Below are 72,089 nucleotides of genomic sequence, written 5' to 3'. Positions count from 1 at the left end.
TTAAAATTCAATTAGCAGCACAGCCATGATGAACAGCCCTGTGGTTATGTAGATTTAGTAAAGTCATTAAGATCTCAGATTACATGTGGTGCTATTTCCCCTCACTCTCCCTTTTTCTGCCCCCAGCAATCCTGCCTGTTTTCAGCCTATGACAATACGAGTGGAAACAAATCACCAGGGGTTAAACAGTCTAAATTGGATTACAGTCACACTGTTCAGAAAATAGAGTATTGCTGGTAATTGCATTCCATTGAATAAATATCTCTACATTAGTTTACATCACATTAGTATTCTGACAATGATTATTCTCATTGTAATTTGCCTGTCCAAGAATAAGTGTAACACAGAGCTCAGAATCCAAACAATTGATGTGTTCTGAGTGTCGGTATTTGTTTTAAACATTAAACAGCATCCTGGTTGGACATTAATAAAATCTTAGATCAAAAAAATCCCCGACCCTTCTTCTTTCAGTCTTGCCGAAGAGTTATAAGCCAAATAACTCAAGGCCCAAACTTGTTCCTGCTGAAGTCAGTAGGAGTTCTGCTAATCTCTCTTGCTTCAGGACCCTCAAAATTTATTTTATTTATATCACAGTAGCCTCCTAAATTTGCTGGTTCAAAAATATTTATGGATAGTCTGTGATGCCTATTTTGATAGCAAATAATTCCTGTCTAAAATGAGCTGGCACATTTAAGGAGAAATTTTACCCTTGATCATTTCTCATGTATTTTACTCCAGCTTCTAGATAACAGCTTGTCTTAGTCAGAAGTCTTCATAACTCCCTCCCTACCAGCCAGCTTTACTGTGACCACTGACTGAAGTCTCCAAGAGGTTCATGGAACTGATCATCAACCACTTTGATTTTGTTCAGTGCCTGCTGTTTTTCACTTTCTCAGGAAAAGAGACAATGCCCTGACAGGCAGATAAAAAAGGACATAAAACAATAAAGGTAAGGAGTAATTTGGCCAGGTACTTATCTAAGCTTTAAGGGAGACACATCTCAAGTTTCTCAATTTCTTTGTTCCTCCAGCTGACTTTGTCTCTGAGACCTCTGACGTTGCCCAGGGGAGTTTAAAGACCTCCAGCTCAGCAGGCCTGCTGTCTAGCAACCAAGAGCATCACCAGTGTTCACAGGCCAGCAAACTCTGGTGTGGAGCTAAGGAGATTAGAGAAGGCAGGAGGAAACACTGGCAGTTAGACAGAAACACCACTTTATTCCTTGCTGCCAGGCTCAAGAACAGCCACATTACCCCATCGCGGACATTTCTTAATGTAGCCCATAGCCCTCCCTTGAAAGAAATGCCCAATGGCTGGATATCTTACACTGGGCATTTGTACTAATTATTCTTTCCCCTTGACATAGGTCCAGTAATTAAAAATGTCCCAGGAGAACTACACCATCCTTTTCTCTCAGCCCCTGAGCAGCAGCACAAGTTATAAAAGACGTAGAGATTCAATAGTACTGTGCAACTGTCCCAAGCTCCTATCTGCCTCATTTGTCATGGTTGTCAGAATGTTCTAGGCATTGACATTTCCATGTTTGCAGGAGAATATCTTAGTGATGATGACTTCTTGCGGCAGCACTTTGCATGAAAAAAAGTTTTTGGAAAGACATGTCACTTTTCTTGCATAAAATAAAAGAAACAAAGACTGTGAGGGCAAAGGAAGAGGGGATTGACATGAAAGAACAGAGGTGAGTATGATGATCAAGACTTGAATTAGCTTCACCTGTTTAAGTATAAAGTTGAGAAAGTGGTCATTGTTTACAATCTGAACCTAATATTTGAATAAGGCTATCAATAATGGACAGCCGCTGGGAGGAAAAACCTACCATGGCTGACATTTTCCAAAGAATTATGAGACCTTGGAGTCCAATTTCCACAGGCCTCCAGCCTGTAATCTTGTTGATAAATCACTTCCCTATGTAGGACTTGATGCTAAACATTGAGAACAACACACATTTTACTGCCAGTACCAAGTGCATAAGAGAGGAACAAAAGATGCTGCAAAAACTGTTTTGAAACTGGAAACTGGGAGCAGTACAGGGCTGCATGGAGACAAAATACAGGAAGGACTCCAGCACTTCAGTTCTTTTCCTGGCAGCTGACACCACATATGCCAAAGACAGAAAGTGGCTGTAGGCAGCAGTGACTGTCTGAAAAACAGACACGGAACAGAGCGCAATGCACTTGCTCTTGGCAGTATCTTATTCTGGTGTTGCTGGTGGGAAGATCTTGCAAAAATATTGCTATTTGTTGGAATCATGTGTAATGTGAGAAACTCAGAGAGGAGAGGGATAGACAGAGGCCATCACAGTAGGCTCCATCCAGGCATAGGCACCACAAGAACCCATTTGCACTACAGAAACAGACCGTGGTGTCTGGAATCTGGTAGGCACAGGAGGACTGCCTGAGAGTACTAAGGTCGGTACGCTAATGGCGATGCTGCCAGAGGCATCAGCACCACAGCCTTGAACTTTTTGGAACATGAATATCCATTTGCACGTCCTGCTTGTAAGTACATCTTGAGCTCAAGCCAGGGACAGGTATTTGGGGCTGGAAGAAATGAGGATGGATCTGTTCTCCACAGTCATTATTTTCCCTTCTGCCAGGTTTCCAAAGAGAAAAAGCAATTCTGCAACCTCTGAACACCAGCAGAAGGCTCCTCTCTTCATTTAAGCAAAAAGCTGGATACTCTCTACTGAAGTAATTCCACCAATCTCCTTCTGCTGGAATCTAGCACAAGTCAGCCTAGCGTTGATGATAAAAGCTGGGGCCATGCTTCCCAGAATGGAGGATAATGCAGCATTAATTCATCCTGGTTTTTAAAGGGGAGAGCTAATAACTTTGGTCGGGAATTTATGAAAAATGAACTTGGGGTACTGACCCAAGACACAGCAATTTGGAAGCTGGGGGAGAGATAAACAACCTATTGCATGGCAACAGCATTTAACTATAGCAAGAATGATGACATCTGACATCTGAGTCTTGGCTCAGTAGCTACAGATATCATAAAACCACCACGTGCAATTAGACACAATCTGTGATGTGTATTTCATAATAAGGGCAGAAGTACCACAGCACGCTTACTGACTTCGTTCACAAACTACAAGCATGATCTTTCCAGGTCACAGTTAAGGTCATTGTCTAGCAACAGCAAAAAATCTTCTCTTTCCTGACAGGTATTTACAATCTCCCCAAGGCTGAGTTAATTAGTCAGATTTTATTTTGCATATGACATTAACCTTGGGGGAAAAAAACCCCACAGAAATAAAGTGGCAAAAAAAAATTCCTGTTCTAGAAAAGCAAAACCGATAAATCTGATCATGGTGCATTTTTTCATTAGTATGCAAGAATAAATCATATTTTAAATTTTTACTGAAACACAGTAACTGTCTGCATTTAAAACAGTCTAAAAATCCAATATGTTAGTGGTAAGTGCTTTTTGTTTTTTTTTCAATATGAGTTACAAACACAAAAATTTAGATCTGACCCCTCCTTCCCCAAAGCCATTACTAAAATCACATGCAAAACTGATCCTACTGGAAGCATAACTTGAAGCACCTCTACTCCACCTGGCTAAAGAAGGAACAATAATCCACGTGCTGGTCTCTGCTCATAAGCCATTTCTAAGAAACAAATACCTTAATCTTAGCAACCACAGGGTTTGGTATTTCCAAACAGAAGCTTTTAACAGAGAAACCTTTTTCAAAAAGTTAAAGCCTAAGCAACCAACTTTTCAAAGCCTCTTTTGTGGAGTGAATAAGGCTGCTTCAAGAAAGCTAGAGGACCCCAGACATGCATGGCACTCGGTGACTTCATTCCAGCATGGAAGATGCAACCCAGTTGCCCTTCCTCACAAACACTGAAAACAGCAGTACCAAATAGTCCATATTCCTTGAGAGTCAAGCTCTCACTGCTTTGCTTACAAGAGTAGCACCTTCTCACAATCCTGTTTAGATCAGTAGAGAATGGAGGCAACCTCTGGCCTTAAGGTATGCATTTATCTGGGATTTGTAATGTGCATCTTTTGTAAGACCTGATGCTGCAGTAATTTTAGTATTGTGTTGAGCTTGGATTTTGGACTTCACTCCATCATTATCAACATGTCAGAATTTCTAATGGGAAAAGAATTAATGAAACCCTTGACTGGAAGAAGAGCATTACTGCTCAAACCTGTCAGTCCCATCATGGGGCAGGGACAAGGTCCCCTGGGTACCACAGGAAAGTAACTAAGAGGGTGCTGCTCACCATGGACAGAGTGTACACATGGTCCTACACAGTACACACAGCTGGGGGAGAATCAGGGAAGCATTTTTTGTGATTTGACATCTCTTAGATGACCTGGAATATATGCAAGGATAAGAAAAGTTATTTTCTCAGGTATCCATAGACAGATACATTTCCAGGAAGAAAAGTGTTTCTGCCTTTGAAGTCCAGGAAAATCAGAACTTAAGTATTTAGGTAAGCAGAGCCTCAAGGAGTTTTATCTCTTCATAGAGTTTCAAACCAAGAAAAAGATTTTATCTACTTCTTACTGAATCAGACTCCAGGATGGAGTTGAAAGAAGCTGTAAATTGGATTCACTGGATCTAGTAGGCATTATTAATAAGCAGTTCTACTGTGTCCTGTGAGAATCATAGAATCATAATTTGGGCTGAAAGAGACCTGCAGAGGTCACCTAATCCAACCCTCTGTGCAAAGCGAGTCTACTTAGATCAATTTGCTTTGGGACATATCCAGTCCAGTCTTTGACACTTTCAAAGGCAGAGATTACATAGCATCTCTGGGCAATTTATTCTGGTATTTGTCCACCCGCTTGGTAAAAAAAAATAATAATCTTAATATGTGAAATGGAATTTTCCAGATTCCAGCTTGTGTCTGCTGGCTCTGTCACAGTCCTTCTCGCACTGGGGAGACCAAAACTGAAGCAACACTCCAGACGCAATCTCACAAGTGCTAAACAGAGGTGAAAGATCACTTCGCTGGACCTGCTGGCTACAGTTTTATTAATACAGCACAGGATGCAGCTGGCCTCAGAAGGACATGCTTGAAATACCGCTATTATATTTAATTAGTCTGCACTGGAAATCTAGAACTAGTAATGCTTCCCTTCTGCACTTACAAAAGAAGGTACAACCAAGACTCTAAAAGGCCATGAATTGTTCGGAGTTCTTTATGGATGAAGAGTGAAATGAAAAAAAAAAAAAAAAAGAAAAAAGAGTGATATTTCACAAGATCTGTGAATCTTGCTGAGTTTCATTAATACACAAAACTGTTGTGTGACACAGTCACAGAGGCATTTTTTTAGAGGATCCAAAATCAGACTAATTTCCTGTTGTAACAGCTACAATTCATGACAGTTCTTATCCTGAAGATACTACCTTCACCTGGATTTTATTGTTAGACCTTTGAACAAGGAAATGGCATCGACTATAGGAATTGTTTTGCCTGATTTTCTACTCTATACTAGCAAAATAACACTGTCCTGCTTCTGACTGGATATTCTTAGGACCAGTAGACTGTAAATGTTAAAAAGGGAGAATATTCAGTAGAATTAGGTCATTGAATCTGTGCATTCCTTGAAGAGCACAATGCACACAACTCCATCTCCTCTTTAAGTCAGTTGGAGTCTTTCCCTCAACTTAACTATGAATTGGATTTAGCTTATAACAATGAAGGACATTTCAGGTGAAAAATGGGAATCTACATCTTCCTTAGAGGAGTGTCTTTATATTGTTTATTGTAATACAAAAGCTGAACAGCGAAATGGTTTTGCATTGAAATCACTTTGAATTTGAGGCAGTGCAGATTTAAGTTGATTGTTGCAGACACTACAGTAAGTGCTTTGGTCCCTTGGCATGGTGGCCTTGCTGCTTTCCAAAAAATAGATTGTTCATATTTTCCCCTACAGATGATTTATCTTTACCCACAGCTTTGCTCATGCTGTTATCTCCTTCATGTGGAACCATAAAACACTTAAATCAGAGCAAGAGAACACCATGCTGCACAGAAAGAGCCAAGAAAAGGGATTTGGTGTGGAGCCGACAACTTTAACATATACAGGGACTGTCTGAATTCAAGCACTGCCTGTAAGCTTGAGTGTCAAGTCCAGTCTGCAGCTGGTACCACACGTGAGGATGGAAAGCATCATCAAACTGCTTTGAGTGCTGCTGAGTTGAGACAAGTTCAGAGCCCTGCCCTGAGCAATAGTCTGACAGCCGGCGCAGGAGGATGAACTGGAATGGCCAAGGGGCCAAGGGGCTTCCCTGCAGCAGCTGATGTGATCGCGTCAGACTCCTGCCTAGCAGACAGCCCAGGAAAGAAAAGAGGGGAGGGAGGAAAAGGTAAAAAAAAAAAAGGAATAAAATAGCAATGAACAGCACAGTGCTTACGCTACCCTCTTTCCCCAGTTGGAATCAACCCACGTAACCAGCCAGGAGAACATCTGTCTCCAGAAAGGCAAAGGCATAGAGCTGTCAGTTCTAACAGGTATTAAAGTCATTATTATGAGCACACACATCATTATCCAGAGAGCACTTTATAAATCCAACTCAGCAGTGCCATCCAGCCAGCTAGAAGCTTCCTTGACAGTAGATTCTACTAGGAATATGATTTTTATCTAACTAGTTCACAGGCTCCTTCCTCTCCTTCTACAGGCACTAACAGAAAGGGCTTAGTGGAAGACAAGGATAATACCAATGTGATGCTTTCTTAAATAGGAACAACAGTGGCATTTCCTCATGCTCATGTGCTTTCTGCAAAGGGGAAGCAATTGTTTAACACAGCAACCATCGTACCTGCTATTTGTCTACAAAGCTGAGTAGGTTGTCTCTAGGCATGCGTTTAACCAAGGTAGAAAATGGTTCTTGGTTGCAGGCAGTAAGGAACGAATTCATGGAGGTGACGTCAGCTTGCCCTGGCTCAGCTGGTCTGCTGCAGCCTCTGAGGTCTCAGCAGCATCATTAGCGAGTTACGGGAGAGGGATGCTTGCAGCCAATCGAAAATCACCTCTGTGGAAGGTGTTTGGCACACACGCATGCTACAGGTCATTTGCTGTACATCGTTTCCAGAGGCAGGCCTGCGTAAGGAGCCAAGGACCTCCCTGAGCACTGTGGACATCAGCAAGCTGATTCAATTTCAGACACTCCTACTGCCTGGGAAACGTAGCACTTACCTAGCGATTTTCCTTGCCGTCTCCATGGGCCTTGTTAGCAGGCACTCTGAGCACCTCAGGACCTTAATGGGTTTATTTATCTTTGCAGCTCTTCAGTACAACAGGTAGGAGTAGTTTCTGTTCACAAATGGAGACCAGAGGCCTGAAAGCATAGATCCTCCCATTTCATCTCTTTAGAAGTCCAAATTCATTGCTAAGGCACCCTCGGTGCTCTCAAGGATGTCATATTGCTCTCACCCAGCTTTGCGGGTGCCTCAGTCTGCTGGGGGGTACATGCAAAGCTGCCTCAGACTGATGCAACCTCCAGCTCACGAGCTTCCCCGAGCCCTGCCACAACACTAACACCCCAGAGCAGATCCCTCAGCTGCCTGCTCCCTCCTTGTCTTGCTCAGCAAATCCCTGTCCCATAGGTGTACTCATAACACACCTGGGGCAGATGCAGGTTCAGTCTGTGCAGCCATCTGTGCTGAGGGCCGTGGGCAATAAGAAATGTGACACGAGGCTCCTGAGAAACAGGATGAAGACAGCAGACTCCACAGATACCCAGCTGTGCAGGTCCACTTTGTGGATCGCCATGTGGTCTGTCATGATCAGCCTCGTATTCTAGCGCAGACACCACTAGCATCACGAGAGCCACTTTGCTCAGTGGTTCCTCTGTTCCTCTCCATTTAAAATGGAGGCATGAGCACATAGTCATAGAATCATGGAATCATAGAATGGTTTGGGTTGGAAGGGACCTTAAAGCTCATCTAGTTCCAACCCCCCTGGACGGGGGGTTGGGGTCACCTGGGCAGGGTCACCTTCCACTCGACCAGGTTGCTCAAAGCCTCATCTAACCTGGCCTTGAATGCTTCCAGGGATGAGGCATCCAAAACTTATCTGGGTAACCTGCAGTCACATCATAGATTTGCTGGAAGGAGTGAAGTGCTTACCTCACATTACTTTTAATACCTAAATGTTTTATTAGCAGCATGGCAACAGCCAAAGAAAAGTCTCCTTCCCTTTACTAATGGCTTCTGCTTAGGTATTGCACACCAGGAGCAATCGTAAGTTTCTCCACTAAACGCAGCAGTCCCACCTATTCCTGGCTGCATAGGAAAGGACACACTGTGCTACCGAGACAGCCAGCCGCCCAGTGGAGCTTCTGGAGAAGAAGCTCAGCATGAGAGATGCAAGGGACTAGTAGTTCTCATGCTGGAAAGACGCATGTACTGTATCTCCTTCCTTGTTATGTTTGAAATATAGTTGCTATTTTCTGGGAAGAAGAAAAAAACAACAACAACAACAACAAAAAACAGACTGCATTTTAATTAAGCTTTGCCTGCTGCTCAAGTCAGTTTGATAGCAACTCCTAAGAATCCAGGCCTCTACTGACATATGAATTACTCCATTTTCATTTGCTGGGATGCACCAATTAAAATCTCACAGTGGAATAGCTTCTTCTGAGATACAGCTTGGATGCCTCAGTCAAAAACTCGGTGGCTTTGGCAATCTCAGAAATTTATTTTGCCACGGATCACATCGAGTCACAAATTACAATGTTGAAAGTAGCTAACGTAGCCAAAAGCTTCCAATGAGTTTTAGAAAAAAGTTTGCTGATGTGATAAACATGGCAGGCAGAATTTCCCCTCTCTGTTCTCAAGATGCATGTCTCCCTCTGATCTACAGCTCCTCTCATTTTCAGGTCTTGAATATATGATGGGCCATGCTACACCACATGGAATACAAAAGACCATACGTTCAGAAGCACCTCTTGTTGGTGTCATCAAAGGTTTACAGGCTAAATGTAGATAAAACCTTCCTGACACCAGAGGCTCATTATCTTTCTCATATTACATCAAATATCATTAATCTCAAGTTTTAGAAATATCAGAAGTCTCATGATATTTGTCCACATTTTGAGGTGCATAAATACTTTGGTTATCTGAATTTACAATATTTCTCCTGGAGCCGTTAAGCAGAGCCAGCGAGTAGTGACAGCTCCATGCTTTTTTTCACACATAAGCCCAAACACAAGTCACAAACTAGTTGTGCCCCTTCCTAGGTCACTTCACGAGGCCTGGTCCCACAGAGGTATCAGCATGGCTCTAACACAACAGAAACCCAAGAGGAGATGATATCTAATAGCATTTAGGTTACAGCAGTCGTGCAGGACATGTGAGACCCACAGACTCAATGTCTTCCTCAGAAGACAGGAACAAAACTCTTCCATGAGCATGTCCTAACAGCAGAACTTTCAGATCTTTCTGATGGGTTTCTCTGAATGACTCCTGATTAAGATATTGCATGATTGTGAGACATCTGAATATTCATAAAAGAGGACCTCAAAGCACTCTCATCCCCTTCCTGCAACTGATCTAAGAGCTGTTGTCATTCTTTTGTTTTTTTTTCCCCTGACTGAATGGGTATTTAATGAGCCCATACAAAACTGAACAGCTTCACTGGGGCAGAGAGAGCACAACTCGCTCAAAAATAGCCTACAGTCTGGTGGCTTTCAGTGCTCTCCTGGGAGATATCGGTTCAAGTTCCTTCAGTGAGATGAGAGACTTCAACCTTTGTCTTTCACACCCCAAGGAAGCAATCTGAAATATTAATGCTTTTTATTAACTTGACGTGGCACCATTTTCCTCTTGTGTGTGAGAAACAGGCTAATCAAAGCACTTAACCTTGGGAGGGTATTAGTCTGTGTAACATGAGTGAGAGGAAGCACCATTTTCCAAAAGCTGTCAGGACGCTAACTCTATGTCCTATTCCCCACTAGCTACCTCAGGCATGCCAGCTTTGACGAATATCATTTTAGGTGGCATTCCTGGCGTTATAAGAACTTGGTGCCTGACTCCGGGATGCAGCTTCCACTGGAGGACAAAGAGGCAACAAACAAAATGTTACAATTCTGAATCTAAATTTCCTTGGTGGATGTAGCTATGGCTGTCATGGAAGGACACCGTCCATCAAGGAGCTCTCAGGTCACACATCTCCCTCAATTAAGGGCATGATTGATTTCTACAGAACTCCACAGAACAACTTCCATTGACTTCACTACAAAGTAGTTCTTGCCTCCAGTGCCCCTAATTCCACCACGGTGTTTAAGCACTCTTAGTTTGCGAGGTCTATGATGCAGTAGAGTGCTTACAGGCCAAATGGAGCATAGTTTATCTCAGCTCTCATAAAACTCTACTGAAAAAAGAAATGGAAGCTATTAAATAATTCAAGGGTGTCATAGCCATCAGCTGGCTGAACACCTGCAAAACACAACATGCTTACAGAACATGATACTAAACCTTGTCTTACTCAGAAGCACTGTTCTCTAAGAAAAAATATAAATGTATAACAAGAAGACTTCCTTCTTCTCACACTGGATATCTTTTAACAATAACAACAATGGGAACACAGAATTTTACATCCAAGCATGAACAGTGATATAAAATCAACATCACCTTTTTAATCTCTAGGTGTAAGACGTAAGTAAGGTTAAAGACAAGATAGCATTGGGGCAACAAAATATCTTTGACGCCTAATTCTCAAAACTACAGAGCTTAACTTTAAAGCAACCAGAGCTAGCACTGCCAAGGTCCCTGGATCGTATCGGCTCCATGGTCAGACAGACAACAAATGCACCTGCTCCATTGATGGTCCACGGTCTTTAAGCCAAGTGGTGCAGTCCCCTCCGTGTTCTGTATACGCTCTGTGGAGCAAAGCAGCCCCACAACTACATCTGGGTTTTGTCTGGGGTGGAGTTTTCTCTCCAAAAGAGAATCTACAACGAACAAATACTTATGCAATCTGGATAAGAAAGTGACTGGGACCTGGGAGTGACCCCAGGGAGGTACTGTATTTAATAGTATGGTGTCCCTGTTGACTTTTCAGAAGTGTTCAAGCACAGCTGAAGCTGAGGTATCCACAGTGTTCCCTCTGTGACACGTGCACAGAGCTGAATATCTCAAAACTGGATAACAAATGCCAGCACACTGAGCAAGCAGCCACCTAATCGAGGAGGCTCCAACAACAAGGTCAGAGGTCTGTCTTCAACTCTGCCCTGCTGCAGTTTGGGCTCCCAGCTCAGCAATTGCACAACCGTTCCTGCCTCCACTCTGTATCCATAGACCGGATAAGATAAGCACCGAAGACCTTTTTCTTTCAAAAGCTATGCAAGAGCTCAGTGCTCTCTCCAAAAGCACAGTCACTGAGACAGCGTGTCACTGCCACCAGCCCCCATCCCTTGTGCTAAACTGTGGAGTTTAGCTGCTTTGAGGCTTAAAGGTTAAGCACACAGAAGTTTTAAGCATCACAATTTTAGGCACCAGCCCAGGTGATACATAGGCACCGTGAGTCCTTTGTGGATTTTCCACCCAATGCCTTACCTGCAGGTGCGGTATGCCATTGCGTGTGTGTTTTATGACACAAAAGTACTCACCCATGGTTTCTGATCCTAGAAAGCAGCAGATTGATCAGGGAATGTGGATTCTGAGGCGCAGTCATTGAAAGGAAACTCAAAGAGATCAAAGAGATCAAAGCAGCTGAAAAGGTGCAGAAAATTAAGCACCAGGGTGAGTTGAAGAAGACGGGAAAAAATGAGAGAACAAGATAGAGAGCTGCACATATGTGTGGATGTGCACACACACACGAGTGACTCCTCTGGGCAATACTGAGTTTCTATTTCTGCATGGACACAACTTTCCATACATTGCAGCAGATTCAAAAGGAAACTTGGCCGTCAACATAGGGCTGCCAAACCATCTTAGCCAAGAAACACAACTGCTCCAAAGATAGTAAGGTATGGCGCTGAGACACAGCTTCCAATACAAATGGGAGAACATGGAAAAGTGACTTCTCTGTTCAGCCTAGCTCCTCCTTTTAGGGTACTCTCACCTTTACACAAGCCCATCCTTAATTACTGAAGCAATTTCACCAAGCTCTGACTTTGAGGCAGGGCCCTCTTTTGTCCAACAGCAGCTATAGAGGAGAGAACTGTAGAGTGAAACAGGCAGTGCTGAGAAACAACATCTACATTAAACACATTTTGGAGGTTTACTCAACTAGCCTTGGTCTAGTCCTGCGCCTGGAGTACGTCTACTTCGGCTGAACGTGAAAGGAACGTGTGTGCGCTGTTTGAAACCACACCGGGACGCAAACTGAAGGGGGTGTGTGTTGGGAGTGGGTGTTTGGGAGATTCGTTTCAAAAGCACACCCCGATGTGCTTTTCAGTTCTCTAAAATCCTCCTGTCGACACAGTCACCAAGGTGAATTCAGAACAAAAAGGTCCTGATCCGGCTGCCTGTCACCTGCCACAACCGCCCCACCATCCTGAGCACAGCAGAGCCCGCACCCCCCCCCAGCCCCAGCGGCACCAATTCTCCCCACCCCAAAGGGCAGGTCTAGATTTGAAACCACAGAGGCGTATAATCCGATGGAAACAGTATTCTTCGAGTTCGTGGGCTGTGCCCAGCACCGCGGTGACACTAAATTTGTTCCTTCATTCGCCGTTGTTCAGTGAATCCTCAGAGCAGCCGTGATGCAGCTGGGTTTATAAATTACAAGACAACAGACAAAGAGAATACATGAGACAAAATTAAAGACATTACTCCTAGCTCCCATAAATTATCTCTGCAGTCTATTTTAACAGTGTGGGTTTACCAGTGCATGTTAAAATAGTACGAATAATAAACCCACCTAGCAGACTAACTAGGCATTAATGAAAAAGCAGAATATTGTTTTGTGGTCTCCAAAACACAGAAAGAAAAATATTCCCACCAGTTCTGATAATGCCTTTCCAGGGGGAAAGAATCATAATCCTCTGTATTGAAAAAGAGAGTAATCTCTTGCAGTCGGAAAGAAAATAAATTAATAAAACTAATTACGCGCTGCGCTCACGGAGGAGTCGAAGGCACTATGTCAACCCAGGAGAGCCGGGCTCTCCGATTTTGTTCGCTTTACAACTTCCCTGTTGTTTGCAGCCCCGAGGAGGCACCTCCCGCCCCTCCGACCCCCCCCCCCCCAACGAGTGCTGCGCGGAGGGGGGCTGCGCGGAGTCGGGGCTTCCCCCGCGGGCAACTCCGCACCCCTCGGGGACTCCCGCGGCCCCGCATCGGGGCTCCGCATCGCCTCTCCCAGCCGTCCCGGACAAACTCCGGCTCCCAGTTACTGCCCTCTACCTCCACCAAACTGGCGGGTTGGGCTGCCTCGTGGCACCGCTCCCTTAAAGGGGCCGCGCGTGAGCGTGCGAGTTTGGGTGTGAGTGCGGGTGCAAGGCTCCGCCGAGAGACCTGCGCCCGGCCTCCGCCTGCAAACCAGCCTCGGCGGGGAGGAAAGCGTTTGGCGTGGAGGAGAGAGGAGAGGGAAGAAGGTGCGGGGAGGAGGGAGAAGAAGGAGGTGTGGGGGAAAAAAGGAAAAAAAAAAAAAGAAGAGCTGCCTCTTTAAATGCTGGGGGCTGAGCCCTCGCCGGGGCGTCCGCAGCCGGATCCAGCCTCCCTCCCCTTGGCCGTGCCTCCCCGGCGCTCGCTGCACAGCCCCGAGTGCCGGCAGCGCGGCGCACGGGCGCTGCTGCTGCGCGGGGAGCGAGCGCGGAGCCGCGCCGGGCCGGGGCCATGATCCAGCCGCGCTGCGCGCCCGCCCCCCGTCGCTCGCCCTAGGGCCGCTCCCGGCGCCGCGCAGCCCTTTCCCGCTGGGTAAGTTCGCAGCCGCCCGGAGCCGGGAGAGGGCGCGGGGTTGGGGGCTGGCGGGGGGGGGCGGTGGCGCACTCGGCTCGCAGCCCGGCCCGGATCAGCAGGTGCGGCTGTCGGGGGGCCCAACTCGGACCCTCCAGACCTCCGCCGGCGCTTGTAGCCCCCCTCTAACAGGTGGCTCGGTGCCTGTCCTCCTGCGCCTTCCTCCTCCTCGCTGCCGCCTAACAGGTGGCGGTTCTTCGTCGCCTTCCTCCGTGCAGGTCGGGGGGGGTGGGTCTGCACCCCTCTGAGGGGCTCCCGCAGGGGCCGTGGGGCAGCGGTGAGGGGTGGGCTGCGTGTGGACGGGGGAGGAGCCGTGCCCGGCCAGCCCCGCGGCTCGTCTGGAAGCCGCGCACCCCCGTCCCTGCCTTCATGGCCCCGCTGTCTTGTCTGTCGTTGCAGCAGGCATGGGGAACCAGGTGGAGAAGCTGACCCATCTGAACTACAAGGAAGTTCCGACGGCAGACCCGACAGGTATGGACAGAGATGAAGGGCCCAGGATCGGGGTCTCCTACATCTTTTCGAATGATGATGACGAGCTGGAACAGCAGCAGGATTCGGTGCACGACCTGGGGGGCGAGAACCCTGCCCTGCAGCCCTACGATCCCCAGCTGCAGGAGGTGGAGTGCTCAGTCTATTACCGGGATGAGTGTATTTACCAGAAGAGCTTTTCTGAGGAGGACACGCTGCCAGAGGAGGGTGATGAAGGAGGTGGGGGGCATCTGAGCACCTACACCCCGGAGAACCTGCTGAATAGGTGCAAACCGGGTGACCTGGTGGAGTTTGTGTGCCAGGCCCAGTATCCGCACTGGGTGGTTTATGTCGGGGATTTTCAAGTTGTGCACCTGCATAGGCTGGAGGTGGTGAACAGCTTCCTCACCGATGCCAGCCAGGGCAGGCGGGGCCGCATTGCTAACCGGCTGTACCGCTACAAACCCCTCAGCCCAGCCGTGGTGGTGCGCAACGCCCTGGAGCAGGTGGGTTGCAAGGACCGGGACTTGAGCTGGAGAAACTCTGAGTGTTTTGCTGCCTGGTGCCGGTATGGCAAGCGGGAGTTTAAAATCGGCGGGGAGCTGCGCATAGGCAAGCAGCCCTACCGATTGCAGATCCGGCTGGGTGACAAGCGCAGCCACACGCTGGAGTTTCAGAGCCTGGAGGATCTGATTATGGAGAAGAGGAGAAATGACCAGATTGGTAGGGCTGCTGTGATCCAGGAGCTCTCCAGCCACCTGCAGGCTGCAGAGGAGGAGGAGGAAGAGGAGGAGGAAGACCATCATCATCCAGGTGCTCGGACTGCTGTGGAGTAGCAGCCTCAGCACCACCATACTGCTTAGCCTGGGTGATGGGGATTAAAGCTGAAGGCTGCGAAATTGAGCTGTTATAAGCCCTTTGGGCTGCTTCGGTGCAGCTTCATTCCAGTCACATGTGAAAGGAAGGGGGAAAGCTGATTAAGTGTTTGTGCTTTAGTACTTAACTCCTTCAGTGCTCAATGATAAAACCACTGACTATTTGTAGAGGATAAAACTCAGGGCAATTCTACCCCTCTCTACTCCCACCTCTTTCCCTTCCTCTCTGCCCTCTTCATGCATAGCCTTTCCTTCAACCATCTGCCAGTAGGCCTCACCCTACAAGATGCTAAATGCCTTTGACATCTACTTATCAGCAGAAGTTAAGAGTATTTAATGCTATTAAGAAGGAGCCAACAACTTTCAGGACATGGCCATGTAGCTCTGCGTACACCGTTAGTTTGGTAGCTGAGAAGCATGAGGATACTGTTTTCCCTTCTCCTCCCCTGTTTCCCTTCAGTTGTGGCTCTTGTCGGTATTGCAACAAGCTGCTTGCTTGCCTGGTGCGAGGTTTCTTGGATTGGTAGCCAGCCCCGCGGAAGGTCTAAGGGAGAATTCTCTGCTAATTTTAATGAAATGGGTTTGATGTGCCTGGTGCCCTTAATTGATAGGAACCTGCAGATGGGCTGGGGGACCTCCTCCTTTGCTGTCAGTGGGTGGCTTTGAGAACAGAAGATGTATTTACTGCTGACTGGTCCCAGGGGCAGAGGAAGTTTGCAACCCTGATGAAGGAGTCTGCGTGTTGGTGTGTGCTGGGACTCTTACAGGCAGATACCAAACTATGCCAGTGCACGTTACAGGCTGCCTGCCTTTCCCTAAAGCAAATGGCAGAGCTCCCGGCTGCATCTGTGGCACACATCAAGGCGGTAGAAGCAGGAGTATGCTCATGTGCAGGAGTACGTCCTGAGTAAGGTGTCCTTTGAGAGGGTGGCCTTTTGGCTGGGCGCTCCTGGCCATGAGTGTGTCACGGGTTCTGCAGCACAGTAAACACAGCTGTGATGGGACAGAGCACAGGCTGGGAGGCATCGTGGGCAGGGGGGTTTGGGTGTTCCTTTTTTCCTTTGTTACCGCAAAGCAATTTCCTCCTCATAAACGATTTCATGTTTCCTTTTTTGTTAATTTTTATGGTATGCAGCTGAGCTATAGCGTTAGAGAAAAGGAGAGGCCATGCCTCCAAAGTTGTTGTGCAAGTCCCTGATTAAACAGGAGGGGAGGGGAAGCGCAGTGCTGCCTGCCTTGAATATTCCCTAAACTTGTTTTCAGCTGTTGAACTGGTCTCCCACACAGGCAGCACTGTCGGATCTTTGTCCTGGGATCTGAAGTGTGTGAGCAAACACTGATTTGGAGGCAGTTTCTAACACAAAATTCCTTCCCCTTAAAGCACAATAGTGATGAGGTGAACTTGAAGATAAGCTTGAGTTCATTTAAATAATGAAAACTAACAGTGTGCTGTAAACTTGAAGCATAGTTAATACAGTCGTTTACAGTTATACCACAAATAGCAAAGTACTCCGTGTCCTTTCCACCCCTGAGACGGGAGCAAAGTTTGTCGTTTAAGAAGAGGTAGATACCAGCTTTTGATTAGTTAAGACTATATGAAGCAACTTTGCTGATGTGATCCAATAAATTGTGATGTTGTTTTTTTCTGTCTAAAATACACAGGCTAGGAAAAAGCTCACTTCAGGATGGGAAATAATTTTTAAGGTTATGCAAATACACCATATACTGTTTCCTTAATGACTACCATGCTCTCATTTTGGGCTGTGAAATACCCAAATCCAAAGGAGAGTTTAACACTAAGCTCCCTTAGAATGCTATAGCTCAAGTGTCTATACTAAGTGTTTGGGTTTTTGTGTTGTTTGTTGGTTTGTTGTTTTTCTTTTTCTCCAATATGCAATTGAGTTACACTCAAGTTACTGTGGTTATCAAGCGGATGTGCAACCTTGCTTTGAGAGTATAACTACCCATATCTAACTGTAATAGAGTTAATATGTGGATGTCTGCATACGGGTTTTGTACAACTGCTAGTAACCACAAAAAGCAGAAATGATTACTGAAATAGTCCGAAAAAGAGTGAAGGAGATTCTCTCCGTTGTACTGGCTGATACGAGACAACTGACACTATCTAGACCGTGAGTAAATGTCTGGCTGTGGTTTCTTTCCTACTGAAACCTTGTATATAACAAAGTTAATTTCACTGTGTAATATAGGTATGTAAAATAATATTTTCTTACAGATATTTTTGAAAGTTAAAAAAAAAAATCCCTTCATAACATTGCATTTCAAAGTAAGTTGTTATGCACATTATTTTCCAGCCCTCTGAATGGGTTTATTTTTCATTAGTGATCTAAAGTATATTCTAGGTCATAAAGTATAGAAACTGCTATAAATGTCAAATATTATGTATCTACAGGGTACTAAACAGTAAACTAGTTGTGAAAATACTTTTTCCCTTGTGTCTGAAACATCAGAACTATAACACTTAGCCATTTCTCTGCTTTTAAGATGCCCTGCATAGTCTGGCTTTTTCTATTCTTTTTTTTCACTTTTTGTTTAATAAAAAAAGGACCAAATCTGCTTGGGAATGGAGAGCAAAGCTTCTTTGACCAACTGAAAACGTGTCTTGTGCTGATCTCAGTGCTTCTCTGTACTGGTCATGCCTTTTGGGATAAATTCCCACCCAGGAATAGGGCCTTAGCAAAGAATCCCAGAGCTTGTACTGCCTTGCTGGGACGGAGAGTGAAAGGGGGGAGCTTGCCTCACAGCAAAGCAGTCTGGCGCGCATTCTGCTGTGTTACAAAACCTATCGGCTCCTCTGACACCTGGGATGCAGGTGTTCAGTATTTAAAACATAGATATCTGGAATCTTTAAATTTCTCTATGTTAGGGATTTAATCTGTCTCCTAGCATTCCATTATGTATAGAAGTAGAAGAGAGGGGGAAGCCTGGAATTTTTTTATTTAGTCTGGAAGAGGGCTACCTCTATACAGGAATTTCTTATTCCAGCAGATAAAGATGCAACTGTTGAATCTTTAACAAGCACATCCTTTTTCCCTTTCTGTTGGTTAGGCACTGTCATTTAATAGGTGCCACTAAACACCACTGCAAACGTCTCTAAGCAGTCTGGTTTTAAAGCCACAGACCTGTAATGAGTTGGATGTGAGGGCAGGCATTGCTGTAGAAGTACATCACAACTGCTTAGTTTCTTGTCTTTGCTGTACTTTACTGAATTTCTGTCTGCAGACTAGGCTGAGGTTATTCTAGAGATTGATTTTAAGCAAAAAGATCTCCCAGGAAAACCGACTTTTTTTTTGTGGTTGTGTCTACTTCAAGACTTTTGTGTAAATCACAAAGAGAGGGGAAAAGAATAGATAGAAGTACTTTTCTCTGCAGCTGCTTCTTTAACATGCAGAAATTCAGGTGTGATCCTTCTGCAGAACTTCTGGTTCAGCAAAGGTTTTAAGCCGATACCGAAGTTTGAAGTTGTGAGTAGACCCTACCATGAGCCACATGAAAATCAGTAAGACTATTCATGTGCTTGAAGTTTAGTGTATATTTAGATTTCTTTGTGAATAAGGGCCTGGAATTTCAATCTGAGGTCTCCGGTGGGAGCGTGGAGGCTCTGAGGTTGTGTAATCACTGGTGGCGGAGAAGCAGTGCTGTGAAAGCTGTTTCTCATAGGGCTTCTTGTCCAAACAAAGCTTGTGGAACCCAGCCCAAACTTTGGCCTCGGTTCCCCCATGGAAATCCAGGAGCCGCACTGATTCGGTGGGAGGTGAGAGAGGTGTGTTACATGGGAGTTGTAAACTAAGCTGATGGTCGTGCTACAGACTGCTCTCTGGTATCTTTGTCCTGTCACGCTTGAACTTTCCCTTGTGTTTTTGACGTTTCAAGTTAATAGTATAATTTGTTTTAAAAGCCCTCTGATTGTGCAAACACTTAATCATCTGTATGAATTTATTCATTTGGGCTTACCTACCGCTACTGATGGGGTGACTGCTGTGAATATCATTATGCACATGTTAAGGCTGGTAAAGCTAAGCCCCAGATGTGTAAACGTAGCTCCAGCTAGGAAATGTGGATGAGCAGTCTTATTTCCCTGGAGTATTGGTGTGTTTGATGCAAATAATGTCTTGGAAAAGGTTTTATAGTAAAACCTACAATTATCCCTTGATTGAGTAATTTTAAAAACACAGTTCAGACATTCACCTTCCATAGCAGTGAAGAAGGACATAAACTGAAGGCTATTTTAGGTTATCCCAGATTCTGTGTGAATGCAAAGTATTGATTAGAGCAGCTCACTAGAGCTCACCTGGACAACCTAGTAGGCAGGGAAAATATCCAAAAGCTAATTCAAAACCTGTATTTTCTTAATTGGGAAAATATATTCTTCAGACTGAAGGACTCTAGACTGTGGAAGTAAACTTTAAATTGTTTTGTATAAATGAAGCCCTAGGCAAACTTCTTAAGTTTTGTTCATTTAAAGTCAATGTTCCACTCTCAGTACTAAAGTAGGCAATGTTATGTGATGAATATATTTCAGATTTTGAATGTAATAGTGGCTTTCTTTTTCTCTTTTCCTTTGGTTAAGTTTTACCAAAGGTCTGTCCTTGGGTGTGTGAAGTGTATTGTTGAGTGGTTTCCCACTTGTGCTTTTCTGACAATTAACAGCACCAACCATAATTCTAACAGCCATGTAGGAACAAATATTTTTTGAAAGCAAAATTTTAATTTTATATAACAGATCAGAGACTAGTAACTAAGTAGAGGTAGGAAATACATTGTTTCCAACAGCAGTTTCTATTTGTAAGAAATCTACTGTTAATTGAGTGTGTGTTGACTATTATAAATCAATGGGCAGTGATAAGGACAGGTATACTGTCTAATGGGCTTAGACTTTCAGATCTGACTTTTTTTTTTTCTTTAACTGTGGATCGGAAGAAATCGGGATCATTTCCAACACCAGTGGTGTAGATGAAGCTTTCTTTAAATGCACACTGAAATTCCTGACACTATAACACTTCATGCAATCATCCACAATAACAAGTGTAATCACAAAATGATTTTTTTTTTCACCATGGGCGTTTTCTGTAGTCTGTCTTTTTGTAAGTAAATGTTGAATTGTTAGTGCAAATATCTTCTTTTCCTGAGAAAGAAGTACAGATCATTGATTGTACCATTTCCTTCAAAATGAAGGGCATTGCATAGTAACTAAAAAGAAATAAAAGATTTATAGTATCTTTTACAAACTTTCTTTCTTTTCTTTGTTTTTTGAATGGTGTGTTTTTTCCCCAGCTTTTTGTAAAACTAGTGATTTCTCATGATGGATGCATCAGATACAAAACAATCAATGTTTTCACTGATTTCATATGTCAGGTCAAAATCTGCCTCTTCAGTTGTGTTCTTGCTCCAAAGAGGGAGGAAGAATAATCTCTGTACAAGGCCAGATCATCAGCTGCTTAATAGGCAATAGCTGTATTAAATCCAATGAGGATCTGGTCCATAATTTAATTTTAAAAGTGGAAAATTAATTCAGCAGAAGATCATATAGTATTAGTTGGCACCCGGCCTTCTCTTGTCTGCCAGCAACTGTTAAAGGAACAGATGTAGTGTCTAAGAGAGGGAGAAATGAGAGAACATCAGAACTCACAGGGAGTTTTTGGAAAATCTGTACAACTGTTCAATTTGTGTGATGTTTTATCTCTTGAAGCTTCAGGGATTAAGTGAGATCTATGTTCAACCTGCACCAGCCGCAGGGATGTTTCTTACTGAAGGTGATGAGGGTGGTTCATTGTAGTAAGACATTATATCCGTAGGGTAATGATTCTTAATTCATCAAAGCCTTCCACTGTGTGCACATCCACAATGACAAAAACAGCGATACAACAAACAAATCCTGCTTCTCCCTGAGATCCTGACCAGAAAGAGCAATTTGAATCTCACACAAAAGCACCAAGTCAGCTCAAGCAGGAATACTTTGAGTAAAACTTGAGGAAATTTAGCTGTAACAAGATGAGACTTCTGCTGAAAGTACTGGTGGAGCTCTTCTGTGGGTTGCAGTTGTCCTTGACAGCCTTCTCACAGGTGTGACAGAGTGAGACAAATTCTTCTAACAGGGACAGCAGCTTTTAATGCTCAGGGCCGCAGGTGGGATTTCACCATAACATTTAATTCCTTGCTCTGGCATAGGCTTAGGTGACTTTGAACAAGATGTGTGAGGTACCCAGCTGTGTTCTATATGACTGCGAGTGCACCTGAATTTTCAGGTGTCTGATATTAGATCTGACAAAGGACATGAAGAACCAAAAATGTGAGTTGGGTGCCTGAATCAGTACCTGAAAATCTTTGCTCAGCTGTCACCTAGCACTGGAGGCTGCTAAACACTGAAGCTTGATTTTTTAATTATTTTTTTTTATCCACCCCCCTCTTCTTTATTTACCATATTTATTTACCATAGTATTTCCAGAATCTTGAGGTTCTAGGCCTTTTTCTCACCCAGAAGTTTCTCCAAGTAGATAAAGTAAAACAGCTTGTGACTTCTCTCAGCCTGTGCCCATATGGAAGGAGATCCAGCAAGCAGGATCCTGCCTCACATCCTATTGGTGATAGGAAGGTTGAATCCCTGTCGTCCCCAGGTAGAAGAGTAAATCAATTTTCAATCTTCTTCCATCCTGAAACATCTCTACGTCTCTAGGATGTTGTATAAAGGAAGATTGCCCACCATTAACACTCCCTCAGGTTGTCTTCATAAAGGAAGGCCAATCTAAGTGTTAATTTGCAAGAGTGGTTGCCACTCACTCACTCCTAAGAGCTCTGAACTGCAGCAGAAGGCAGTTCCTGTTAGCCAAGTGTAAGGTGCCCAAGCACTAGAAGGGGGGAGTGGAGAACAGTGGACTTGCAGAATCACAGGAAATCCTTAAGGATGGGAGGAACCTCTGGAGATCCATCTACCCTCCTGCTTAAAGCATAGGCAACTAGAGCAGATTGCTCCAGGCTGCATCCTGCCAGATTTTTAATAACTGTAGTGATGGAGACCGATGAGCTCTCCAAGCAACCTTCCATCTCTTACATGCTTTTCTTTAAATGTCTGAGTTTTGTCAAGAGCTCCCTGATCATCCATGACAACTTTGCTTGACTTCTTGCACATAGGGATGGACCATTCTGGAGCTTGGAGGAGGTGATTGATGAAGATCAACCAGGTGTTATGGACCTCCTCTGCAGGACTGTGTCCATGGGATTCTTCAGAGCAGATCCCTGAGCAGGGCAAAGTCTGCTCTCCTGAAGTCCAGATTGTGATCCTACTATTTGCTTTGTTCCTGCCTCTGAAAATCGTGAACCACACTATCTTGTGGTTACTGCAGCCAAGGCAGCCTGGGACCTTCCCATCACCATCCCCAAATAGTTCTTTCTTGTAAGCTCTCCAGAGAGCATCTCACCTCATTGGCTCCTTCATCCTGTGTCAGAAAGTTGTTATCAATATACTCCATAAACCTCCTGGATTGCTTGTGCCCTGCTGTGTTGCCCCTCCAGCAGATACTGGGGTAGTTCATGTCCCCCATGAGGAGCAAGGCCTCCAAACATGAGGCTTCTTCCACTTGTCCACTGAAGAAGGCTTTATCTACTTCTTTCCAGTCAGACAGTATGTAGCAGCCACCCATTACAATGTTGCCCACATTGGTCTACCTGCTAACCCTGATCCATAAGCCCTCAGCAGCCTTAACACCATGCCTTACCATGCCATCACCATGCAGAGCTCCGCGTCTTCCTGCTGCTTTCATGTAAACATCAAGTTTACCTCCTCACCGTCCTGGTCTGTCCTTTCTTAAGAGCCTGTATCCATTCATTGCAGCTTTCACTTTTGTGGGTTATCCCTCTACATCTCTGTGATCCCCGTGAGATCATAACCCTGCAACTGCACGCAAACCTCCAATTCCTATCATCTCCATGCTGCATGCATTAATGCAGAGGCACTGCAGAGAGGCCCCCAATGTGCTTACTTCCCAGACAGCTTGTCCTACAGAGCTCTCCTATCAAGACTTCCTTATTTCTGTGCATACACTTTGTGTGAGTCCCCTTTAGTCCTCTTCTGCTATTTTTAAGGCCTCTCTTCTCCACATGAATCTGCACCCTTTGCTTGACCACCCAGTTTGCCATTTCTCACTTCATCGTGGGTCTTGATCTCCCTCCTTCATCACTCCTGTGTTAAAGCTCTCCTCACCAAGCTGACCACCTGTTGGCAAAGATATTTTTCCCTACATGGTCAGGTGGATCCCTTCTCTTTCAGCAGTCCTTGAAACTCAAAGAAAGTCCAACAGTCATAGAAGCCAAATATCCCTTTTGCCGACATCAGCTGCACAACCAATCATTGACCAGCAGGATCCATCCAGTCCATCTCAGCAGGATCAAGGAGAAAACCACATGGGCCCCTATGCTCTTGGCCACCAGAGTCACGTAGTCATTTGTGATATGCTCCAGATCTCCCCAGCCATGTCATTGGTGGCCATGTTGAAAAGCAGCAGAGGGTAATAGTCTGAGGGATGGACAAGCCTCAGTAGCCTGTCTACATTCCTGATCTGAGCCCCTAGTGAGCAGCAAACCTCCTCAGACAGCAGGTCAGGTTGGCAGATGGGATCCTGTGTCCCCAACAGCAGGGAGTCGGCCTCTGCTGTCACTCACTGCTCCCTCCTGGTGCTGCCACGTGGCTCAGGCTTACCCGGCTCCGGTGTTTCATCACAGAACTCCCAGCCACTCATCTGCCACCAGGGCACTGAACCTATTCTGTAGTTGCAAGTCTTCAGGAAAAGCAGAAGCCTTCCTCCCATTTCCAAAAGTGACAGGTTTCCAGGCTTCACCATTATGGGAGTGTCTATTTTCCAACCGAATAAGCACAGACTTTGCCTGTCCTTCCTTCAGTACAGCTGGAGGTTCAGGCTTCTCTTGTACCCAGGTCTCAGGATCCCGTCAACCTCCTTTTCATCATCTCTGATGCTGTACAGTCTGCTGACCTCCTGCTGCAGCTCCTTTACTGGGTGATACAGATCCTCCACCAGCACACGCCTACAGACATGGAGCCCGTATTCCCCAGCACAGCAAGAAGCCCCAGGAACTCCTTGCAGCCTGAAACCTGCAGAGCTGCATCCTCCTTGTGCTGGATCAGCCTTGGCTAAGGGCCCAAATCCCCAAGTCATTCTCTTCTACTGACGAAGAAAATAGGATGGGTCGTGATAAAGACATGGGTCGAGATAAAGACAGGGAGTTCACTTACCAGTTGCCATCATGGGCAAAACAGACTTAACTTGGGAGAAAATGTAATTTATTACCAACTAAATTACATTTGTGTGGTGAGAAGCAAAGAAAACTATTAAAACAACACCTTTCCCCCAACACATGCACACCCTTTCCCCCTGCCCACCTTCCCCCCTCCACCCCCGACTCCTCTCCCCGAGAGGCGCAGGGGTGGGATGGGGGCTGCGGTCAGTCCATCCCAGCCCCTCTGGGCCCCTTCTCCCTCCTCACACCTCTCCCTGCTCCAGCGCGGGCCCTTCCCTGGGCTGCAGCCCTGCAGGGACACCCTGCTCCCGCCTGGGCTCTCCAGGGCCGCAGCTCCTGCAGGAAATATCCCCCGGCTGCGGCCTGGGGCCCTCCCCGGGCTGCAGGCTGGCTCTCTGCTCCAGCGGGGTCTCTGCAGGGCTGCAGGGGATCCCTGCTCCGGGCCTGCAGCACCTCCTGCCCTCCTCCTCCTGCGCCCTCGGGGTCCCTCTGCTGCTGCTCCCTCCTCGCCTTCCTCCTCCTCTTCCTCTGCCATCTCATCTCGGGCCCTTTCCCAAACCGGTTTTCCCCCCTCTCCCTGGCACCCCCAGCTTGGCTGAGGGGCTCAGCTGTGTCCTGTGGTGGGGCCGCTGGAGCCAGCTGGGCCTGGCTGGGAATGGGCACCTGGTACACTCCCTGATGATCTTGGTCTGAGGGATGCCTGGATATCACAGGGACAGTTGCTCCAGTGGGTGTGGGGGACCATGCCCTGTGGCATGTCACCACCATTGCTGACGATCTCTATGTTTTTCTCAGCAGAGTTTCTGGCCCCTTTTGTGCAAACTGCTGCATCTGTTGCCCACACACTGCTAGCTGTATGGAGGCCCAGCAGTTACACAGGCCTCTCCCTAACACCTCCTGAAAGGGTGCTGAAACCAGGACACCCTCCTGATCAGAAGGCCGATGGAAATGAAGAACTCGAAGCACCCTTTGCTCAGGAAGAGCTGCCAGAGCTTGTTAGAAGGCTTTGGACCTTGCTAGAAACTCATGGGAAATGGTCAATGAGACTCATTTGTCTCACTCTGGGTCACTAAGGACTGTACTTAGTCCCTGTGTTCGAACCAGAATTTGTTGCTTGTATCAGGTTCATCAACGGAAAATAACTGAGACTGTTAAGAACCAAGATAATTGAGGATCATACAGAAGTCTGGGCTCTCTCTAATTTTTCCTTGCTCCTGGGCATCCTCCGTCCTGCCCTATTCAGGACAAGCATTCTGGGACAAGCTCTGCTCTTTCTGTACAGTAGTTAGTGCAATGAGCTCTCAAGGTGTTTACATAGTATTAATCAAGTCAATCACCAGAGGGCAGAGGAAATGAAATGAGGATGTTCTGGACCATGAAATAGATGACTCACATCCCTGGAAAAGGTTTAATTGAGCAAAACAGGTACACAAGTGTACCTGGCTCACCACAGAAACTGTACAGAGGAAGATGAGCCTCCCGAGAGAAGGGTCAAGGCACCCTGACAGCACATAGAGAAATGTGTGCGGCACTTACATAAATCGTATGTGTGGAGAATAGGCCTCCAAACACAACTCGTCCAGCTCCCATAGCAGGCAACTGGCAGCACTCTCCTTTACGATGCTTCCACCACAGTTGGCCATGTCCAATGGGAAAACGGTGCTTTATGGGGAAACCTCGGCACTGTGTCATTGAGATTCAAAGGTGTGGAAACACCTTTGATGATTTGTTTTTTCCTCTTTGTATTTTCCGAGCTCTTGTCCCTCAGCTCCTCAAGAAAGCAATGCACCTATGAAAAGGATGTGCAGAAGAGGGAAATGTAGAGTTGTGGGGCAGTCTGGTGTGCACACCTGGCCATGGCATTCTGGGCTACAACCTGTCTCCTGAAGCTGGGTTCTTCAGCCCTCACTACAAACTGAAGATATGAGATACCCATGCCCAAGACTCAAATGTTTGCCTGGAAAGTGGTTTCAAACCTCTGCTCTGCCTAATCTAGAGCATGATCTTGATCATAGAATTTTAGGAAACACTATAACCAGCTCTTAGGCATGAAGCCATTCGTATTCTCTGTATCAGTCAATATTTGACCCGTCATATCAAAGCAGAAGAGCACTTCCAGCAGGGAACAAGAGACCTCTGCCTTCAGGTAGCTGGCAGTCTTGCAGTTAATGTTCTCTGGAGGTGAGGGACACCAAGACTTCAGCTCTTTCAGCAATTCTGGATTTTCAGTGATAGGCCTTATCTCTTCCATGTGATATGCACTGCAGCTGTAACTAAGCCAAGGAGACCAAGTCCCATGGTGGACTGTTCAATGTCAGGCTCAAAGGGTCTCTGTAGTGTCTGCTTGAGCTACATTTTCAAGAGGTAAAAGGGCCCACAGCTCCTGGACATGCACACATGCATGCAGGAGGATATTTGGACATGTTGCACCAGATCTTCTAGCCCAAGAAACCTAGGACTTAGCCACTTTAAACATCAGTGGAGCAGACTTTTTTTGGTTTTACTGATATTATCACAAACTACTGATATAATTAAAAGACATATCCAACTATTAACAAAGTAGTTTCTGATTATCCCTAAGGATAAAATAGCCTATTCTTTCCATGCACGGCTCTGCATTTGCCCACCTTCAATAGGTCCTAACGCAGGTTTATGTGTTTACAGCCCTTGTGTGCCCAGATGCATCTCAGATCCTCAAGTCTAATGAGTTCCTATCACATGAATTAATTATACTACAAAGCACAGGAAAGAAAGCCATTAAATCTTAAATTAAGTTATTAAATTAAAATATTACTGCAGAAATTCAATAGCAGCTTGTAGCCTGTGGGAAGTGACTCTGCAGGGAAAAACACCATTTGCAGGTGAGGTGGCACTTGGAGCACCTTATCATATTCATGGGGAGGAGGTGCTGACCCCTGCAGAGAAGCTGCAATTATAATGAGACTCTTATCCAGGAAAAAGCAGTTATTCCAATACATTTGTGATGGAAACCAAGGTACTAAATAAGATGCTAGCAGGATATAAATAATGAAGTGTTGCATGGCCGCGTGTTGGAACCGAGCCACTAAAGCAAGATAATGGCACAGACAAAAGCTTAACTTACATTGCACAGTTCCTATGGGAAAGGGGGTGGGAGGATAATGCCCCATGGAAAGCCGATTCCTCAACTTGTAGTGAGTAACATAACTCTGTAGTCCTGCTTGTCTTTGTTAAAAGCCAGAACAAGCAGAGTTGAATTACCACAGAAGTCTAACCCTAGGTGCAAGGCTAGATTCCAGCTGAATGTGTTCCCAAAGTCTAAACATACAAAGGCCATTTCTGGCTTCACTTAACTAAACCCATGCTGAGAAAGGGAAGAAGCTGCTGAATGCATGGGCCTAGATTCATCAAAGAATTTAATCAGTGTCCCGCTGAAAAGGGATTTGAAGTTATGCATGACTGCTCTGACAGTCTGAGACTATCAAAGTATACATTATTTGATTTTTTTTTTTATGGTGGTTTCCTGTTACCATGCAAAGCATAACTCATATTTCTAATGAAACATTTTAATATAACACAGCTTGTAAGTGTCTCATGATACAGCCTAGTAAAGACACAAGACGGGGTTTTAAAAGGAGTAGTGATTTTTTAACCACTAGCATCAATGCTTTTCAACACAATTCTGCTCTGCCCTTCCCCTCTGCTGCAAAACTTAGAGCAAGAATTCCGAATAGGAACATTGGTCAATTTATACATCACTGTAGAGCAGCATGTTTTGTGACAGGTTTGCTTGAACATCTTTCACTGAGATAAAAGAGTTGCAAAGAAAAATGTCACTATTGTGAATTTCCCCTGTTTTGTAACTCTATATGGCCAGATTTAAAAATTGCTGAAATGCTCTACTGCTTTGTTTAAAGGGCAAAGAATTAAGCAAACTTCTCTGCTGATTTCAACAAAATAAAATAGTCACTAATAATCACCTTTCATTTTAAAGCACATTATTCTATTAACTGGCCTGGCCTTTCACAAGCTAAATCTAAAGCCCAGTGAAATCAAAAGAAGACTTTCCACTGACAGTTGATCGGGGACGTGTTGTGTGTAGCTGATCATTGGTGAACTGCAGTAGAGAAATGAGTGACTGTTTTGAAATCAGATGGCAGCTAATGCCTTATAACTACTCCCAGCAATATTGTATGGTATTCCCCTTATAATAAATTTGGTACATGAAAGCACTGAGCTTCTTGCTAACTGAAAGGCTGAGGTTTTTTGAAGTCTCTGATGAGTGTGTCAGCTTCTCCCTGACCATGGTAAAAAAGGACATCTCTTCACAGCCTGCGTGAGAAACCAGATAGCCCACACAGTGACATTTGTAGACCATAGCTCTCCATAATGAATGTAACATATTTAATGTTCCAATTGTCCCACAATGTGCCAAAATGAGGAACAAAGAGCTGGGGCTGGGAGATGGCCCTGGCCATCAAGTAGCCCCAGCATCCTAGGGACGTCATGGGTTTGATCTTTCTAGGGATCTGCTTAGAAAGGAAAAGTATTCCTTCAGGTCCCACCCAAAGTGCTCCCAGCCACTGGGGAATTAAAATAAACCCTCTGTTCTCCTTTCAGTTATGGCTTTTCCTACATTCATAGCTGATTGCTCTGACCAGCAGTTTTCCTCAGGGAATCGTTACTAGGTGTCCCTTAGCCTACTTTTTCAGTCACTTCCTCTTCCCTGAGCTGATGGTTTCTGTAACGTGAAAAGGTCTATCCACAGGCTTTGCTTTAGCTCAGCATCTTCCACCTTCTTCTCTCAGTGCAACAGCAGGGTTAACTCACAGCTCAGTAGCTCTGACAGAGCTATTGGAACAGTAGCATTGTTGCTGGAATAAAAGCATTATGATAAAAAAAATATTCTTCAAATAAAAAAAAAAGAGATTATCAGAATGTCTCACTATATACACCTTCAACAACTTCTACATGGAGACCAAGAATATTTATTTGCTGTTCTCTAGAGCTCTTTCACTCATAAGAGTCTTGAATCCGCAGCACACAGCCCCTCTTCTGAGTCAAGCCGGTCTTGCTATAAACCTAGTCCTCTCCCTGCCACCTTCTTGAACCACATCACATCAAGATAGGGTATTTCGCCTAGAACTGGAGTTTCTGAAGTCTAGGAAACTGTAATTCCTTTACTGAATATACTTCCTTGTCTGACCCATTAAACTAGGAATGTAATTGGTAGCAGAACCTGCAGGAGATATATAAATTCATAACATTGATGAACAGTCTGTGAAGGCTGCAGATGCCCACAGCATCTGTCCATTAGCCATCTGATAGACCTTGAATAATCCATGGCATTGCAACTGTCACAGGTGCTCCCATGATGAATATTTTTAGCCTTATTTCTTAGAGCTATGAGACTAAGCCACTCCGAGGAGTGGAGCTGCTGTTGTATGTGTGCTCTGCCTGGGATTTCAGCTCTGCTTTTGGGGGAGGGCTAGATGAGGAATCACCACCCAGCACAAGCACTTACCTTGCTCACTGCTGAAGTAGGCACTCTCAGCCTCAGTCTTGCAGATTCCTCCGCACAGATACCATTCCTTGGGCATGGGGATCTGTGCCAGCATCCCACTCCCGCACCCTTCCTGTGTGAAACAGAAATGCTTGTTAGCTGCTGCTCCCTATTCCTGGAATAGACTGTAGTTAAGATGACCATGAAGAACACTTTAAGAGTACTTTTTTTCTCATGATAAATTGTCATTGAGATTATAAACACCTCTTGAGGATACTTGCAGAAATATGCCACAGGGAAACAACAGATGATAACATTGCAAAGCAGCTGTGTCATTTGTCTTAGGATCTTCAAAGCACAAGATGTCCTTCCTTGGCCTTTTGGGCTGCTTTGTTCCAGAAATGGTAAGACATTGAAAAAAAAGTTTTCTGCAACCTTTTGATGGCCTATTCAATAATCTTTTGTTCTTTTCTTAAAGCAGCTGACATATCTCAATGTATTAAACTGGTGAACACTACTTTTGGCCTGGTAATGTGTAACTTTATGTTGCACTAAAAAATATGGGTTTTTTTTCTAATACAAATCAAGAAGCTAACAGAATTTTTGGTGATTTTTGTTGCAGGAGAGTACTTTGTGAGCCTAATGTTAGGCACGCAAATGACACACCTGGTCTGACAAGGTTCTTTATCTATGAAAAAGCACAGACTTCTCTAAGAATGAATCCAGTCACTCAGATGAAGCTCCCTCAAAGCCAGTCTGTCTTTACAGGCTTCAGTCGTAACCGACACCTAGTTTGCTAGTTCTTAACTTCCTGCTCCAATAAAACCTGTTGCTTAGACATGGTGACTTCTTACTCAGGAAAATTTTAACATGATTCTAACATGGTGTCATTTAATGCACTAGGATCACATGTACTCATAAAATCATAAGCAAACTGCAAAAAAAAACCAAAAAACCAAAGACAAAAATAAGGGAAATTAGAGGACAACAACAAGGTTCATAAATGAAGTTTGGCAGGGCTGGATTTTTCTCTCTCTCCCATATAATGAGATCAGAGACCTCCATATTCTCTTCTGAATCAGGGATTTATGCACACAAATGGCCCATGTGTCTTCTAGGTGATTTCTGTTTCCTATTACACCACTCTGCTTCCCTCAAAACAAAATGGAACAATTCTAGCTTGTCTGCTAATTAAGTGTAAAGTTGTCCGAATTTTTTTATTAATACAAATTTTAACGTGCTCGTTGAATGGAATATATTATGCTTCCACTTGCTCCTGAGCTTACCAGACAGATTTTGCTATATTTGTACTGTAATCTCTTCCACTCCTCTACAGATGAGAAGGAAAGGCTCAGCCTATTGCTTATAGAGAACATCGGTTTGTGAAGCATTTTGTGCATCCCCTGAGATTAGTGGAGCTATGAAATTGTATCATTATCATTGCTTGCTGCATTACTGAACCACCAGGCAGGGCCTGAGAGAATATGCATGCATGTTTGTGCAATGACATTTTAAAGCCATGGTTCGCCTTTTCATTTCTTTACTTCCTGCATACTAATCCAGCTCCAAAGTATTCCAGGCTGGTGCCCAGAACCAGAATTTCCTTCTCAATCCTTTTAAACAAGGATTTTTTCAGGTATTTGAGCTATTTCACCCAAGCCCATTATTTACAGAAAGGTGAACTGTTGTTTTTTGCTTAGACACATTTACAACCTCTGAAGAGGGAGGCAGACTTGCAGACTGCTGTGAAGTGATTTGGGTTTCAACCTTTGTCTTCACAGCATGCCTTTGAAAAACAGGCTGCTTGTAGACACAGAATTTGGCTCTGCAAACACTGAAACGTGCATATAAAGATAAAATGCAACAGTGGTAACAGAGTCATGGCTTTGGAGTATCGAGGTCTTACTTAAAAATGTAAGTAGGCCTGTAATTGCTTCAATTTAGGCAAATTTAATTTTTCCACTTTGTTGCAGGAAAAGAAATTTCAGAGGTAAGTAAGCACCAAGCTGATGGGAAATTCATAAGCCTATTAGAGAGGGAAGTGCGCTTGAAAAAAACACCCTTTGATACTCTGCGGAAGTTACTGCTCCTTTGTAAGCCTACTCCTTTAAAAAGTGCTCCTACATCAAAAGTTTCTAAATGAACAATTAAGTGATAAAGCTTCCAACTCAGTGTTTGCTATTGCTCCAGCCCCGCCTCACTGGGATATTGTCCTCGCTGTTGGTCCCTGGAGGCTGCACAGAGAGCTGGGACCAGGAAGGCTGTCGATGCTTGCAGCTCCTGACAGGGTGTGACTGTGCTTTTGGACACAACCCTAAGCAAATAGTGGTGTCAAACTTTTCAGTCCTGCAAGGGAAATCACCGTGATGCAACCAGCCACGCTAGGCTAGGGTAAGAAGGATTAAAGCAAGTCATTTTCCTCTTCCCTGTTTTCCAAATCTGAGCAGAGGGCTCATTCACCCACTCTTCACTCCATCTTTCCCCTGCCATTAGCTTGGCAACCAGAAAAGCAAAGACTTCAGTGCGTTGACATGATGTGGTTGCGGAGGGTGTGAGAGGTTTCAAATCCCTCGTGCGCTTTTGCAGAGCGTGAAGGTTAAAGCAATGTTAACATTTAACGTGTAAGGAAGCAGACTGGGGAAGCACGGTCCCAGCAGCCTGGCAGCTCTGCTGATGTCCTATATATTTCATACAGGCTAATGCTGTGGCAGGCTAGAATGTTGTTTTGAAATATGAAAATAGGGCGATTGATCACATTGTATTATGAAATGTAATTTTAGAAATAATTTCATAAATTTATACAAAACTTGTGGTTCATATTTTTAAACTATAACATTATGTAGCTCCTGAAAAACAAGAACTGTAACGCCAATTAAAGGTGTGTAATGTTAGCAGGGGGAATAGAGCTGTTGAATGAAAAAAAAAAGGAGTTTTGGTATTTTCACAGAAACATGTTTTGAAATTGTGGATGGTTTTGCCTGTGTTTTCAAGAAAGGAAATTACAGTAATTTCCCTGCCGCTCTTAGGACCGTTATTATAGGATACTGCAGTTAAAGCCTTGTGATTTAATAAAGAAGCCCACCTACAAATGGGCTGAAATAGATATTGTAGATTGCAAAGTGTTGTGTTAGAAAAACTGTTTTGCAAATTTGAGGAAAGGATGATGAAACTGAACTGCAAGAATTTAATTTGCCATTCATAGGTCTTTATTCTCTTTTGGCTGCAAATGAGCCATCCTGCTGAGGTGCATGCAAAGAAACAGAGATAGAGAATATGAGTCATTGTCCTTGGTATGTAAAAGCAAAACGAATGAAGTTTGTGATCTGGACATTGATCTCAAGCAACCGTTTTTGTCTTAGATAAATTTTCAAAAGTCTGATATCCTTTTAGGCTCTGAGATAACTGGTACAAACTTCAGTTAACCAACAGGCATTTTTCAAATAAGGGATTTCTGCTCAAGCACTAAAGTACACTTCAGTATCCCTGATGAGGAAATGAAAATACAGCATAGCCAAACACGGGTGATATGTTCTAACAGAGGCCAAATGGAAGCTACCGCTACAAGAAAAGGGCACTTGGAAGATGTGATTATTTATTGATAGCAGCACTCACTATTTCACCTCTTTGTGTCAAAGATTATACAGTGATGTGAACTAAATCCAGTGCAGTCTTGAAGTTGAGATTTTCTTCTTTCTGGTTCCTTGCAGAAGGAGCATCTGCAAATTGGAAAGTGGAATGGAAAGCAAATAAGAGGCAGAGCTGTACACAATTTTGCTTTGAGGAGGCGTCAGGCCTGTCCTCCACAGCAGGCCCGTGGCTTCATGGAAGTGTCACCACAGATAATGTGAGCAGCATTGCGGCATTCATACATAGAAATCATTTATGTTTTGTTGTGAGATCAAGAAGCAATTCCAACAGGGGAGAAATTGGGCTGTCTCAGTTGAGCATTAACAGTTATAAAATTCAACACAATTTACCTGGCTAAAACTCTAAAACTCAACAGAACTGAAACGCTCATCAATAGGTATTTTCAGAAACATGCCGGGTTCTGAATAACAAGCTGAGTGCTATGAATAAGGAGCAGAGAGGTAAGTGCTTTCTTCAGCCTCTTGCAGTGAAATCCTGTGGCTGTAGGTAGCCCTGAGAGATTCTGCCCTTCTTCAGGGACCAGGCAAAGGAGGCAACTAAAACCTCTTATTTTCATGTGTCAATTAGTCACTAAGTGCAATAATGCTTTTCCTGTTCTTTGAAGGAGATGTACTGCTGTAATAGCTTTATCAACAGGTAGAGACTGCCTTCGGTTTAGGCAATGTTTTATCAACACAGTCTTCCTGTATTAAATAACAACACCCATTGGCAGAACTGAGAAAACGTTCCTCCTTCTTGAAGAAGCAGTCCTCTCAGATGCAGGCTTTAAATTAAGAGAAGAAGGAAATGTTAGCAATTGGTGAAGTAGAAAGAGCATTTAGAAGGCGCCCTGTTGTGTACCCAGGGTCACTGTGCCTGTTGTTGAAAGACAAGCCAACTTCTTCCACATTTGAGATTTGGCGAATTGTGCGAACATTAGCCTTGGACTGGCTGGAGTTGAAAGGAGGTTTTGGGTGGTGTGAATTCACTTGTTGGACTCAGACTTGCAGCACTGAGCCACAGTCATGAGAACCATTTTAGTGGAGAAGTTATGAGGTGTTCTGTGTGGACCTCGGACCACCATCTCCCGTAGATTAAGTCCAGGGATACCTTAAACAAGTTTTAAAGGCAGAATTGAACAGGAATCGTTTGAATTGTGATCAACAAAGATAGTATAAAATATGATGTTTTACACAGCAGAAAAGTTCCCTGAACTTTTATTTATTAATTTCTTTCTGATAACAAAAAGAGTTGTTGACTTCAGGAAAAATGTTGGCATTCTTACACAGCAGCACTGTGTATGTGTCTGAGAATGTAAAAGTGAAAGTGATTGGACACTGATTGGCAATAAAGGTGAAAGCAAGCAGTTCATTTTCGTTGCTCACAGTGGAAGAAAGAACAAAGAAAACAATCGGGATTAAAAGCCAAGTTAATTAAATTCCAAAAACCTTTCAGTGTAATAAGTTACAATGGTATTAGTAGCACAAGCTAGGAAATTCATTACTAAAAATAGCATTTTTTCAGTCTCTCTAGGTTTCCTCTGTACTTAGTAAAGGAAGGCGAGCACATCCAGAGGGCATTTCAGATCTTAGGAGAGCTGAATTATTTTCTTATATGTACTCAGTCTCTTTCTTTCTGTCTGTATAAATGTGAATGTATACATGGACACAGAAACACATGCACACAAGAAAAGATTTATATGTGAATACACACGTACGTGTCTGTGAGTATATAGGTTACACACACATTTATGTGTGTATGCAAGCATGTGTGCATGTGCTAACAGTCCCCAGCAAGCTGCATTCTGAACCTAGGACCCTCACCCACACTCATATGGGATAAATCCAAGCATGGAAGTTTGACAGAGCAAATTATGATTCTGCTCTTTCACTGTTTTTACAGCTGTGATGTATAAAGGAGTTTCTTCTGACTTACACTGATTTACTTCGTATCAGAGTAAGGCTTTGAGAATAAAGCATATCAGAATAATCTTTATATGGCTTTAAATAGAAGCTTGTAGTTAAAGAGTTAGTGAATGGTTCAGCAAACTAAATATCATACCTGGGAGATACGTAGCTCACACAAATTAGCACAGCTCCCAAGACCTCGGCCCTCCACAGACTGACTGAGGGACCAGTTGGAGCCTCCCTTGATCAGCATTTGGATTTCCTGCATGCATCTGTGGGACTGTTTTGCATAGGGTTTTCCTCTGCAATGCCCTTAGACTGGATAGATCTGTTCCTCCTGGCTAGGCTGTGCCCTGGCACATCAGTCCTCTCCCACCCAGAGGCGGGTGCATTTCAGCTTTGTTCTGAGCACAGTGGGGAAACAAAACTGCTGATACCAATGTAAAATGCATGAACGTTACTGAGGCACATGCACCCTGCTCAGTCAGGAAGACTTGGCCTCCCACAGGCAGGAGGACAGTATTTTGACTCTTATTTGGAGGTCACTGCAAGAGTTATGACAGAAAGTATACATATATCCCACTGAATGCTGGTTACAGATAAAGTTGGGCTGGAGCGACTCCAACTCCATCAGATAAACACGAAATATTTTACCTTTACCTAACATTATGGTTATCATAGTGTGACTGTTATCATTGAGTTCCATGATCTTTGAAGATTAGCAAATATGACCAGCAATAAACAAGTAAACTCTGTCTGCAGCTCTTCCCTGCATAAGAAATACCATGCACATCAACAATGTTGAGCTTATCTTCCTGCAAATACTTATTCAGTTACCTAATGCAGCTTGCAGGTTTGAAAGGAATTCTCGGTGATGAATGAGATTCTTGAGTAAAAAGCTCTGTAGCTGCACAACATTTTATCCCAATAAGAGTGGTTAATATTACATTAGAGTGATTGCTGTCTTCCCTTCATGTTCTAATTAAAAATCCAAAGCAGGCTGGCTAAAAGAGAGCACCAAATTTTAGGTGACACACATATCCCTGAAGCATCAGCTTCACCTCCTGAGTGCAGTCCCTAGTTTTCATGTGGCAGCCAGTGACTTTTAAGTAGCTCCAACTGCATTTGCTGTCACTGGGTGACTGTAACAGAGAGTCAGAATACAAGAAAGCCACATCAGCACTGGCCAAAATCAACCCCCCTCATCCTTTCATATGAACTTGACTGCTGGGCCTCAGAGATTGTGTCCAGTCCTCCATTCAGAGAGTCACCTAAAGAACAAAGAGTGTGAGTAGATACTATTTCCACTACTTGTAGTTGCAGTTCTCCTCATCGTTTTAATACACTCCAACAGAATAAGACAGCTCTAGATTATTAAATAAGTATATATTTGCTTTGTTTTACTGCAGAGTAAGCCTATATCTGCCACGGAAAGCCATAGACACCACAACAATTTTCACCGTCGTGTGTGTACTTAGATTTACACTCTAGTAGCTGTGCTTGGATGTTTGAAGAGCCATCACTACTATTACCACTGAGTGGTGCTGGTTACTTCCAGTGACCATAAACAAAATTGGGTTCTAGTCATGGGAAAAAAATAGATACTACATATTTTGCCTGTTTGTATACTGCCCATTACGTCATTCTCCTCAATATGAACATTCAAGTCAGGTTGTCTCCATACGCCAAAGCTTTGATGCCTGAGAAAAAAGAGCATTTAGCTTGATAAGGTTGCTGTCCAGGTATAAAGGTGACCACTACCTACAAAATAAACAGTGAGGTCACAGACTGGAGTAGATTCTGCTCTCCGAGTCCTCTGAAATTAGGAGGAGCTGAGAAAACAGCCAAACAGATTATATAGATGGTAAAAGCTCTAAGAAGTAAAGGTTTACTGAGCATATCTAAGCTGAGATAGCTTGATGAATACATCATGAGCTGACAGCCTAAGTGGCTTATCTCTGTGTCACTAGTGAATTACTTCTCTGTTAACTCCCTCACTCCATAAAGCTGGTTTCATGTGTTTCCCTCTGTCTTTATTAATGTTTCAAACTCATTGTTGGAGTATTTAATTTTGTCCAGACTTGATCCACTTTCACTCCATTGATATTTATTTATTCCTGTAGCCCTTTAGGACCTTCGCAATGCTGATGAACTTCTTTTTCTTCTCCCTCTGCAGGTAAATCTGTTTCTAGGGAGCATGGAGATGTTTAGCCCAGCTGTTGTGGTTTAGCCCTAGTCATAACATGATATGACATGCAATGGTGGTCAGTGGCTTTAAGTGGCTTTAATCTAGTAGTGTAGATAGTGAACTGAATGTGCATTCTGAGATATCCTAGCAAATCAGCAGCGAGAGATAGTCATAAGAATCCAAACTAAAAATAAGTAGCTGCTTACCAACCAATGTGAGGTGGCCTTTCTTGTGCTACTTCATCCTCTTTCCCTAACTGCTCATAACCTGCTGTATCACTTGTTATCAGCCCATCTCAAAACCTACCTTTCTTCTTGATTTAGACTTCAGCTCTTGATTGTTCCACCCACGTCTGTTTTAATCTGCCTCTCTCATGTTGAACAGAGAGCACATCAAGGGCTGTCATTCTGCTCGGCTTAATCTCCAAGCACAAAATGTACAAAAAATAACAATTTCAGAAACTCACAGATTAGTCAGCGGAACCACTGTCTTGGAAACTGCCAAGCAGAAACCACCTTTATAACTGCACCTGCACATGACGAGCAATGACACTAACTGCAAACAGATCCTGTAAGTCAGGAAACTTCTCAGCCCTGAAGGTAAAGTTTGGGCTCTGGCAGACTTAAAATGGCTATATGCAATTTTCTCAGCAACATGTTAAACAGCACCATAAAAGAGGGCTGCTAAGCTGTAGCTGTGTCTGTAGCAGGCTGTGGTGAACGTGCTTTGCTGGGTGTCTTTGAATATGTTGCCCCAGTCTCACCTCCTCCACCTCCATACACTGCCTGTGGGGGGGTATCATGAATGGTAAATGCTAAAGACTCCTAACAGAACAGGTCCCTGTTTGCTTTGTGTGGATGATCAGGATTCTTATAGTATTTTTTATCATGTACTCTATAGCTGATATCCTCCAGTAAACATGGGCAGTGGAGTATTTGGTAGAGCTGCACAATGGTTTCAGGAAGTTGAAGGACCCATTGTATGTAACATGAAATGCCTTGCAAAAATCCTGGAAAGGTGAAGGATTAAATTGAATGAGGTATCTCGCCACAGAGGTTTTTGAAGCATCGAATGACTTCTCAGTGCACGTACTGTGCTGGCACAGAAAAGTGCCAGATTTCAACACATGCACAGCTTTATAACACATTCAAGCACAGACATCATCAACCTCTCTCTTTAAAGAGTACATTCATGTGAAATCCTCATGAGGGATTTATGTGCCTTTCTCTTTAATAATGCACAATCTTGTAGCTTGTGCAGTCTCTAGGAAACACTGGCAACCTGCAGTCAGGAGAGGAAAGGGATTCTTTGGAGACAGTTGTTTTCACACATTTTTCTGTTCCTGTTCATATTCCCAGTTCTGTTGTATAGGAAGCTGATACTCTAATTAACATTATGCATATACTGGACAGCACAAATGCACATATAAGCACACCATCACTCTAAAGACACATTTGCATGCACGCACACATGCGCACACACACAATAAAATGTAACATATATACACACATCCCTTGTCAGGATTGAACTTTTTGTGGAGCAGAGCCTTGGTTGAATTTGCTGATCCATGTTGTCAACAGTAAAATAAAAGCACTGTTCCACATAATCAGCTGGACACTGATAATATCTCATCTATCAGATCTCCTTTTCAAGTGTAAGGAACTTGATGACTCAATGACCACAGACATATAGAATATGTAGTTCTATAGGTCTATAGTTCTTTTATGTATGAATGTACCTCTACATATAAAGTGTCAGATCTCCAGTTGATATACTGATTAATAAACCAATACTGCTCTGTAGATGCACTGAATCTGCCTTGATTTACATCTGTAGAGCATCTGATCTGTGATATACTATGATGTACACTAGCCACAGTAGTATGGTGCAGCATTAGTTAATGTTTTAGATATAACTTTATAAACAGACAGAGTGGCAAAACAGTTTAACAAAAACTGGACACTAAAAAAGATTAGCCTAACTGTAATCTACTATAAATTCTGTATATAAGCAGCAATGCCTTATTTTTTTTTTGCATTTTAATGATATTTCCATCATTCAGTCAGTAAAGTTGATTGACTTACTGTAAGGCTAAGCAGAAGTTAAGAGTGAAAAGAAAACAATAGATATTTCACATTCTCCAAACTAGATCAGTTGTTTAAAAGAAGCCCTCGTTGCATATCCAGCACTCACTTTGACCAGTGACAGATGAATATTCTGTTTGTTACTCATACAGAATTTAAATAAATACTCATACTCATACAGAGATTAAATATTCTCTACTTTGCATTCAGTCCCCATAATTTGAAGAATGAAATTCTGCTTGGGAACAGAAGATAACACTTCATGAACAGGTTGATTAGGAAAAAAGAAAGACAGAGAAACATAGCAGCTGTCTGAAAGCACACAGAAGTTCAGAAGGTTAAAAAGGTTGAGCCACTATTTTCTCACAAATAAGATTATAGATAAAGATAAACAGAAAGCAATTTTCCTCACTGTCTGTGGCACTAAAAGTTAACGCCCTGTGAAGTGCCTCAGAAACAGGAACCATGCATCTACAAGACCTGTAAAAGATCTCGGCAGAGTGCTGCATGCCCAAAGCTAGGCAGCATTGTAGACATCTTAAAATTTCATAATAGAATAAGGAAGTTAAACAGGAGATTAATACTACAGCAAAAAAGCAAAATGAACATGTGTTTAGAAATGTCTTGGAGACCATGCTTCAGTGCAGCTGTACGTATTAGTGCTGAAAGACTTCAAAGGCTTTATGTGACACAGGGAAACAGGATTTAAACAAAAGATGTCAGATTAGTAATGATAGAAGCAACAGTCAGAATTCAGGGAGACACAAACTCACTCAGTAAACAAAGCATAACGTAAAACCAGCTCTGAAGATCATGAGTCCTGCCCTGGGTTCTTCGCTTTCTAGTGCAAGAGTTCATTTTGTATGAACTTGTAGATGTGAATTATCTACAAGTATCACATCAGTGTCAAGAGCAGGACTGTAGCTGGTAGATTTTAACTAGCATCTGCCTTGAGGGTGTTCTCCATCCTCAGGGAACACAAGGAAAGCAAAAAAGTAATTTTTTTTTTTTTTTTTTTTTGTGACAGGGAAAGACAGAGGGGTCAGTGTACCCTATATTGCATATAAAAGCAACTGCAACCAACAAAGCAGTGGTGGAACTAATTAGATCTAATGGAGGCTTTAAAAGAGCTGCAGTTTCTCTCACCAGTAAACATTCATATTAGCAGCACTAAGCTGAACCAGGCACCTTAGAGATAGGGTTGTTCCTACTCAGGCGGAAGCTATCCACATGAATGTGTTGGTGTTCATCCCATCACAACAGAAAAGCCAAAATCATACTGTATTTGTTAATGGTGTCCTCAAGAAATCAACGTTACATCCAGTGGAAAAGGAAGAAACCAATTTACAAACCTTTTCTATGCACCAAGTCTGGAGAGTTCATGAGCAGAACAACTCAAGACCATGCACCTCTGAGAATTATGAAGGTACAAGTCCATAATTCTGAAAAACACTGCAGTCCTCAGATTGAAAATTTCCTGTAAATTGAAGGTAAATACCAAAAATTCTGAAAATGTGATCCGTTGGATGTGATAACTAGGATGAGGGAGCCTGCTTGTAGAAATGCTAAGGGGAGTTCATACCACTGGGATATCATAAGAATCTGAGATTTTCCAGTGAAACAGGGAATATTAATTAAAATTTTCCTTGGGTTGTGATTATCCTCATCACAGACAGACAGGATCCTGTGCACTTCCCAGCACTGGAGATGTTTCCCCTCAGGCACTGCAGTACAGGTTCAACAAGGGGACAAAGTCACAAGCATTGGTTCTCTGCCTGTCTCACTCCCACCACAGCAAAGTTACTTATATTAAATTATCACCACAGGTTCATCAACACCTGAAGGAACATTTCCCTCTGATACAGATGCACAAGGCAAGTTTAAACCAATCTCTATGAAACTGGAGCAGGCTATACATAGATGAGTGCAGGAAATTATGTAAATCGTTCAATCAAATGAACTCTTTGAAGATTTACATGGACCATCAGTCTCAAAGGAAAACTTTGGTTCACTCTTTTATAATGACCAGGCATCAATGGTAACCAGGGAAAGAAAACAAACAAAAAAAAAAAATCCAAAAAATAATCCAAACTTTTCAAGCCAGGGCAGTGGGGTTATCTGTAGAGCTGAAACATAACAGGCAGACATGGGAAAAATGTGCTTTCATGTTTGAAACAGGGAGAAGAGGTGATGGTTTCAACAGCCTCCATGACCTGTGCAAGCTTGGACAGATCTTTGCTGCTGGAGACCAACCACAGTACTTGACATGAACAGTGCACCCAATTCTATGAGCATAAAGACTTTTTGAGCAACATGGCACATTCACATTTCCCAGTATCTTCCTAGAACTGAAAATGATTAATGAAACCCTGGCAACAAAGCTAGCTCATTAGCTGTGTTCATTCCAAAAGACGGAACAGTTCCTTGAATTATGATGGGAGTGAGTGCAGCCCAAGTGTTGACGTGAAGGAAGGTAAGAGTTCATTTGGATTTATTCATGCTGATGGGGAGGGGTAAGATTATGGGAGCAAATCCCCAACTTTCTTGGTTGAAGTGAGTTTTAAAGTTGCAAGGCTTAACGATGCAGAAGATGCATATAAGAAGACTGGCCTCAAATCTTTCAGATTGTGTCTCTAAATAAAACAAGCTAAGGGACCATTCTCTGGCCCTAGTAAATAGAGTAAGTGATATTACAGAGTTTATATCCATAGAGCCAATTCCCACATCCCAGTCCCCTGGCCCCAGCACAAGATGTTCAAGCCCACAACAGCTACTCTGTGTTGGCCTCAAACCATGCCAGAGCAATCTGTGGGTGACCATTGATTGGTGTGGGCTAAAACCATGCTAGGGAGCATGCTAATCATTTAACAGCATGGGTATCTGCAGGGCAGAGCACAGCCCTGCGCCACAATGCTGTTTTGTTTACGAGCATCAGGGTAGCTTTAGAGCCTGTTCAAGCTGTGATCACATTAGAGGGAAATCAGGCTGGAGTTCACTTGCCACATGATATTTGAGTCCTTTGCATGATGGCCGTGGGCCAGTGCCAGAAGACTAGAGGAAGCACGGTATGTCTTCAGAGACACATCCCACAGGCATGGGGAGCTGACGCTTGATTGCAAGACTGCAGTGGGTTCTACATTGAAACTTGGTAGAGTCATCACCAGCTTTATCAGGGTTGGTCAGCTGTATGGTGGAGCACAGCCTTGACCCTTGTTATTTCCTGTTTTTAATTTAATAGAAATCGCTCCCTATGCACACAAACATGTACGCATCCGCACACACCAGCCACACTCGGTGATGCAGCTAAGTAATTCAGCATATTCTGGTGTGTTATACTGGAACTCAGATCATTTCAGGGGCTCTTTAAAAACGGCGCGGGCGAGGATACAAACACTGACCTGTAAGTGCTAGTCCTGCAAGCACTTAAGTCACATACATTTCTTTGGGTGTATATTTCCACCAAAAAACATTTACAAAATTTGCTTCAGCTAAGCAGATGGCTATAAACTTTAGCAGAACTGAGTACAGTGTTTCATAAAAAAACCACTGATAATGCCTGGGTGTGAAAGGAATTACTTAGCAGAAAGAAGGTGTTTTTTGTATTTGATCAGAAGGTGGGCAGTTGCCTGAATCAAATGCAGTGATGTATTTGACTCTGCAGGACTGATTTTTGCTTTGGACAAAGTTGATCTGCAACAAGGACAGCAGAAAATATATTTTAGATAACTCAAGTGATAACATCCTGCATAGAAGCAGTAGCCTGTTTCCTTAAGGTGCCATTGGTGCCATTTCACTATTGGCAACCAAAAGGGTTCCAGTTGGTTATTCAGACAGTACCTGATTCACATGTGCCATTGCTTGCATAACTGTCAGCTTATTTGCAAGCCAAAGTTGCTTGAATACATAGCATTTCATTTCAATTACCATTTCTTTTAGGAAACGTTGTGTTCCTGGAAGTGGAAAGGACTCAATTTAATGATTAACCATCAAAATAGAGTCCCACTTTACAATCTCCTAGGGAAAGGGCAAATCACTTTGTTTTTCAAAACAGCTCATTTCAAGAAAAGAGAATATAATCGCTAGGGTCTCTAATACTGCCATAGAAAATGCAAACTGGAATATTTTATAGAAAATCTCTGTTTTGTTAGAAATCCTTCTGTCCTCTGTGTCTCAGGGTGTATCACTTCCTACAAAACAGCAGCTCTTTGCCTCCAGCAACTCCCTTCATAGTTCTTTCAGTAGTGGGAAACCTTGCCTGGTGAGATTGGTTTTCTTCCTCTAGGACATTTTGATATAGGAGTGTTGTTGTATGCGTCTTTATTTCAATAAATAAAGTTGATTGTTGCTGTGTTTGCTTTTCTGGTTTCAGTATTTTTACTGTGTATAACAGATAGAGCTGCTAGCAACATGGAGAGATAAGGTTGCTTAACGTTTTCCATGACAAGTCTCTGTTTTCAGTTGCTTATATCTCATTTTATCCACTTGGGCTAAAGAATTTCATGCTTGCTTCTTGCCTCAGATTTATTTTTTTTTCTCCCTGGTTTTCAACAAAAATTATTCTGTTACTTCTGAGAATCAAAAAAGAAATACATATATTTCCTAATGTTAATTTCCTTTTTGTAAGGCCTTTGCACTTGGGACAAGAGTGTTGCATTTTTGTAGGAAGGTTGTAGTGGAGTGAATTAAAATAACAGGTTCACAACTTTTAATCCATGAGGCAATGTCACAAACAATAAAACCGCTGTGAACAAAGTACGTACCTTGCTGTGTAGCGCTGGCTTTTGAGCTCTATGTTTTTAGAACAATTAATTTAAAGACATAAGATATCTTGGAACGGATACGCCTACAGAAAATACAAAACAGAAACTTTAATATCCTGCCTCTGGATGTTTTAGCTAGTACGTATGCGCGCACACACACAAACACACACACGCACTCACAGAGCAGACACAGCCTTATTTTATAAGAATATGCAGCTATGACCCAAAGTTTTCAGGCAAACTGCTACCACCACTGAAATAGTTGGAATATTTTTCTGCTGACTTTGCTGAGAAAAGTATTGTTTCCTTGGTGAAGCTCCTCGCAACCTTACATTTTAAGTAAAGTTATGCAGCTCAGGCTGCTCCTACGCAGAAAATACAGCTTTTGCCTTCCCCGCTACCACATCCTCTGCACACACACCCATGCGGCAGCAGCTCCTGCTCTTTGCTCAGTCATTTCCAGGCCCAGGCAGGCATATGGATGTTTGAGAATTGCTGCAGGTGCAGCTGTTTTCCACACCGTTCAGCTGAACACCTTTAACACTGACTGGTGAGAAGCCTCCCTGGGCTGGCAGTGCTTTATCCCTGAACAGCACGCCCTGCGACAGTGCCTGGGATATTAGCTATAGATGATATATATTTCTCTTGGAAATTAAGAATCCCCCAGGGAATGGTAGCTTTAATAATGCCTTAAAAAAAAAGTAAACTAATCAATTAAGATTTGTCAAGTAATTACTCTAAGAATTGGTCTACACAACTGAAATTAATAAATTAAAATAATTAGCCTTACAGTTTGTGCGTCTGGCTAATTATGCAAACATTATCATGCACATTTTCAAGCTAAACTTGACTAGCTTCCATATAGAAACTCCCCCAGTGTAAGAGATTGTATGACAAATTACAAAGTTCTCGTTTCATATATGTCAATATATTTTCAAGGACATTTGCATAATAGATGCAAATATATTGAAGAGTCTTAGCTGTTGTAAATTCTAATCCCATCCTTAACATCCAAATCATATACAGCATATGTGTTGTGGGTATTTTTTTTTAACTGACCAGCTCCTCCACCAGTTTAACTAAATTAGTGAGGTTGCTGAAATATGCTCCACACAGGGCCCTGCTCTGGGACTACGCAGGCACTGGAGCGAAGGCAGAATGCAGCTTGATTATTAAATGTAGTTGTTCACTGGGGACATGGTGAGATTAGAAATCCACAGTGCTCGTTGCTTGCCATTTACCTTCCAGTTAGAAACCGAGCTGTTGGTCTTAGCCTGTAAAATCTTGGATGATTTGGGCTTGGTCAAAAGGGATAGTGTTATTCTCCTTATGATAAATGGCTGGAGTAACGCCCAGAGACCAAGCAAAATGCGCAGGATTCATTGTTATATGAACTAAAAGGGATAGTGGCCTCCAGGCAGGCTACCATGCTTCCAAGCTCTCATATTCCAAGAAATGCTGTATTAGAGAATACATTTTTCATTTCTTTAAAGCCTTAATATTAGAGTTTGAGGTTTCTCTTTCCAGCACTGAGCCAGCCCTCAATAGCAAAGTCATGACACAATGTCATAGAATCATAGAACCATAGAACAGAATCATAGAATCATTTAGGTTGGAAAAAACCCTTATGGTAATTGAGTCCAACCATTAACCTGGCACTGCCAAGTCCATCACTAAACCATGTCCCTGAGCACCATGTCTATATGTCTTTTAAATACCTCTAGAGATGGTGACTTCATCACTTCCCTGGGTAGCCTTTCAGTGAAGAATGTTTTCCTGATACCCAATCTAAACCTCCCCAGGCACAACTTGAGGCCATTTCCTCCCATCCTATCACTTGTAACTTGGGAAAATAGACTGATACTCACTTTGTTACAGCCTCCTTTCAGGTCCAGTATGCAGGGGTCAAATAGGAACATCTCACCCTGTCTTCACATTAAATCCCATTCAGAGAGTCAAAACTATAAACAAGCTGTTGTGGTTTTGTTTAGTGAGGGAGGGCCTAAGGTGGTAGCTTCTGTAGGAAACTGCCAGAAGCTGCTTCCCTTTGTTCAGTGGACTCAGCCGGGCCTAGGGTGGACCCACTCCTGGCCAAGGCCAAGCCGATTGGTATCAGAATGTTCTGTGATAACACCTCTACGATAACATATTTAAGAAGGGGAAAACAGGAACAAAAAGAGAGAAGAGAAGATGTGAAGCAGCTGAGTGGGAGCAGAGGTGTAGAGGGGGAGGTGCAGGCTTCATGGGCCTTGCAGGCTTCACCCTTTGGCCTCTTGTCAGGCGGCCGACTGGGCCCAACTCAGCCCCTCCTGGCTGCAAGAAGTGGAGAGGAGATGAGATGTGAAGTGAAGAGATTCTGAGAGGCGTCTGCCAGCCTGTTGTGAAGAACTTTTCTTGTGAGAGGAACGGCTGCACACGCCAAGGTCAGTGAAGAAGGAGGGGGAGGAGTAATGCAGCTCCTGGCCAAGATGCCCCTGCAGCCTGTGATGATGACCATGGTGGAGCAGGTTGTCCCCCTGCAGCCCATGGAGGTCCACGGAGGAGCAGAGATCCACCTGCAGCCCTTGAAGGGCCCCACATCAGGGGAGGTGGATGCCTGAAGGTGGCTGTGGCCTGTGGAGGTCCCGCTGGGAGAGACTGGGCCCCTGGGCCCTCTTCTGGAGAGACTGCACCCCGTAGAAGAGATGACTGACGCCAGAGCGGTTTCAGGAAGGACTGTGGTGTATGGGAGGGACCCCACGCTGGAGCAGGGGAGGAATGTGAGGAATTCTTCCCCCGACCATGAAGCAGCGGCGTAAAACAACGTGCGATGAACTGACTGTAACCCCCATTCCCTCTTCCCCCCTGTGCTTCTCGGGGGAATAGTAGAGATAATGTTGAGCTTGGGAAGAGGGAGGGGTGGGGGGAGGTTATCTTGTTCTCTGTCTCATTATTCTGCTGGTTTTTGTAATAAATGAATAGTTTTCCCCAAGTCGAGTCTGTTTTGCCCGTGACGGTAACTTTAAGGATTTCTCCCTGTCCTTATCTCAAACCTTGAGCCGTTTTTCTTATGTTATCTCTCCCTTATATTATCCTCTCGGAGGGTGGGGGGAGTGAAAGAGAGACTGCGTAGTCTGGTCCCGATTGGGGTTGAACTAGAACACAAGCCAATCCAAATGCCCCAATGCACTTTCCTTTCTCGATGTATACTGGCCAAACTCCCAACCCCACTTTCAGACCATTGTGTATTTTCTGCTGTTGACCAAGCTCAGCTGGTCTCTGTGGATGGAAAGACTGTTATTAGGTAATTAAGTAATATTAATTAGAACAAAAATGTTCCAAATAGAAACTAAAGACTTCAAAATATCCCTGAGACTTTCCCCAAACCTCAGATATTTCCCTAAAATATATATATTTTTTTTTCCTTTCATTAGTGTGACATGTAAGTGTGTTGAGAGTGATCAGGAAGAGAAACAGCTGTCCCAAATACCATTTGGGAGTGCACAGTGGAGGCATCATGGTCTCTACAGTAACTGGTCACCACCAGTTTTTCTCGGGCATTCAACACACAAAAGCAATCTGTGGCACACAGCGGGGAAGAGAGCAGCAGCATGGGCCCTTCCACGGGCTGCAGCCCTGCAGGGACAACTTTCTCCCGCCTGGGCTCTCCAGGGCCGCAGCTTCTGCAGGAAATATCCCCCGGCTGCGGCCTGGGGCCCTCCCCGGGCTGCAGGCTCGCTCTCTGCTCCAGCAGGTCCACACAGGACCAACTATGACTTATATGATTTCCAGCTTACACAGCATCAGCCACAGATTCCTTATTACACAAAGTTATTTTCCTTATGATATCTGCCAGAGACAATAAGACTAAACAAATGAGTGGATATAATTAATTCACTGGTTTGTGAACCTTCAGTCCCAGAGAGGCAGCAGAATATGGCAATCCAAACTGCACTACTGCTAAAATTGAGGGACAAAAAGCAACACAAGATCACAGTGCTACCAGCTTATAAGGATTTATTCCAGGAAGCCAAATGTGCTCTGAGATTGTTGTTGCTCCTCTACTTTCTGGGTTTGTTATCTTGACTATAAAACATTTTCCTATAAACAACAAAAAAAGTCACCACAACTTCAAGGGAAAACCGATGCATCAGCTCAGGCTGGAAATAGATACGGGTTTATTTAGGGTTTTGGAAGGTTTCAAGTTGTCTAGGTAAATGATCCCTTTTTAATCCCAGTTTGATCCTTTGAAAATTGTAATGTTGCAATAGATACATACATAACAAAATTATTTTTCTTGTCCCTGTATTATTCCACTTGGGTTGTATTTAATGGATAAGAGCAATCAAAAAATATCAGGTGGACTGTAGATTTGTTGTCTAGTTGTGATTGTTATTAACTTGGCGTTGACTTTGCAAAAAAGTGGTGACAGCAAAGATAGCTGAATTACACAGACATGGTTCAGTTTGAGAGTTTTAATGTAAAAAAAAAAAAAAAGCAAAAGAAGAGAGAGTGTCACACAGTGCTCAGACAGAAAACACGCATGCTGTGAAATGCCAGGATAGGGAGCTCAGTGTAAAACTGTCTTGAGGACACTGGGAATACCCAGACTGGCACTGAGGACATTTGCAAATACAAGCTAATGCCTTTCAGGATTAGTTTTAAAACACACAATGATGCAAATGTTTATTTATCCACAGAGTAGCAGATTGTTAGTATTGCGTATGCCAAAATATGCTTTAGCTGCAATCCGATGACAAAGCCTTGTCTGAGAGATACTGATCAGTCTGGGGAGCTGAAGTGACACAGAAGAGATTTAAAAATCAAGGGGCTCTATTCTCTGAGGCATACACAAATTATTCATTAACTGTTACCAGCACATAATTCTCTCCAGCCTGTCTCCTGCACTGCAACCAGACAGGAGAAAAATATATTTTGGGGAAACAAGATATATTGATAACCCTACCCCGGCAGAAGTGTTCAAAACTGCCTGAACTATTTGTTTGAGTACCTGTATATTTTCTACGTACAGATTTAGTGTCTAGGAAGCAGTTCAGAGTGTTCATCTTTAATTGCACAGTTTCAAAAGCAGCACAACACACCACACCTGCACATGTGTACGTTTTAGAGCGTAACACCTGCATTTAGCGTATGAGACAGAGGTTCCTGCAAAAATAAGGTGATATTGTGGGTCTGTAGGTGCCCTGCCAAGCTGAGTGCAAGTGCTCCCCAGGCTGGAGCACCGCGCGTTATGTTTAGCCAAACCCATGGAAAATGCAACTGATGCATGGCACAGGCCATTACCACCAGACCTCCCTCTGCCTCAGCTCTCAAGGCTGGTTTTAATAATTTTGCAAGTTACAGTGAGGCTTGATTAGTTATGTTTTTATTAATCATCTGTAATGGGTCCTAATTAAGCATAACACTGCTGCAGATACTGTTCAAAAAGGCTCCACTGTCTCTTCATACTCTGGAGTATTGAAAGGGTGTAAGCCTGCAATTATATTCGATATGGTCCCCGCAAGTGTGCCAGAGAATTTATGGCTCATCACCAAGACCAAATTACCATCATACGTTCCCCAAAGGTGCCACGTTTGGGTTTCCTATTTGAGTTCTGCCATTGCTTGAAAGACCAAGAGATTTCGCCACAGGCTGAGCAGCAGTTCTGCAGCTGACGGCAGATTGGAGAGCAGGAAGGAATACAGTGACATGGCAGAAAAATGTCATGGATGAAAATAAACTTTTGCTGTTATCATGCATTTAGACTAGGCATCTTCAGTTATTCGACCTCCATTTAAAAAAGTTGTCATACTTTCTTTAATAGGAATCACCTACTTACAAGCCCTCAAACTATTAGCTTTATTAACATGTTATCATAATGGAAAACACTATCCACAGAAATTCATGTAGAGATTAATGAGGAACATAGTACTGTAAAATGGCAAAACTTATTTAAAGTTATCAAATCCATGAAATTAGTTATAGAGTTATCTGTCCAAAATTACTTTTAATCAAGAAACTCCACATTCTCTTTGCTAACTAAGTAGTCCCCCATCGTCATGCTGCAATAGAAAGACGAATGTTGGAGGAGTCCAAATTCAGGAGTAGGGAGGACTCGTGTGCACAAAAAAACTCTATACATAGCTTCATCATTAAAATTTCCCTAGCATGAGCAGAAAAGTTATTAAATTCCCAATAAAAAATGTTTAAATGTCATTAAAAAGTTTCAGTTCTATCATAATTCTCCTTAATGGTGAAAATTTCAGTGCTGGTTCTCAGTCCTGAAATTGCATTTTCAAAGAACCCTGTGCTTTAAGTCTCAAATTGCCTAATTACCATATTTATTGCTGGATTCTGTTTTCTAATCCCTGATGACTTTGCCAGATATATTTGTGTTCCCTGCATTTTACTCTCATGCAAGAAGGACATACAGGAGTTAGTAAGGATGGCATGTTGCAACCTGAGTCGAATAGGTGGCTGTTATCACACAACATTAATATCTGTTTAGCTACCCCAGTGTTAAAGACTCTGCAAACTATACACACTTGCATATGAAAAATCATAGCAGTTATTTTCTGCTTAACATTTATTTGTGTTATACTCACAGGATGGTCATGATTGATATAAATTAAACCTCAAAAGTAAACTATCCAGTCTCAAGTTCACAGCAGCAAAAAGCAGTTTTATTTCAACTGAAGATTTGAAGAACAATTCTTCTACTTCTCAGCTTCCTTTAATTAAAGCATTACCACAAAAAATGTAATTCAAGGGAGGAGGCGGGATAAAATTTTAATAAAAACAAGCATCCAGGCAGTCCAAGAGTAGTAAAATCTTTAAAATGTTCAAAGAAAGGCTCTAGTTTTATTTAGCTCCTATAAATTTAGGAATGGAAGAAAGAGAGGAAGAATTCATTACTTGTTTAAATTAAGATCTTATTAAACTACAGTTCTCATTTAAAACTGAGTGTACAAAAATGCCATGATAACATTACACATTTATTGTCCTTTCATAGATTAAGTGTATTTAATCAACAACCCCCACTCAGCCTGCTTTTCCTACCTTCTAACCATGTCAGCTCAACACACAATCTACGGATTAGCTGTTTTTCCCATCTTGTAACTGATTGTTGAGATATTGATATTTTTTCCCATCACATATTGATAATAAAACTCAAGACGATGGAACTTTTGCAAATCAAAAATTTTAAAGAGGTTGACAGCTAGCCTTAATCAAGCATGTCTTGTTTCAACTTTACCCTCATTATATTAAAAGCATAAAACATTAGCTATATCATTTTGACCCCCCAAAAAATAGAGAACAATTCTCATTTTAAAAAATCAAAATAGTGAAATACCAATTATTATTTTGGCAGTTTTAAAATACATCTGTGAAACAGAATACTATTTGAAAATGACCCCCTCTCTTAAACAAGCTAGGATTTGGGGGCATAAAAAGATACCTCAAGGGAACTGCAAACAGAAGTTGCTGTTAAAAGCTATCCTGTCACCATCACAATTAACATATTTTGCAGATCACATCATGAAACTAGTGGCCATTACAAGCTCCTGCATGTTGGCAGTGACACTTAGTGAAGAATAAAATTAATAAGAAAATAAAATCCATCACTTATTCATACTGAAACATTAATTCTATAGGTTTGACAGAATTTAAAATCTGCTGTCGTCATTACAGTCAAGAGATTTAATTCTGAAGAAACAGACCAAGTCTCTCACAATGCAGATTTCATTTCTAACTCTTACTTCAGTAGAGAAGAATTTTAAAACTAGAAATATGGTCAAGCTGTAATATTTTAATGTAATAAATTAATGGATTCTAAAATATTCCAGACTTGGGGTTGGTCTCGTGGAGCTAAAGGACAAGGTCTGGTGTAGGGACTATGCTGCCCCCAAAGCTGGCAGTGATCAGAATAAGGTGCTTAACTTCTTCTTCTTTAGTTAAAGATTTATATGAACAGAAATGTGCTTCTCATAATTAGTGAGTTAGAAACTATATGTGAGAGAACTTTCTAAAAATAACAGAAAAATGAAAGACAAAGTATAAACTGTAGGAACATCAAAAAAATTTCTACTCCATATAAGAGGTTTTTTTTCTTGCCTTCTATTACAGCAGAAATCTACTTCAGGCAGCCATTTAAATGTATTCAAATTTTAATCAAATATATGTGAAAATAATAAATTTTCACTTCTGTTACAAATGCACTGGAAACTGTGGGTACTTTTAAAATACATTTTGCAAGCATACTTTAAAGAACACAAAAAGGTAAAGGATGTAAGCCCTTGTTGTGCAAAAAAAAAAGAAGCTAATTGGCATTGGTTAGACCTTAAATAAAAATATTTGAATTAATCCTATTCAGATTGTAATTACATGAATCACACATTGCTTTTAATAGATGAAATTTCTCCTGTTTCTCAAGGATAGTAAAATGACTGAGTTCAAGAAGGACGATGTTCTTGTTTAATTTACCAGGGAAATAGATAGCACAAAGGTAGAAGGTAGTTCCTCCTGGAATGGATAATCCCTAATAAAATAACAAATCAGCTGATAATTTTAGTTACAAACACCTTTTTGATGTCAAGCAGTTTAGACATTTGCTGCTCTTTGGGTTTTCTGACAATAGGCTGTATTGGCAGTCACTAATTTCAGGAGCTGCACTTAGTGTCTGACACCAGCTTAGCTTCACTGCATACAATGTGCCTGCTTAATGTGAAAGAAACACCAAAGTACAGGCTTGTGGCTAGAAAACAGTAACTAAAATACATGGACAAAACTCATTAAGTGTATAAAACTAGATAGTTTTCCTCTATGCTAAGAAACCTGGGGGGATTTATTTTGTACAGGTTTAAAACATCAAGCAGACTAAAAGCTGGGGACAGCATCAACATATGAGATATATAAAATCCTGTCTGCAGACAATTTGCCGACAAGCCAACAAACAAGCATTAGGATGTCCTGATTCTCTAGTAGTGAAGCTCCCACAGCATTTCTATAAGCAAAGAAGAGTTAATTCTACCCCCGCAGATTAACTTTAAGTGTGACTTGACTTTCTCAGTAATCTCATCTTAAACCCTTTTCTCACTCCACTAATGTGTTTTAAATTGGCAGGACTTCAGTGAAATTGTAGCTTCACAGTGTTTTCATTTAACAGACAACACTTTCTATCTTGGATGTAGGGAATTTCAGTGGGATGTTCTCCCACTGAAATGTTCTCCCATCCGACTTAATGGGTTCCCTTTCTACTTCATAGGGGCATTGGAGGATGTAGTTAACAGCAGCTTGCAAAGTGGATTGGAAACTGTGGATGAAGGCTTTCCTGATATGAATTATTATTAGAATAAGAAAACTAGCCTAGATGGCTAAGGTAAAAAAAAAAAAACCAACAAAAAAACACACCTAAAATTGCATCTTGCTATCAAAGAGAGAGGTCATAGAAACTACACAAACAATAACTGAAATGATTAAAGCTATAAATAAAGCTGGAGAGAAAGAATATCTGTAATCAGGATACTGCACGAAGCCAATTTGTAGTCATCTGATGTTAGATGCCTAAGGCAGGACATAGGTCTTATAAGGCTCCCTAGATAGTCAACAGAGAAAGAGAGGGCAGTTCAGCCAAGAGCTCAATTTACGTGCCTGAATAAGACTGGAAAGGCAAAAGCTCCTCTTCCTCCCTGACTGCGCACACCATCAAGGGAAAAAAGCTTTCAGATTTGAACATCTCAGTTGGATGCTTCAGGTCATGTAGTGTAGATGCCCCAAGGACTTCAGCCACTGCAAGGGTCCAGCTACACTGTAAATGATATGAGGATGTATGAAACAACTCTTCGCCGGGGCATGCAAAGCCACGACAGCAGCCAGAGAGGAGAAAGTGAGAGCGCAATGAAAGGGAGACAACAGAGGCGGTGACCCAAGCCGGTACAAAGACCTGGCACTGCTTCGTGGGTAGCTACCACACTGTGCCTCCTTGCAGGAAAGAGTCCTTGAATTAAAGGTGTTTTGTCACTAACAGGTCTGAGTTTTTATCTTAAGGCAAGCAGAGGTGAGTTTCTTGTTTTCTGGTCCCAAAGCACTCCACCTCCTATTCAATTAGATAACAAAAAAATACAGGGAGAACTGAGTGGATTTTTTAATCCTTGTATTCCCATTTCACTGGCTAGGGGAGTACTCTAATACCTGTTTACAGAGGCAAATAGTTCCACTGTCTGTGAGAGCACAGAATTGAATTGAAGTCTCTGAAATCACAGGCTATCTCACTTCTCAGAGAATGGGCATTAATCCTAATACCTTTTGCTTATCAAGGAAGCAATCTTTCATGTAAGAAAAATTTCATATTACAGCCTTGTAAGTAGAATAAGGCAGCAACATGGAGGCATAGGATAAACACAAGGTAAGATCAAGCTTTTAAATAAGTGATTTTAAAGAAAGAATATTATTGAAAATGTCCACTCAGATGATACACCTTGAAAAGTATATAAAAGTCTAGAACAATCATTCATTACAAATTCAATTTCATCCACAATCCTACGCTAATCAAATTTAGGCCACAAAATCAGAGTTTAGTAGCCTAAAATCAAAACCTCTGTGTTTTCAGAATTTACCTGTTACTCCTTAACTCATAAAGAATAATGTTATCTCAAGAAATACTGATTAAAACAACCATGCTGATTTTCTCAAGACTTAATGTGGAACAGCTGCAAGACTACACACATAAGCAGAGTACTTTCACATACATGTATATGCACACACACTGCTTTAGTCTTGCTTTATGCAATAAATTCCTTTTCAGGATATTAAAATGTATCCTTTTTTCAAATTGTGTGCTGCAGCTTTTTGCTGAGTCAAACCATCCAGACCGTCCTCAAGTAAAGCTTTTGATTATTACTTCCTTTATTGATATTTAATCCTCACAGTGATACTATAGATCATGGTAAGACTCATGCTTTCACAAAGAGGATTAACTGTACCTCAAAATCTAGCAGAGAATAATTATAAGAAGCCCAAATCCTTGTAATAAACACTTCATTTTCCCTACAATCATAACCTACAGCTGATTTTGAAACAGACTGAAAGTGAAAAAGCATAAAAAGATCATTTTACACATGTTCTCACAACCACAGCTTTTTTTTTAAAAAAAGACCATAATTTACAGTGAATGAGCTATGCCATGCAAATAATAATAATATTAAAATATTAGTGAAAAGAGCATAATTAGATGACAGCCAATTTGACTATCAAATTAAGCAGGTTAATTAGGTGGCTATTGAGGTATGATGTAACTTGCACAGAATTTTTTAAAGTGTCTTCTCTTTTCATGGTACTATGATGAATATCTTGGACTTTCCATTTGGGCTGGGGAAAAGGGAGGTATTAAACCCTATCACAATTTATTATAATAGTTAGCTGTCAGCTTGAAAGTCAAGAAGTCATCAAATTTCTAAATAAACATATTTCTTAGCGTGGGATTGCATGAATTATATATTCAGTGGTCCGTAAAGGGATAATTACACTTCAGCTTCTTTGCTATTCCTTCCTGTCCTAGCATCATTCCTCAGGCTGTGCCTGTGCCAGGCCTTTTGGTGGACCAACACTAAATCAGACTGAGGAACTGATCTGTCTGGAAAACAGGCCCCCCCCCCCCCCCCAAAAATTAGCTTTTGATTGACTTAGTACCCCAATATGACTCACAACACAATTCTACAAAGACTTACTCTAGCACAGCACAGAAGAAGATGTCTTCAAGTTGTGGCAGGGGAGGTTTAGGTTGGATATTAGGAAACACTTCTTTACTGAAAGAGTGGTCAGGCACTGGAACAGGCTGCCCAAGGAAGTGGTGGAATCACCATCCCTGAAGGTGCTCAAAAACATGTAGACATGGCACTTCAGGACATGGTTTAGTGGACATGGTGGTGTTAGGTTCATGGACTTGATGATCTTGGAGATCTTTTCCAACCTTAAAGATTCTGTGATTCTATTCTATGAAGAACAAGCAGGCTTGAGTAACAGAGACAGCAATTGCAGTTGCCAGTTTAAGCAGCCTACTTCCTAGGTTCTTCTGGTTTAATTTCTCTTTGAAAATATTCCCAAAGCACATACAAATTTCGGACACGTTTTCTATTGGACACTATGATTCAGACATCTCTGATTTGATCTCAAGTAATTAGCCCCTTCGCTTTCATAGATTTCCAGTCCCAGGAGATGGCTCCCAGTGCACCAGTTTAAATAAGGTCAACTCATTGTCTAGACAGGATGCCGAGAGCAGGTCCTTTGCCTTTTGTTCTATAAACCTACTTACAAGTTTTCTGGATTGATGATCAGCAAGAGGCTTGAGGTTTTTTAATTATTCACTGAATCCCAGCCAGTGAAAAATGTGCTAACTTTTGAAGCATATTCCTTTATGTGTGAATTTAGTTAATTTGTGCATTTGCTTTTAAGTTAGTCCTTCTGTAAATTCCCTTGATATCTTAAGCAGAATAAGCTCTGCTATGCTTAACTTTAAATTGTTTTGTGAGACTCAGAAAATGGAACAATCATAAAAGAATACCCACAAGAGTGTGTCTGATGAAGAGGTAACCAATATGATTTAGGCTTTGTTTTTAAACAATAACCAGCCACTAATACACAGTCATAATTTCCCTCTGATCTTATGAGCTGCTTTCTTTGGTATCAAGCCACTGAACTTCAGTCAAAAACTCATCAGTCATCATTTAAAAGAGAAAACCATGGAAGAATATAATTTTCCATGGACTGTGTAGCCTTGTGTTGCTTTTATGTATTGCATAAAATACAATTCAGGGGAAATACGGTTCAGGGGAAGTCTCTGTTAAAAAACTCTGGGTTTTAAGTATAAATAATTGCCATTCTTCAAGTTTACTTCAAGCCCTGGTACACCACTTCTCCTCAGGAAGAAGAAGAGGGCTTCACCTGTGATAATTCAGCCTAGCACTGCAAAATGCTGTTTATTTAGAGAAAAAGCATCCTCTTTGGAAAATACATAAAAAAACCCGCAACAAACAAATCTTTAAACTCAAACCACTTTTGCCCATACTACTACAAAGCTCCTCGCAAGACCTGTCAAAGAGCGAGACATAGTGCCTCATTCTAGCACAGGGCCATCTTTTGGCCCTGTTGGTTGTTTGCTCGTTCTCTTGAACCAGACCAGACCAGGATATGGCTCCTCTCAGGGTGCAAATCTCCAGTGAGCTGATTACCAGCATTAGGAATTGGCAAAAATTATGCCTTACTGACTGCTATGCCCAGTGATCCCTCCAGCAATCTCTAGTTCTCTTTTAAACATACATTAACCCTCTAAAAAGCTCTCTGGTTCAAAAATTTCTTTGGAAATCCCAGGTTTCCAAACTTTTACATTTCTCACTAGAACTGTTCAGGTAGTTTAAAGGAAGAAGGTGAGAGAGGTTTTTTTCCAGTGCTCTGTGAGAGTATTGTGACTGTCACAATAGTTAGAGAAGTAATTAAACCGACTGTATTTATAAGTGCACACCTTAGAATGCTTTATCAAAAAAAATTGCTTTTTGGATGGCTTTACAGGACACTATATTTGTCTGCAATGGGAGAGTGGTACAGGCAAAAAAATGCTTATATGTAAAAACTTCCAAATTAAGCCCTCTCAGAATGCAGTAGCAAAAATAATATTTCTAAACAACAGGCTGCTGAAATCAGGAATCAAAAATAGGATGAAAATTACAATGTGCAGTGTAAATTATACAGTTACTTCTAGGGCTAATGAGTCGGAGACTGCTTTCTCTCCAAGAGGAGACTAGTGAAAGAATTTGGGCTTCATTTCTTGCATCATTTGTCCTCATCCCAGTTTCCCTGGACCTCCCAAAAGCCCCACTCAGTAGGGACTTCTGCAATCTCCTGTCCTGTTGCCTCATGTCCTTGTGGCAAAAGCAGCTAATAAAATAGCCAGCTGTGTTAATTTTGTTAGAAAATAAAATCCTCCAGCAAGATCAGCACACCAGAGGAGGTAGTGAGTACCATAAATTACTTAAACTCACTGGCACAGGCTATAGATGTTATAGACAGGGACAGAAACCCATGTGTCTGTGGTACTGTGATGGTCACAGTTACAGACAGCAACATAATACAGAAACTGCCTAACCCTTGGGACTGAATTGCTGGTAAAATGTAAAAGAGTTTTTAAGGTGGAATTCAAAGGACAAAGATGTTTCTCTTTTCTGACATTTCTATTCCTCACCCTACATACCTTGCCCTCTCTGATAGCTTTTTTTTTTTATTATTTCCTTGAAGAACATTTGCAAAATTTCTGTGAGGAGTTTTGGAAATACAAATGAATTGTCACACTAGTCCCACAGTTTCTGGTATTTAATAGTCTTATTCAATCCAAATGAAGTAAGGATCTTAACAGGGCCCCAGAAAACATCAGTTCCAGAGTTGAGACTGAAAGTAAGGATACTCTTTAAAGGCAAACCAATAGATCCCCATCCCCCTGCACTTCTGCTAATAATCAACTGCAATTATTCCATTAATGAAGGGCTGGGGTGCAGGGACAAGCGACTGCATCGGCAAGGACAAACACATTGCGTGAGACAGTGGTAGAGAGAGGTAGGCCTCCACGTAGCCTGCACCAGTAATGCCCCTGTATTTTCAGATTGTGGAGCTCACCATCTCTGTGGTTAAATACCAAATCAATATCTACAGACACAACCACCATGGAAAAAATACAGAACAAAGACCTTGATTGAAACACACAGGTTTCAAACTAGCTGAGAAGTTACCCTTTTGATGCTGTTCCCCTGAAGGCATTTAAAACTAGGAGAGCGAAGGCTGAAATCTCTTCTTCATGGCAGAGCCCAGGTGGAGGTTCATGCTCCTAATCCAGGCTGCAGGATTCTATCTGACCTTGGAAAATCCTAAAAGGAGATCAAAACCCTTTTCCTTCTACAGAAATGTCTCAGAGAACAATCAAGATAACACTGAAAGGCAACCCCTTTAACTAGCATTCCCTGCAGAGTTAAAATAGGATGCCACATTATCAGTCTTTCAGTGCAGAGACTGATGCTAACGCTTGCTGTCTGTCTGGAGAGGTGACAAAACGATGGGAGCTGCACATCCTAGTGGCTGTCAGTGGAGCAGTGATGCTAAGCAGGAGAGAAAATGGACAAGCGCAAAGCAATCTGAGAAGCAGAGCTGTCAAGCTGTGGACAAGCCGCCCTTGCAGGTAGATGAGATTACACTTTAGCAGTTTTGAAGCAACATGGCAGTTTACTCCCAAGTTTCTATTAAAACTGCAGGGTTTAATGCATAGTTGTAATGAACAGAACAAGGGTCCCAATAAAAATAAGTCTTTAAGTTACTTCTCAGAACCTCTTTAAAGCTAAGGCCTAATACCAGCAAGGATTCACTCAACTGCAGTTTCTAAATCTGCTCAAATACTTTATGAAAACAGAGATACCACTTAAGGTACGGGTCTTCACTATTTACAGTCACACTCATATGGAAGTAAAGCAAACAATAGTGATGAAGGTGAATAAGTCCACTTCTGAATATGTGCATGACTTCCTCTCAATTGTCACAATCCTGTGAAACACTCTTTTTCTGCATCATTGGACAGCAGAAATTTCTTGTCTGCAATTCACAGGTTACAGAGACATGAATCCTCACTGGCAGAAATGTTTGCCCCTATAGTCCTGACACCATTTTTGTTCTCACATGGTTTGGTGCTTGGTAACAGAAGCCCTGTCTCCTAGAGTCTTGTGAATTCTTGAGAGTGATAGATCTTGTTTGCAGTGGGAAAAATTAAATAAAAAAATCCAAAAGGATCAAAATCCTAAATCCTAACAGTTCAAAGGGCAGCTAAAAAGAATATATATTTAAAATCTCATTATTTTTAATCTATCCAAGGGATTTTAAGATCTAGCTTTTGGGTTTTGACCATACTTGGTTAACAAACCTGGAAAACACATGATGTCACAGAGCAAACAAAAAAAATAGAGAAAAGGTCTTGCATTTTGCTTTAATTGACTTTATGGATAGATTGCAAGCATTTTTGCTACTGTGTTGAAAAATGATATAGTACTACAGAGTCCCCTCTGGAACACTAAATTTATAAATTTCCATTCTTGTCAGACTTAAGTAAGTTTAATCAAACTGCCAAAAATAGATCCCGAGGCAATAATTTCTGGGGTCATCAAATTGATCCCACGTTCAATAAATGACTACGTACTGATGTACTGGTTGCTGACTTTGGGTTAACCTTCTAATGTTGTTAAACCCTAGACTTCTAGTCAAGGACTACCAGGATGAAGGTGATATGATCACCTTCCTCCTGGTTTTTTTTTTCCTGTCATTGGAAAGGCACAATTAGGTAAATAATCCTTTATTTATCAGAAGGCAGAATGGAGCAACATCCTTTGTTTCTGCTTCCTGTCTGCAGCAGTGGGATACCAGTATTTTACAGTTACAGTTGGCATCAATTCCTGAGACTCCACTGGCTTGGAATGGAAATTGCCAAAAATTGAGAGAATATTGCTTTTCAAAGTCCTATTTTGTAGAGTTTTTCCTTGCATTGAAGTGGAATAGCTTGGATGAAAACTTATCCTATTTAAGTCAACAAAGTAACTAGACAGTCAGGAAGCATGAAATTACTGAGCGAATCATTCTCTTCTACCAGTGAGTGAAGAACTCATCTTGTGTAAAGGGAAAAAAAAAATGTAGTTTTGTCTAAGTTGTAGTATTCTGTCATGGGTTTGAAGAAAGATTATTCCTGTCCCAGTAGGACCCATCTTGGGAAACTCACATGGCTGTGCAGCCACCTTCTAGCCGGAGATTAGAGAAAGACAGAGAGAGCCAGAGATCAGATCTGGCCTTACCGGACAGGTGTCATTTACAGACACAGCCACACACCAAAGAGAGCCACACTTTCTCGGGAACCCGAAATACAGATTATTAATTAATTAATAATCTAAGTTTCATAACATTTTTCATCTGCTCCAGTGAGGTGCATCTTGGAGCCTGTGGTCAGACTGCCCTGTCACTGGTGACACTCATCCACCAAGATCTATTAGTCCGCCTCCTGTATGCTGCCAGATATATACCAGATGGTAACTTTTCATTCCGTACATGAATAATGTTGCTTTTTGGGAGCGGGGACATCTTTCTGGCTGTTTTTGGACAGCGCTAGCACAGTGGAGTTTTGGATACTGACAGTTTTACTAGCCACTACAATGCATAACACTAACCATAATTTTGAGGCTGGCTGTGATGGGTCTAATGTCCCTTTCCAGAGAGTGACTGCAAGGCCACATGAACGGCTACATAGCTGTAGAAAGCTCCACGGTGTCCGAGGAGCCTATTAGTGGCAAATATGTACAAATTGGCATTTTCTACTAGATTTTCCAGCCTGTTAGATGAGCAAGATCGTTACAGTAAAATTTACTCCAACTATGTAAAAACTGATGGTTTGAAACTGAGTTGTTTTCTGGACAAGCTCAGCAGCTTGTTATAATTGTAGCATGATTCAGTGCTTGAGTATCTTTCATATCTCAAGTGCTGTCTAAGCGACTAGCTTCTGACAGCAGCTGGCCTGAAGGTCACCTTCAGACAAACTGATCAGAGAGGTGGTGCTTCCAGCAGGGCAGATAAAGATTTCTTAGAAGAATCCCTTTCTTCCTATAGGGGCAAAAGCACCTGATGAAAAAATACAGTATGTCTACTACACCCTGCTCCACGACCCCTTCCTAATTGTTCTAGGTATTTTCCCAATCCTATCATTACCACCATTTGTAAAACTTTGCAGTCATTGCTCCAGAGGGTAGAACTGTGCTGTGATCCATAGGTTCCAGGTGGGAAAGTGGGATGCAAAGAAGGGGTGACTCCAGGAAGACTTAAGATCTACCAAGGAAGGGAGAGTAAACCCAAGTCCTTGTTTAGTCACCCTCTCATTAGGGCAATTTTCCTAATAAACCATTCCAGCCTTGTTTCTACCAATTCTTTTGAGAGCATCTGGGGCCATTGGCATTAACTTTTGCGTTAAGGAATGGAGCACAATGGTATACCGAGCTATGTATTGTGCTTACAGAGGCATTTTATCACATTCAGCCTTGCGCTTCTTGCACATTTCCTTTGCAAAGTGATTTCAGCAGACGTAGAGCTATTAGAATATACACCAATACTTGCAAGTATGTGCCGGCTCAGAACACCAGCTTCAACCATTGCATAGCATTGTCTCTAAGTGGGTCAGTTCATAAAATATTGTCTGTTCGGATGAGGTCCATGCTGTAGTAAGAAAAAGGGGAAAATGCAGTAATAATTGAAATGATCTGATTTCAAAAGTCTGGCACTTGGTGCGTGTTCAAAAGAACATTTCAGGGATCCACTAATAATGCTTCTAGGACACAGGAAATTTGCAAAATGTTGGCCTAAAGATCATGATTTGAAGTTTGTTTTTTTTTTTTTTTTTAAAAAAATGATAAATAAAAGGATCTTTAAGAAACTTTTGTGTCTTTGGGTTTTCGGACATTTTTATTTGTACTTTTCCTATATTTTATTTTTGCTGAGAATGGGCCTTTGGGGGCATCGTTACCTCAAATGCGTATTCAGTGTGCTACTGAGATAAGGAATTCAGTAGAATATATTGTGCAATGGCAAAGCATTAACTACTGCTCCATTTCCATGTATTCTTTAATAGCAGACATTCTGATTCAGCAAAAGAATATTTTACTGACCTTTCCAATTATTTCTAGTTCACTGGTGTGTCTAGAGCTATCTTGTCACTTTGGAATTCATTTTTGTTTTAGCCTGTGACTGCTTGGAAGCAACAAGCCCCGCTGGAATGTTAGGCACAAACTCAGCTCAGGAGACACTGAAACGTGCAGCTGTGGGGGAGCTGGGAAAGGGGCAGAAATTTGTGTAGGGGAGGTGACCCATGACACAAAGCGGGATGGGCTCCTGCAGTCTGCACCAGCTGAAGCTCTAACAGGCAAAGTTTCATCACAGTTGTGACTCTCAGAGGTTGCAGGGGCTGGTCTGTGTAGCCAGGTATGCTACTGAGAACACAGGATGCTATTTTCTACCCAGGCACAATGGGAATTAATATTTTTCTTGATGTGTCTTTCTGAGTATCCAGAAGCCCCAGGTCTCAAAATGAGGTAGGCTGTGGGAGAGATGAGGGCAGATTCCCTGGAAAGAGGATCATGAAACAGAAGAAATTATTCAAGTTCCTTTTGCTTTATAGGAGTCTGCCTTTGCTCTGGGCCTTGAGAATAAAAAACTTTGGTAAACTGAAAACTAGTTAGACTCTCCTGCTCAGTGGTCTCTTCTAGAGGCAAGTGAGAAAATTCTAAATTTACTTCAGACATGAACAAACTCTGTTTAGCCCCACATATGCTCAACTTTATCTCTGACTTTTATTCTTTCTTAGACATAATGTCAATGGTGCTATGCACAAACCTAGTCACATCTATGTCTTCCTGGCCAACACCTGTTAGACTGATAAACACTCCAGATCTCATGATCTTAACGTGATACTTCAGAAGTAAATTTTTAAAAAGGAAACCAAATTATATTGTACATGCTTACAGCCAGGAAGAATCCAAAGCATTGCTACCCACTTTGATACTCTTTTGTTTTAAATCACTCCCGGGTGCAGAGCTTGCACACAATGAGAACATTGGTTTGATTCCACTACAGTGAAACTGAAACATGTAACCTGGATAAAGACTCAGAAGTCTGTTCCCAGAATTTGGTTGCCCTTTAGTATCATGTCGGTTTGGGATAAATAAACAAACAACATTTGAATGTGTGAAGAAGCTGAGCGGGGGCAGAGGCGCAGAGGGGGAGGCGCAGGCCTCATGGGCCTTGCAGGCCTCACCCTCTGTCCTCTTGCCAGGCGGCCGACTGGGCCCGAATCGGTCCGGCCCGGCTGCAAGAAGTGGAGAGGAGATGAGAAATGAATAAGATGTAAAAAGGATCCTGAGAGACATCTGCCAGCCTGTTGTGAGGAACGGCTGCAGACGCCAAGGTCAGTGAAGAAGGAGGGGGAGGAGTAATGCTGCTCCTGGCCAAGATTCCCCTGCAGCCTGTGGTGACGACCATGGTGGAGCAGGTTGTCCCCCTGTAGCCCATGGAGGTCCACGGAGGAGCAGAGATCCACTTGGAGCTCGTGAAGGACCCCGTATTGGGGGAGGTGGATGCCTGAAGGCAGCTGAGGCCCATGGAGGGCCCGCTGGGACAGCCGTTCTGGAGAGACTGCACCCTGTGGAAGAGATGACCCACGCCGGAGCAGTTTCACAAAGGACTGTGGCGTATGGGTGGGACCCCACAATGGAGCAGGGGAGGAATGTGAGGAGTTCTTTCCCTGACCATGAAGCAGCAGCGTAAAACAACGTGTGATGAACTGACCGCAATCCCCATTCCCTCTTCCCCCCCGTGCCGCTCGGGGGGGAAGGTAGTAGAGATAACGTTAAGCTTGGGAAGAGGGAGGGGTGGAAGGAGGTTATCTTGTTCTCTGTCTCATTATCCTGCTGTTTGTAGTAATAAATGAATAGTTTTCCCCAAGTCGAGTCTGTTTTGCCCGTGATGGTAACTTTAAGGATTTCTCCCTGTCCTTATCTCAAACCTCGAGCTGTTTTTCCTTATATCATCTCTCCCTGTTCTCTTGGAGGGTGGGGGGAGTGAGAGAGAGACTGCGTAGTCTGGTCCTGATCGGGGCTGAACTACAACATATCTTTGGATTTTTAAGCCATATCACATCACTTTTAAAATTTCCAGTTTCATTTGGGTCAATCATTGGTAGGTTAGCAAATGAAAAATGTGCTGTCTCGGAGAAAAGAAAAGGGCATTTCTGCCTTGACATTAACACAGATACTTTTACTAGTGTATATTAGGAAATAAAAGAAATTTTCAAATACTTTTGCAAACAATAGAAAAGTAAGAGCAAGAAAGAGCTGTGCAGTAGTAATTGTTTTCTCATTTTCTGTTATGAAGATGAAAATTGTATTGAAGAATTTGCTTTAAATTGGAGAGAAAATAAATTTGCCTCTTGTTCAAACAGATGAAAATTATTTGTGTTTCAAGCACAGATGAGGGTTTGCAAGCTGCTTGCAGTGAGCTGGTTGTAGGTTTATCTGCTGGAACTTGTGGGTTCTGCAGAAAGGAGAGGAGGACAACACCCTGACTCAAGAGGTAAACCATAATAAGGGAGCAGACCTCAAGAACTTGGCATCTCCATATGCAGCATCAACCACCGTACCACAAAACCACTGAATCATGGAATAGTTGAGTTTGGAAGAGACCTATGGAGATAATTGTTTATGTGCCCAGGTGCTAATGCAGAGGGGCTTCAGGGTGGCCTCTGCGAGGAGAGGCTGAGGCTGCCCCAGGCAGGACACAGTCAGTCCCAGCCGGCTCCAATGCCCAACCACAGGACACAGCTGAGCCCCTCAGCCAAGCTGGGGGTGCTGGGAGGGGGAAAACCAGTTTCAGAAAGTGCCAGAGGTGGCAGAGGCAGAGGAGGAGGAAGGAGAGGAGGGGGCAGCAGCAGAAGGTGGATTTAGGTGAAAGTGTTTCAGTTTTTGACTATATTTCTTACTACCCAAATCTATTTTAATTTGCAATAAATTAAATCAGTTGTCTCCCAGTCAAGTCTGTTTTGCCCATTACAGTAATTGGTAAGTGATCTCCCTGTCTTTATCTCCCCTCACAAACTTTTACTTTTATTTTGTCTCCCTGTCCTGTTGAGGAGGGTGAGTGAGAAAGCGGCTGGATGGACATTTAGCAGCCAGCCAAGGTCAACCCACCAAAATAATCTAGTCCAATCTCCCTGCTTAAAGTAGAGTCAACTAGAAGAAATTGCCCAGGGCTGTGTCCCATCAGATTTTGAGTACCTCAAGCGACTGAAGCTCAACAGCTTTTCTGGGCAACCTGTTCCAGTGTTTGATAACCATCATAGTAAAACAGTTTTTTGTTATGTTTAAAAGGAATTTCCTGCATATCAGTTTGTGCCTTTTGCCTGTTGTCCTTTCAATGAGCACAACTGTGAAGAGTCTGACTGTCTTCTTTACTGCCCGGTTATTTGGTCCATACTTCATCAGTTTGTCTCTGAGGATGTTATAGGAGTCAATATCATCTTATTGTAGAAGATATGATTGGTTGGTGAGGCATGGTTGTCCCTTCATAAATTCCTGCTGACTACTACCAGTAACCTTCCTGTCATTAATATGTTTGGAAATGGTTTCCGTCACCTTCCCAGGGATCAAGGTGAGGCTCAGAAGCCCATGGTTTCTCAGATCGTCTCTCTTGCCTCTCTTGAATATAGGGAGTGACATTTATTTTTTTATCTTTATAAACTGGTTATGCTACCAGTAATGGGAACAAATAGGCACTCCTAGGACATGATCCAGCTGAACTTTTTCTGATATTTGCTTTAAAATTAAGTAATGTTCAGGAGAAATGCCTTCTTTTATTGACCATAAAGGAAGGACAGATGTCTAGGTCACAAGTGCATGTCCATATGTGCACACCTATATTTGGCTGAATAAATCCATAGAATCTAAAGAACCATTGACTTTCCCAACAAAGACAAGCAGGTGATGATAATACAAGTTCATTTTTTCCCCATGAATAGAAGCCTCCTCCTGCAGCAGAGTCAGATAGTAGTCAGGTCAGTTGGATGGATGAATCAATATATTTGATAGTAAAGGAACTTTCTGATTCTTTTGGTTTAAACAGTTCTTCCTAGAGGGAAAGGACTGCAGCCCACAGTCAGATCTCCTTCTTTTTAATTTATCCTGTTTGTTTCACTGAAATCCATTAAATGCTCTGGAAGATTCACTAGCCCTGCAAGGTGATCTGCTGGCTGTCCTTGAGCAATGAATGTCATGTGTTAAAGAAGCAAATGTTCCAGTCAAATTGGAATCTGATTCTTTTCCATGTGTTTAAGCTATTATAAGTGATCACAAAAAGAAGTAAAAATATTAGCAGTGGATTTTTATCTGGAAAGTAGCAACAATGTGTTTGAAAATTGAGCAGTATTCTTTAAATGGCAGTGGGTCACTACCATTCACGTTATACTCCCTTTGACTACAATAAAGAGTGCTGCCTTTCACTTTTAGTCCAGGCTAGACAGCCTGCCTTTCAATCTGTATAAAAATTAGCTTTTCACTTCTTCAAGTTAAAAAAAACCCACAAAACAACAAAACAAATACAAAACAACACAGAGAAACACAAGAGAAATGGCTGCAAGAGAAATTCCAGCCTGAAGGGTTGATCGCCTCTCTAGCACAGCTTGCTTCTCAACCCAGATTTCCTTGTCCAGCAGCAATCTTTAAAATCTGTATCTGTCTCTGCTGATGTCTGGAGGAATCTAGATCCAAGACCAGATGTGTGTGTTGCACCCACAGATGCATTCATGACTGCCTACCTTGGAGTGAATTTACCAGCTCCTGGGAGAGATCAGTTGTTCAGAGGTTCAAGAGCAATGATTCCAGGTGGGTTTGACAAATGATCTCAGAGTGGTGAAAGAAAGGCATCCAGCTCCCATGTCATTCCTTTCTGCCAGAGACTCTTTGAAAGAAAATGTAGAAGAAAATTAAAAAGCAAGCAAACAAAAAATTACCAAGGGAACAAGACACAAGAGAGGTAGGACAAAGGGGAAAAATGCTTGGAAAAACATTTTCCTCTCCTGACAAGTCTCAGTTATGCACAGAAAGCCTGTGAGAAATACTGAACCTGTGACAGCAGAAACATCCCAAAGAGAACAGTGTGTGGGGGGGAGCACAATTAATAATAAAGCCCTGTGGAATTTGTGAAGGTTCAGCACAAAAGCTTGAAGCAAGCTTTTGAGAAGCCGAATCAGCTTTAATTACTGTACTCTGGGTTATTCTTCTAAAATGCTTTTGCAGTGAAAGTTTCTCAGTCTGAAGGAGGGAAATGCTGCTCTCTGCTATCATTTCCCTTCATTGTTACAGGCTTCAGCACACAATGAATGTGTACGAGGACAAGCAGATCCTCGACGTCTTTCATTTCAAGTGTTAGGTATTTTTTTCCTTTTCATTAACAGCTTTCAAAAAGAAAAAGAACTACTTATGGCAGGGTTTTCTTTTTTTCTCTTTTTATTTTCCTTTTTTTTTTTTTATCATCCTGGGTGAGGAGGCCCTTTGCATTCACTACACCTTGTTATCTAAAAACCAATATAATAGACATACACAGATGCTCATTACTAGTAGCTATGTCATCCTAATGCTTCCTATAATGGTATTTTCAGCTCATAATAGACAGTGGATGATCTGTGCTGAATGATGAATGCAGTGCTTGATTTTTCTCTCACTTCAGCAAAATCAATGAAGTATCTCCCCAGTTTGCAACAGTGAGAAAGAGGGAAGAATCCACTCCCTGCAGTGGCTTTCCAGAGCCTGGTTGCTACAATGCCTTACTCACTGACAGTAACAGAGGAGTTATTTCAGCAAGAAGACCGCATGCTCTAAGTTTTTTGGACCTTAGACACTGATAGGAATGAGTTATGGTTTTTAGGATGAACAAGATTTGCACTTCTAGAGAGAGGACAAAAGCATGAAGATGAGAGGGGGAAGCAAAGTGAGAGGGGGAATCTAATAATTTTTCTTCAACTGCTGCTAGAAATGTTAGTGATGTGCAACATGGAGGAGAAGAGAACTGAGCAGAAAAAAAGCTTAGCCAAAATCAGATTAGTGTTTCCCTCTGTCCTTTTTGGTAGTGCCTTGTATGTGTTTTTCAATGTAGTGAGTTGTAATAAAAATTGGAAGTAAGTCACTGTCTTACATAAATTCCCTCCCCCTGAGTTCTTTGAAAGTCACATCCCACAGAACGGTACCTATGTTTCTCTCATTATCAGACATTAATTTCCAGCCACAGCCATTTGCACTCTCTCCTTTCTCCTGTCTAGATAGGAACATCAATTCTGGGGGTTTCTTTGCTAACCTGACTGGAGCCACAAAAAAATAGGCATTCCTTAATTAAAATCTTCCCCATTGTTTCCTCAAGGACTTCTGGAATTTCTTCAAGTCATTGTTATTGTCTCATTTCCTTCTCATGTGGCCTGTCTTGATTGCCTTAACTCTGCACAACTGGAGCAAACATGGAGTAGACTGCAGTGCAGGGCAGATTTAAAGCAGTCACATAAGGTAGCTCCTGTTAAACATAAGGATCCATTAGTGTTTTGGAAAAGCAAAGGAGGAAGTCAGGGAATAAACTCACAATAAACAGCAGTGTCTTACCCTCCTTAAGATCCCAGAGACTGAGGGTTGAATTTTACACAACTGCTAGTCCTGAAAGTCTTTAGTGAGCAGGATTCTATGACCAAGAAAGACCTGTGGATGTACTACTACAGCTCAAGAAAAGCTGTCCCCTTCTCAGAGAAAATAAATTTCCCACTTTGTGGCAATTTATTCTTAAAAGCACAAAAGTTATTAATGAAATTCCATGGGTTAACGTTGACTTCTTAAAGGAAAGACAGGGAAAAACTCTTCAGTAGGGCCTGGTGTAATAAGAAGAGGCGTAATGGTTTTAAAATAGAGGGATATTTAGATTGGATATTAGGAAAAAAATTTTTACAATCAGGGTGGTAGAACACTGGAACAGGTTGCCCAGAGAGGTGGTGGATGCTCCATCCCTGGAAACATTCAGGGCCAGGTTGGAGGAGGCTCTGAGGAACCTGATCTAGTTGAAGATGTTCCTGCTCCTTGCAGGGGGGGTTGGACTAGCTGGCCTTTGAAGGTCCCTTCCAACCCTAACCATTCTATGATTCTATGACTCTTAACAAAGTCAGGAAATTCCAGTTTGACCCCACCTAAGAGGTCTCCACTGCATGTATGCAGGGTTGCGTGTTGTATGTTGAATATGATACGTGCATTTTGTTTTATGTTTGATTCAAGTCCAGTTCTCCCAAGTTTAGGATGCAGGCACTCCTTTCTGACTCATCTGTAAAGTTTGGTTGTAAAGCCACGCTTTGAAAACAGACTTCCTGCAATTCAAGTAATATCAGGCAATGTGAAACATGGCCACAGCTAATGTGCAAAAACTTAGATTCATAGTCTTCCACACAAGAAACTTTTTAGATTAAAGATTTTCTTTGGAGATGTGCCAAGTGCCAAGGCCAAGTGCAAGGTCCTGCACATGGGTCGGGGCAATCTCAAGCACAAATACAGGCTGGGGGGAGAATGGAGTGAGAGCAGCCCTGAGGAGAAGGACTTGGGAGTGATAGTGGATGAGAAGCTCAACAGGAGTCGGCAATGTGCGCTTGCAGTCCAGAAAGCCAACGGCATCCTGGGCTGCATCAAAATAAGCGTGGCCAGCAGGTCGAGGGAGGTGATTCAGCCCCTCTGCTCTCATGAGACTGCATCCAGCTGCATCCAGCTCTGGGGTCCTCGGCATAGGGATGTGGACCTGTTGGAGTGAGTCCAGAGAAGATCCATAAAGATGATCAGAGGGCTGGAGCACTTCTCCTGTGAGGACAGGCTGTTCAGCTTGGAGAAGAGAAGGCTCCAAGGAGACCTTATAGCGGCCTTCCAGTACCTTAAGGGGGCTTATAAGAAAGACGAAGCGAAACTCTTTAGCAGGGCTTGTTGTGATAGGATAAGGGGCAATGGTGTTAAAATAGAAGGAGGTAGATTCACACTAGATATAAGAAAAAATATTTTTACAATGAGAGTGATGGCACACTGGAACAGGTTGCCCAGAGAGGTGGTGGATGCCCCATCCCTGGAGAAATTCAAGGCTAGGTTGGATGAGGCTCTGAGCAACCTGATGGAGTTGAAGATGTCCCTGCTCCTTGCAGGGGGGTTGGCCTAGATGATCTTCACAGGTCCCTTCCAACCCAAACTATTATATGATTCTATGATTCTATACTCTAGCATGCAGTTAGAGTCTTTACTGCAGTTCTGGTTGGTACAGAAATCCTAGGTTTATATTTCTCATTTTGAGGTTCCTTGCTTCCCCTAATTTAACAATAACGAAAGTTATGTAACAGTTACATTAGAGCATTATTATTCTGCCCAACTTCAAACTGAAAAAAGACAGCAGTTGCTTGGCTTGCATGTTTTCATTACACTTTGCTTATTGGAATGGAGCTACTGAGCCAGCTGCTCCTCCCAGGTTCCCCTTCAGTAGGGGCTGTCCTGCTCTGGTGGTCCTGCATGCCCTTCACTTGTGGCTTTTATACACACACGGGACTGCTTATAACAGCATATGATGCTAAGAACACAGCAAGGCTCTGAGAAGAAACTCTGTGTTATGGTTGAAAGGTGCTTCTTCTTATTAGGGGTGAAGATGAGATCTTCCTGGGTGTGACACTGTCCTACATGGATCAAATTAGTTCTGCTTGTCTTTGCACTGTTTCCTGAGTGCCAGCTTCCTCTGGGGAGATTCACCTCACAAGAAGAACCTCAGTCTGTTCTGCTGGGGCGAATCTTACCTAGTGCTATAGCCAGGCAGCTACATAAGAGCTCTGGCAGGAGGAGTTCCTGCTGCTTTGATGAAGGAAAATGCTGGGTCTTCAGCTCAGTGTAGGCTAGGTTGGCCATAAAGAGAGTTTCTGATTC

General features: G+C 42.6%; 1 protein-coding gene and 1 long non-coding RNA gene across 4 annotated transcripts; one reads left to right on the top strand and one right to left on the bottom strand.

The window, feature by feature from the left end:
- The first annotated feature begins 13,388 nt into the window (after positions 1-13,388).
- LRATD2 (LRAT domain containing 2) lies at positions 13,389-20,473 on the top strand. 3 transcript variants are annotated; one of them, XM_086741269.1, is made up of 2 exons: positions 13,389-13,519; positions 14,283-20,473. In XM_086741269.1, the coding sequence occupies exon 2, from the start codon at positions 14,285-14,287 to the stop codon at positions 15,182-15,184; it is 900 nt and encodes a 299-aa protein (XP_086597395.1). In that variant the 5' UTR covers positions 13,389-13,519; positions 14,283-14,284; the 3' UTR covers positions 15,185-20,473. The 3 variants fall into 3 exon arrangements, with proteins under 3 accessions (XP_086597395.1, XP_086597393.1, XP_086597392.1); XM_086741267.1 differs by lacking the exon at positions 13,389-13,519 and adding an exon at positions 13,531-13,841; XM_086741266.1 differs by lacking the exon at positions 13,389-13,519 and adding an exon at positions 13,531-13,841 and having other exon boundaries at positions 14,280-20,473.
- An 878-nt stretch (positions 20,474-21,351) lies between these two features.
- On the bottom strand, positions 21,352-68,351 carry LOC147601858 (uncharacterized). The gene is made up of 4 exons (XR_015257744.1): positions 68,245-68,351; positions 67,937-68,079; positions 29,997-30,108; positions 21,352-21,819 (listed from the first exon to the last, which is right to left on the bottom strand). It is a non-coding gene; the product is annotated as an uncharacterized LOC147601858 (long non-coding RNA).
- Positions 68,352-72,089: the final 3,738 nt, after the last annotated feature.

The sequence above is a fragment of the Chlamydotis macqueenii genome, chromosome 2 (assembly GCF_036417535.1).
Source record: "Chlamydotis macqueenii isolate bChlMac1 chromosome 2, bChlMac1.mat, whole genome shotgun sequence".
Classification (NCBI taxonomy): domain Eukaryota; kingdom Metazoa; phylum Chordata; class Aves; order Otidiformes; family Otididae; genus Chlamydotis; species Chlamydotis macqueenii.
This window is presented reverse-complemented; position numbering and strand designations above follow the sequence as displayed.

Coding starts and splice junctions, on each gene's coding strand:
- LRATD2 (XM_086741269.1), top strand. CDS start 14,285: ATGGGGAACCAGGTGGAGAAGCTGACCCATCTGAACTACAAGGAAGTT.